Source organism: Neopelma chrysocephalum, unplaced genomic scaffold, assembly GCF_003984885.1.
Source record: "Neopelma chrysocephalum unplaced genomic scaffold, ASM398488v2 Primary Assembly neopelma1_63, whole genome shotgun sequence".
NCBI lineage: Eukaryota > Metazoa > Chordata > Aves > Passeriformes > Pipridae > Neopelma > Neopelma chrysocephalum.
In genome coordinates, this window is record NW_020897720.1 from 5,881,275 (window position 1) to 5,953,075 (window position 71,801).

Below are 71,801 nucleotides of genomic sequence, written 5' to 3' on the forward strand. Positions count from 1 at the left end.
TCCAGTGCAGGGCACTGCTGTATTCCCTGCCCTGGGAAGACTGGCAGCAGGGGCAAAACACACCTCTGCCAGAGAGCCAGGTCCCTGTGTCTGTACCAAGGGCCATGGAAAAGGCTGTGGAGAGTAGAGTGAGTGGCCAGGATTTGCCTGGCTGAATGCAGATGTCTCCAGCTGAGCTACTCCACAGCAATTTTGTAACCTTGCAGGACAATAGCCCATCTAGAGAGGTAGTTTATCCTACCATAGGATAGTCATAGAATCATGGAATGGGTTGAGTTGGAAGGGACCTTAAAGATCATCTTGTTCCAACCCCTCCCAGGGGCAGGGACACCTTCCACTATCCCAGGTTGCTCAGAGCTCCATCCAACCTGGCTTTGAACACTTCCAGGGATGGGGCAGCCACAGCTTTTCTGGGCAACCTGTGCCAGGGCCTCACCACCCTCACAGGAAAGAATTTTTTCGGAATACTTGACTTACATTTCCCCTCTTTCAGTTTGAGCCCATTACTCCTTGTCTATCACCACAGTTCCTGATAAGAACTATCATTTCCTTTGATCATCATTTCCTGATGTTTTGCCGACCTCAGCTTAACCAGGGAGTTCACTTGGATCCTGTTTGCTGCCCCAGGGATATCTCCCCTGCCTGTCTTTATTCTCCTTATTTAACCCCTCTCACCTGTTAGATCCTGAGCCTTGCAGGACTAGACCCTTTCCCACACGGCTGGTGTGACACCTGGAGCCATGGAGCTCCCTGCTTTGGTTGCCCGGTTGCTATTGCCATTGCAAACACAGCTAATAGTCATCTGCATCCCTGGACACCCATACAGCCTTTCCATTGGCCTGGATGGGCTTTCAGCGAAGATTAACTCTTAAAAACATGGGCTCCCCATGCAGGCTGTGGTAAAGACTTGCAGCAAAATAGTTAATGGTTAACAACAGCATTAGCTATTTCTCTTCTTTTCCAGTTTCCAGTCACAACAAGCTTTAGAGAAGCAGCATGGATAAACCAGCCTGGCATTTGTATATATTTTTATGTTATTTTTTGTGCTTTAGTGACTGTAATTTCAATTTTTTTAACACCCCTTCTTCCTCTTTTTCCTTTCATTCTGTCAGATGACAGCCTGGTCTGGGCAGATCCACATTTCATTGTGAATTTCACTGACATGTACAAAAAAAAAAGCAGGCAAATAACCCAGCCCTCATCACTTCCTCAATTGATGAGGCAAAACCATCCCTTCAGCATCAGGATTCTACAATCCAAAGGTGACCCCTTCTACCAATTTCCACTGAGACCAAAACAGAGCACCTGGGAATTGAACATTCTACCATAGTAATCAAAATGATGGTAAATTACCATCTTGGAATTTTTTAATCCAACATTTATTGAGATTTGTGCCTGTAGGATTGTAAGTAAATGTGTGTGAGACCCAGAAATCAGCTTGTGTCCCAGGAAGGTGCCAGCTTGGGCTGGGGGAAGAGGCTTAGGAATAATGTAAGTGCCATGGTAGCAGCAGGACTCTTTGGGGTGGTGTCAGGCCAGGGAAAGGGACACATCCACCAGAAGGCATACAAGGAAAGCAGGGAAAGTACCTGCTGCCTATGCCCAGCTGTGTGGTTCTTAAAAGGATGCTGAGAGAGGGAGGATCATTAAATGAGGGGATATGGCCGTGGCTGGGGGAACTGATGCTCTTGGATCGGGTCTTGAGTGCACAGTCCCCTCTATCATCCTCCATCCTTCAGGAAAATCTACACCCAGAAGCAACAGGGTACCACAGGAAGGCATCCTACTTGCTGGGGGCTGGCAGCCTTGCTTGCATGACAGCTGACAAAATGACCCTAAAAGCTGCAGCAGTCACTGCTGGCTGCACATGAGAAGCCCCTGACTTCTCTGCAGCCTCTGCTATGTGCCAGGTAGCCTGAAATCTGGCCAAATGTGGGGGTTTTATTAACCTGTTTACATGTGGGAGTTATGACGTGTCTCATCTGCTGCAAGAGGTGACAGTGCCAGAGCCTCAAATGAACAAACGGGTCAGAAAACAAGGGCAAAGAGTGAATCTGCTGCTTGGTGAGGGTGGAAAGGGGTTGTTTAATTCCTGGAAGGATTAAACTGACTTGTAAAATAGTCTCATTCAGGCAGCAGCATTTGTGAGTACTGACATCTCAGGTTAACAATGCTTTTTACCAGACATTTGAGAAAGCAATTTTACACGCTGCTCTCAAGAGGTTTAAGTTGCCATAATTCATGTTCATACCTCTAACCATGAAAGGACGAAGAAAAGGTTTATTGCAGTTATGTGCTGCAATAATATTCTCACAGCTTTTCTCTCTGGATTGCTTTAAAGCTTTAGGAACTTTGGAAAAATATTTGGACACATCCTGGGATGTCTGGAGGCGCTGGGGTGGTGTGTGCTCTCGGCAAATAAGGCTCACGGTTTATCCAGTCCCAAACCCCAGGGCTGACCCCAGAGCTCTGTAAATCCAGATACAAAGCCTGGGAGATGGAGAAGATCCATCCTGTTAGTTAGATAAGCCTCTCTAGTGTGGATAGATGGGTACTTGTGGCTGGCACAAAAGTGTCTAAGTCAAATGTGACTTTGGAAAAGTTTTTAGAGAGCTGCTGAGTTTTTGTTGTTCCCAGTCACACTAAAAAGCAGAGGTATGGCACCACAGGGATCTGTGCACAGTTATGCATAATTTCCAGGCTGTTCTGTGATAGAAGGCACATCAAAATCTCAAATTACCCTGACAGTGCTGCGTACTGGAAGACTGGAACACTGTGGGCCCACAGCGTACTGCTGCCTGAAGCCCCGTGCCTGCTGGCAGCCAGAGAATGGGCTGTGGACACTTAGCACAACCACTGCCTGAAGCATCTTTATGTATTAGGGCACTCCAGGATCTCCACTGTTTTAAATTGGGATGATTAATTGTCTCATCATGAATTCAGTTGGAAATGTGTTGGTTTTGATTCTTTCGTTGTTTGGGGACCAAAATTTCCCTTGACAAATGCTTCTGAAAAGCTGTAACTGTCACTGCCACCCTGCCCTGGGTCACCGGGGAGAACAGCTGGGGATTGAGAGGAGGAATTAAGGAGCTTTCTGCTCCATCACTGATGTGAAGTGTGCGTAAGGAACCAGCCCATGGGATGACACACTGCCATGTAGGAGACTTCAGATTCCTCTGTTGTCATTCTGTGAAACCCTTGGGAGACTCAGCACTCTCTTTCATCTGTCTTTTTTCTTTCTCCTTGGTTTCTTTGACCAGACCTCCTCCTGCTCAGCCCCACAGCACCTGCAGCCCCACACCCACTGCCTTGCTGTTGCTCAGCTCCTCCCTAGCCTGGTCCCACAGCCCATTCCCACAGCACCTGGAGATATTGCAACCCATCACCCAACAGCACCAGGAAGCTTAAAGGAAAAGCCCTGCCACCTGCTCTGGTGCATTTTGTGTTTTTAATTCCCCTGGCTATCCTGACTGCATCCAACCTCTCCTCTTTGTCAGCCCCAGCACCTCCTGAGCTGCCCTGGCATCTTTCTGTTCCCACTATCGAGGTACAGTCCCCTCCTCTGGCACCAACTGATGAATAGGGTAAAAAAAAAAGAAGAGTGGGAAGAGCAGGACTTTTCATTCTTTATTTGTCGGAACAATTTGTTCAGTGAGAAGAACAGAGCTCTTACAATGACGATGGTGCTTCAGCTGAGTTCTGCACACACAGGATCCCCACACAAGCTCTCCACGTGCACTGAGCCTGCCAAGCTCCCCCCACTCACAGGGTGTGGGGTTCCCTCCTTGCAGAGAGCTGTTGTTGAGATGGGGACTTGGCTGTGCGCTGTCTCTAACAGGGGTCACTTCCCGTGGGATCACAGAGTCGCAGAATGGTTTGGCTTGGAAGGGACCTTAAAGATCATTTCATTCCACCTCCTGCCATGGGCAGGAACGCCTTCCACTAGAACAGGTTGCTGTCCAACCTGGCCTTGAATGGGTCAGCCCATTCAAGGGAATGGGGCAGCCACAGCTTCTCTGGGCAACCTGTGCCAGGGCCTCACCACCCTCACGGGGAAGAATTTCTTCCGTACATCGGGGGAAACAAATGCTCACTGCCAACACTGATTGGCTTTTGGACACATCTCTGTGTCTGCCCCTTCCTTGCACCCCACAAGCTTCTCAATGAGGGAGAGAGAAGCACCACAGCTGCTGGGGAGACTGGGCATTGCCAGAACTCCTGGCTGCTCCAGTGGTGGGTACATATCCCTGACAAACTCAGCATGGCTGAATTAATGAACAGGCTCATCCTGTGCCGAGCCATGGGAAGAAAAGGGAGCAGCAGCGATCAGGGAGCCAGAGATGTTCTTGGAAGGGAAAGAAGAGTGCAGGTCAAGTGGCAGAACATAATGAACAGCAGGTATTTGAAGAGCATCACTAGGAATAATGGAATGAAGTTTTCAAGAGAAAATGCAGGTGGAAAACTAACAGCAGCTCCTGACTTGGAGCACAGAGCAGTCTCCCAAAGGACAGCACAATAACCCTGGTGTCAGGGCATTTAAAAATAGACCCAGCACACCACCAGTAAGTAATATATGGAACAAGCCTGAAGGGTCAGAGGCAGGTGGATTTGTAATACACCTCTTCTGTCTCCAACTCGTACAACTCTGCAAGGCAGTGATCAACAATGAGCAGGTCACTGCTTTTGGGCCATGCTGGCAAATGATCAGAGCAAGTGCATCCATTCCACTTGCTACAACCTGCTCTTGCACATCAGGGGATTTGTGAGAAAAAGAACTACATGCATGTCTCTAACCTGAAAACTAATCCCACGGATAGTGTTTCCAGTACATAATAAGTGACTAGAACCAGCCAAGAATCATATGAGAAACAGGTTTTGTTGGGAAATATTTCCAGTCAGCAGCCACACAGGTTTGGACAAAGCCTTGCTGGGGCGTCTCAGAGGGAAGGGTATGGGAGAAGCCAGGCTTTCCTGGAGCAGCTGGGAGATGCACCAAAGGATGTCAGTGTAGCCTGGTCCCTCCTGAGTGCGGGACCTGTGAGAGAGTAGCAGGGCACTGGAGAGCTGCCCTCTCCCAGAGAAATTTTTCCCCTCTGCAGTGGGACAGACAGACTTTCCATAAAATGGGATACCTGACCATGAATGGATGCTGCTGGTGTGCCAGTTTTTAGGCAAAAAAGGTAGGAACAGCCAAGGCTGAGCATGAACCACTACAGCACAGCTACAGCCCTGCCTCAAGAGGCTGCTCTCAAACTGGCTGTGTCAAATGGGTCTGTGGCGGACGTCTAGAGCAGAAAAAGCTGCCAGGTTAATACCTGGTTTAATAACCTCAGTGAACACACTGGTGGGAACTTGGGAACTTGCCTGGCTGGGGATATGTCCTCCTGTGAGTGTAGAAACTGTAAGTTTGCTTCAGGGAGTGCTGGGAGGGCACAACCTGGGTGAGCAACTCACATAGAGACATGTCCTGCACAAGCATAGATGCACGGAGGACATTTGGCTACAGGGACATTCCCAAGCTTATGCAGGCTGCAACTGTCCTACTGTCCTTCCCAACAAAGCTCTACCCAGCTCGTCCTTAGTTCTTTGCAGAGCAAAATTGCACCCTCACCCCAGGGAGACTGGGGTTTCACTGCAGCCTTTTCCTCCTGCCTTGTATGCTCCCTCTGTAGGCATGTCCACATCACAAAATCATAGAATGGACACCTTCTGCTATACCAGGTTGTTCAGAGCTCCATCCAACCTGGTCTTGAACACCTCCAGGGATGAGGCATCTCGTTCAAGGCTTATCATAGAATCACATAATGGTTTGGGTTGGAAGGGACCTTAAAGATCATCTAGTCCAACCTCTCCACCATGGGCAAGGACAGCTTCCACTAGAAGGTTGCTCCTGGGAGGTGTCCCTCTCTCCTGCCCCTCTGCCCAGTCCCCTTGCACAGACACACCTCACACCCCCTCCCTCCATCCTCTCTTGGCTGAGGGTGTTTGTGGGGAGGCGGCTCATTTAGCAGCTTCACATCAAGCAGCAAGAAAATAAATAAATAAATACAATTGCACATGAGAGAAGGAGTTTGCAGCTGGAAGCCCAAGAGAGAAGGTCTGAGATGGGGCTCCCGCACAGTTTGGTACCAGCATGTTTTGCCCAGGTCTCTGGGAGCAGCTCAGTGACCAGACATTTGCAGCTGCCCAGCTGGGCATGACAGTCCACAGCTGGGGCACCACCTGCAAGTCAAAGGTGCACATTTTCCTATGGTTTTGAGTCAGTTTTTCCTACTGTTTTCTGCCTGAGGTCTGTCACTCCCTCCACGTCTGTCTCTTTCACTGCTTAATGAGTTTTTCCCAATCCAAGAAGCAGGAGCTGAGTGTGCAGCCTGTCCATATACTCCTTCCCACAGCTGTAGGAGAGGGACAGATGCTCTGTGATGTTTTGAGGCTCAGGTGTTACAACTTGGCTCCCAAGGGTGGCTGGTCATGCTAGAATGTGACTGCTTGCAAGTGAAACGACTGCCAGGTTCCAGCCTTTCTCCTGTCTGAAGTCCAGGCATGACAGTTGCACATTTGTTGGCACAAGGAGCAAACAAAGGCCACATTGCATCTGCACTAGGCAGGATTTACCCTGTGCCAATCCTTCTGCTTGTTTGTGAGAGTCTGGGCCCCACATGATGTATATGGGCCTACAGAGAAGAAGAGGTAGACAGAGAAGACACCAGAAGGAGAAACAAGCACAGAATAAGTCAATGCAATCTTCCATACTCCTTCTCTCTTGGTCTTGGACAGATTCCTGTTTCATCTGGATCCCCAACCAGCACACAAACAGGCATCCTGCTGGTCTCCTGACCTGACCATTAGGCAGTGACCTTGCTGTGCCTCTTCCAAATCAGACACTGGAGATGACCACGTGGTCCTGGTACTCCCCTTTTGAAAGTGCTTTCCAAGGTTACTGTGCCCAGGAAACCTCTCTGCGCCTTTTATCATGATTTAGACATTCCTCTCCTTCAGTTCACAGGGCTCCTGTAGCCTCTTTCCAGAGCTGGTTCCACAAGCAGTGACTCCTGCAAAGTGCCTCTCGTAGTGCCAGTCCCCCAGTGGTGTCCTCCAAGGCTAGCAGAGCCTTTCCTGGTCCCCTGGTTATCTTTCACCAGCTTCTTCTTCAGGTGATGCACGATGGGCTATGGGTTAGGATGAAGACATTTGCCAAGGCAATCACTTCCCACAGCATCCCCAGGCTCAGGGAAGCAAGGCTGTGCTCCCACTCAATCTCTTCAGAGCCCTCATGAGCTCAGGATGGTGAGGAAGAGAGGTTGGTCCATTCAGCTCTTCACCATTCCTGGACACCCAGGGATCTCTGTGGGACAGAGAAGAAAGAAAAAAAACATTAGTTTAGCACAGAAGAGGTTGGGGTTTAAACACTTTCATGGATAAGGTAGCCACAGCTTCTCTGGGCAACCTATGCCAGGGCTTCATCACCCTCACAATAAAGATAAATAGATACATCTCTACAAACAGGTCAGCTGCCCAGGAGATGAGAACACATTTCTTTCTGCTTTTAATATCATAAGTCTACAAAAGGGAAAAAAATGGGCTTTTTCTTGATTGTGGAGATACTCAAATGACAGACTTGTCAGATGGGAAAATGGGAAATTAATTGTGAGGTAAAGAAAGGAACAAGTACAGAATATGCCTGTGTTTTTATTTTTTGAAAGTGATATTTTTTAATAAGTACATGTAAAAGATTATCATCTGTGCATGTGAGAAGAAAGCAGGTTTAAAGCCAGAATGGATCTGCACAAAGGAAAAAAACATATTTGTTCTTTGGGAACACAATGCGTCTCTCAGAAGAATTCTGGGTATCTAAAATGAAGTTGTATTTCTTGTGCAAATAGAAGATGAAGTTCCAACATGACAGAGATAATTCGCAACACTGTTAGTTGCCAGCATCTCTTTAAAAGGACTACTCACACTCCATCTGCCCTGCAAAGTATATCCTTCCTTCCTTCCTTCCATCCATCCATCCTTTTTCAAACATTCACAACCCCAGTCTGTAACCTCACCTTACTGGCAAGGATTCTACTCCGCACAAAAGGAAGAAAAGTCTTTCACCTTTTGTGTTTTCTCCTCCCAAAAACAGCCCCTATGGACTGCAATTGCCTCTGCAGGTGTAGCCTGTGCAGGGAAGTGTGGGCTGACAACTATTAAATACCAGGTTGAGGAGAAACTGATTTGCTAAATCAACTGGATTTAGATGATTTGAACATGTCAATCACTGCTGTTTAGTTTTCTACATTGGGCACTGTGGGCTATCAGAACCTAAAGGGATCACAACTCTATCACAGAAACATGGAATGTTTTAAGATCATGTCATTCCAACCCCTACTGTGGGCATGGACATCTCCCACTAGCCCAGGTTGCTCCAAGCCCTGTCCAACCTGGCCTTGAACACTTTCAGGGATGGGGCAGCCACAGCTTCTCTGGGCAGCCTGTGTCAGTGCCTCACCACCCTCACAGTAAAGAATTTCTTCCTAATATCCAATCTGACCCTACTCTCTTACAGCCTGAAGCCATTCCACCTTGTCCTGTCACTACCATTCTTTCTGAGAACTGTTACCCAGAAGTCTTTCAGCTCATGATCTATTTAGAATATTGCTGAGCTTTCCTGTGTGAAATAATACCAGCTCCACCATTCCAGAGGCAACAGCCTCAGCCCCACAGTCATGCAGTACAGGACCAAGGACCAGCAGTTTAACCAGGTTGGAAAGCTCTCCCCAAATATGAAGGGCACATGATGAAATCAAGTGTCTTTCTGCAGAGTGGTATGCTAAGCATGCTGGAGTTTTTCCAGAACAAATCTGGAAACTCAGAGTGAAACTTCTCTGCCCTTTTTCATCAGCTTGAAGCCAGAGAGCTCTTCTTCAACAATCCTACAGATGGAGCTTTTAAGCTTGCAAGAAAACCGGAACCATGCCATGAGCTCCCAGGGCAAAGCCACTTATAAAGTTCAAATGAGAAGGAAGAGGGAATACTCTAAAATAATTGCATGATTGCATTCAGGAAGTAGAGCCACAAAGCACAGCAAGATTGTGTTTCCAACTCTGCATCCCTCAGCCACTGTGGTTTAATTGCTGCCTGTCGTAATTGGAAAGAGTTTTGCTCTTTAGAGTGGTGCTGCTAAGAAACCCCATCCTTCACAGACCAGTCCCCAAGAGCCTGGTTTAGTTCTTCCCAGGAATACAAAGGAAGCCAATGCTTCTTGATATCTCATGACAAGGTTATTATAATAGTGACTGTCTGGTGTTCCAAATCCAAGGCACACACAGTTTGATAGGAGACAGAAGTCCAATGTCCTCTTCCTGTTGCCCCATTGAATGAGCTTCACATTCAGGCTCTGGTTTCCATGACAAAATCACATTTTTGTTTCACTTCTGGCAAACTCCACCACTCCCTACCAGCGAAGGCATCGGTCAAGTTGTCCACCTCTAGTGAGAACAAAATGGGTGGTAAAACTGGAGCTGTGCTCTGGTAGCTCTCACTCCATCTCCATGGGGCCACCTTCTGAGTGTGGGACAGGGAGGTCACTGTCAATGGGGTCACATTATCAGGCTGGGCTCCTGAAACCCATGTCCTGCTCTGTGGCAGCCCCGGGTTACCTGGTGGTTCACATGGACCTTGTTTCAATCTGCTGCTTTAAAGCAGCTACGCCACACATGACTGCACTTCACTGTGGGCAAACAAAGCCACTGAGAGCAAACGTGTGCTATTAAAAAGGTCACTTATGAACAATTAAGAGATTGGCCAGATGCCAACAGAAGAGGGGTGTAAATCAGCTTGTCTCTAGTGGCATTCACGGAGCAAGGCCGGTGGACTTTGAGGTGACAACTGGGCTCTCTAACTTCTATAGAGTAGCCAACAGAAATCCAGGCACCCTTTGCCAAAGTCTCTTTAAGCAGCAAGGTTGTTTGGGAAGCCCTACAGCTTCAAGAAGAAATATCTAGTTCGTGTCTCCTTCTGCTTAAACCCACAGTCTGAAGGGTGAAGCCACTGCAGAGAGAGGGACCAGCATCTCTTTTATAGACTCTCACTTCTAACCATTAGAAACAAAGTAGGAAAATCTAGAAAACAAGTGAGTAAGGATTAACACCCTGAATGCTGCCAGCACAGGGTGCCTAGAACTCTTTGTGTCCTCTTGGAGGAGAAAAGTGCAGCCAGCATTCCCACCCTTACAGACCAGCTCTTGGCACCAGTTGCAAGGGCAGTTCCTCCACACACATGCCCCTCTGCCTTCAGCTAGAACCAGCAGTTCCTCCATGAACTTCTGCCTGGTTTTCATCAAGATATGAGGGTACTGCTACCTTACTCTCCATCATCACAGCACATGCCAAATGGCTGGATTCATCCCTGTATGACACTCCTGGAATAGTGTCAGACAGTGGGACTAACCACTTTACACAGGAGCATTGTTTTATCCTTTCTTTTCATTAATGACCTGCTACATGGAGCTCTTTGAGGCCCAAACTGTGGTGAAGTTACGACTTATTTTCATCAATTTAATGCCAGAAAAATCCATGGAACTGATCTCTGTTGTCATCACTGTATCCCAGAGCAAATCCTGGCCTGCTGTTCAGTAACACAGTGCTAGAACATGCTGAGCCCAAGTTCTTTTGCTCTTGTCCTGGTATAAATCAGCAACATTCTGAAGTCAAGGAGTCTAACTCTCCTTTACATTGCCATCAGCTGACGTCAGCGGAGCAATTTCAGATTTATGCTCGTGTCATTGAGAAAGGATTTAGACCTAACTAATTTATGCTACAGTAAAACTGATGTGCAGGGGGAACAGGGTTTGCAGCACACAGCCCTGTCCAGGCACTGATGGAAGACAGGGCCAGCTACCCAAATAGCGGCATAATCTGAAGAATCCTTATTTATGGTCTCCGAATGTGTGCACGCACGTAGGAAAGAGGTTTGGAAGATGGCAATTAAAATAAACAGCAGATCACTTCTCCTAAACATCTGCCTTGTAAAAGCAGAAAATCAGATGTTGCCGTGGAATGCAGGCTGTTTGCTGCTCCAAGTGACACGAAGAGAGCACGGCTCGCTTGACCTCTTCCAACATTTCCTCTGCCTTGAGATCTGAATTCCTCAGGGTTCACAAGTGAAAGCATAATATTCAAAACAGAAGTTGGCTGAAGAAACCTTGCAGCCTCTGTTCTTGACCTGTGCCTGTTCACCTGTGGGAATCTCAGATTTGCTCACCAGGGAAGCACAATGAGACGGATGGACCACCCGCATCCCACAGGGTCAGGCCACATGCTTCCATCTTGTTAACTACTTACCCAGCAGGATATCCCTAATTTACGTTCCCTTCTTTTGTTTCATTACAGCCTTAGAAGAGGTGGAAGCCTGATGATGAAATCATTTTTGGTCATTACTCACAAGATGTCCCAGGCTCCAGGACAGCCACTCTGAAGGGTGAAGATCCGATGAGAAAATAAAAATGACCTTTTCAGTCAATGGGAATGGACTAGTGCCCACATAGTCACAGTGGGAGTTTGAAATGCCTCCCATGGGGCATTTCCCAAGGGGTCAAGGAAGGGATGAAGAGGGAATAAATTCCCACCCTGGCCCTAGGCTGTAGATTAGCAGTAGATTGTCTTAGTGCTTTGCTAAGTGGTTTTGCAAATGAGGAACTTGAGTGATAGGAGAAGGGAGAGTGAACTCAAAGTGAAAGACAGTAGATTTAGATTGGATATTAGGAAGAAATTCTCCCCTATGAGGGTGGTGAGCCCCTGGCACAGGTTGCCCAGAGAAGCTGTGGCTGCCCCATCCCTGGAAGTGTTCAAGACCAGGTTGGGTGGGGCTTGGAGCAACTTGGTCTAGTGGAAGGTGTCCCTGCCTACAGGAGGGGGTTGGAAATAGATGATCTTTAAGGTCTGTTCCAACCCAAACCATTCTGTTATTCTGTGATTCCCTAAATCTTAGATTTGTTTCACTCCATTTGAAACATGTACACTGTGGAAATCTCCATGAGAGATGGATTTCCAGAGCAATGGAGCCCAGTCCTCAGACCAATGTAGGTGCCTGCAAGGCAGCTGAGCAGCTCTTCCCTAAGCATCCATCAGATCCTGGGTGGAGTGAGGCAGAGGAAGATGGAATTTCACTCTGTAGTCCTCCAGTACTCTAGAAAACAGAACAGTCTGTCAGCTTTGCAATGCACAGTCTCTGCATCTAAACAGGTCTCACAACCTAGTCAAGACTAGCACAGATTGTCTACAGAATCTCCCCTCTTTCCTTTCCTGTGTCTTTAATCTCTCCTTGGAAACTCTTGCTATTTTATCATGTTTCAACAACCTGTCATCTGCCATTTGCCAACAATTCCTCCTATAACCTTTAAACAGCATATGTTAAAAGTGCAGGGTGTGAAAAGAATCCTAGGGCACAGCAACAGGAAATGAAGCATCAGTTGCTTCTTCACAGATCAAGGTAAAAGAAGAACCTGTTAATGCATGATAAGAAGCCAAAGTGTAACATAACGGCAGAAGGAACCCCAGAGGGTACCAATCCCAGACTTAGGCTTATTTATGATCACATTTACTTAGGAGAGGAAAAAATTCCATCTCATCCTTTTCAGTTTGCTGGAACCCAAACCTGTGTTTTAGAGCATCTCTGTACTTGTCTCTCTGATGTGATGTTCCAAGTGACACATGGTGTTGTTCTATTACAGGGCTCTGACACAGCATCTTTCATACACAGAGTTCATCCATGATTCCTAGATCACAGCCTCAGGAATGCTTGGAAGTGCCTCTGGACAGTTTATAACCTATCCATCAGCTCAGGGGTAGCATTTCTTCCCTGCCATTCTCCCCTGCACCAGTTTGTCCTCCTTCCCCATGAGCTCTCCTATGGGATGCGGATCCAGCAGTCAGTGCCACAAAGCCAAACTTGGACACAACTTTCCAGTTAGTGTCAGTTCTTAGCACCTGTCCAGCTCGCTCCCCACCACGCAAGCACTAAATTAACTCAACATCTCCACTTGTTGGATGTGGTATCAAACCCATCTGAAGACCCAAGTTCTCTGTGTCCTTTATGACCACTCGAAGAACACAGATCTCCCAAGTCTAGGGTATTCCTCAGCTCTGCCAGGCTCTTGGTGAAGATCACTGGCTCCTACATTGGTGCAGATGTCAGTTCCATTGCTGAATCCCAAACCTGGCTCTTCACTACTTTGCTAAGAAATAATGTCCTCATCAAATTCTAGGTTTGAAGGACTACTTTTTTTTTTCCTGGCAGAGGCTCACCAAAGTAACTCTGGAAAGCAGCCAGAATGCGAACAGCTGCAAAGCAACAGGCTATGTTATCCTATTTCTCTTGCCCCAGCTTTTCTGAGGGGATTGTTTGTTTATTTTGTTGAATTTTGGGGAATTGGGAAGGACATTGTTTGCTTTGGGGTTTTTTCAATCATTGAACAGATTGAACGTTGTTCCCAACAGAGCAACAGCTCTCTTTGAAACTATTAAAACTGTAAAATCCTACAATTTCCAGCAGGAGCTCTTGATTGTTGGAGTATTGGGAGACTTGTGAAATGCTTTCCTGGGTTTTTTTTTGGCAAATAGTGATTTTCCTCACTGTGTTTTCCTGTCAATAGTGCAATGCATTAGGTCATGTGCTGCTATTACACACTTAACTCTTTGGAGTTGATAGAATTCGCTCAAATGTAGCTACTGTGAGTATCAGGGTGAGTGGGAGGACTGTAGGAAGGGAAGATACTTTCTGAAGCCTTAATGGAAGACAGTTACTTTGAAGCAAATTTAAGGGCCACTATGACAGAGATTATGCCCAGGTGCCTTCCCTGCCCTGCTTTTAGATGCAAATCTTCATATGAAAATAGCAAACAATGGTCCTTTGGATGAGAAAGGGCCAGGGATCTGACAGAATTGAAATATCAGCAGGTGCCTGTGAATGCCTGGAAGGGATTCACACTAAAAGGCTCCCATATTTCAAAAAAGAAATATTTGTGGACATTTGGCTTCAAGCAATGAAAATGCTTCCCCAGATTTAGCATCATCACATGTGGAATTCAGGTCTGAACTCTGATTTCCTACAGTTGTTCCAAGGATTTCTTGGAAAACTTGTAAATTGATTTTGGGTGGTCTGTTTAATTGTTTTATGCAAAATAACTTGGAGTCAGGGGAAAATGCTAAATGAATTTTTATTTTAGAAAGTCCAATAATTTTAGAAAGTCCCCAATAATGGGACAGCTGTCTGGTAACACAGTGAGAGCTCAGCCAGGGCTTTGTTTCCTACCACGAAAAGCAGGGATATCCTGTGGCATGGGGAGATGCCTACATGAGAGGATCCCTCTCAGCTCAGTTGAGGAACTCCATGAGTTGGCAGCAGCCACCACAATGCTCCAGTGAAAAATTGTTCTTAAAGGTCTGATTTGAAAGACCAAACACAGAAAATTAGGAGTAAAGCTGTCAAGGCTTAACAGAAGCCATCATGAAGCCATCACAGAGCCCCTCAAAGCTTTATGTCCCATCACAGGGTCCCTCAAGGCTATGTCCATGCTCTACTGATGCAAGGATCCCACAGGTAACAAGCAAAAGCAAATCTACTCCTTTTCCCTGAAAATGCCTTCCTTTTTACTGAATAAAGTGGGAAGAATGAGCTTTTCTCATGCCCAGCATATCACTGCTAGTAAAGAGGGACTGAGCCAGAGTCAGAGATCCAACACAAAACCAGTGAGCCAGCTGGAGATAAGGGAATGGGGAAGAAATCTGGAGAATACAGATCTCTGCTTCCAATTCACTGGTGTGCATCCAAACCAGCTGTCCCGTGGCTGACCAGAGCACAGAATCTCTCTTTTTAGAGGAATGCGGTGCATTTCCTACATTCATACACCCATAACTGGCAGTCACAGCTCCCCACACTGTTCTAACCTAAATTCTGCCTACTGAACTGAGCACTTCCAGCATGGCTGTCACCTTGAACAAGGGACAGGGACACAGGTGGAATTCAGACCAGGAGAAACCAGGCACTGTCATCCCTCCCTTTGGAAACAGAGACTTAACATCCCTGTTTGTGCTTTGCTGTGAGCTTTTGTGATGCTGTTGTGGTTCCCTTGAGACTCTTCCTTGGAGGAACAGGCAGCAAGAGTGCAGAGAACGCCCTCACTCCATCTCTCACATGCAGCTCTGTGGCTGCCTCTCCTCACAGGCAACGTTCCCATGCAAGGCTCCAGTGAGGATGATCTCTGATCCCGAGGGCACCAGTGCAACTGTACTGGATGTGGGAAATGGCTTGTGACTGAGTCCCTTATCCTCAGGCAGCCTAAGAACCCCACACAGAGCCCAGGGAGGCTGAACAAGCTGCTTCCACCACAGTCACTAATTGCTGTGCCCTGCTAAGCCTGCTCCACACACCCAGAGCTGGTGGCTGCTGGGTTTTCCTTTCCTACTGGAAAGGAACAGAGCCTCTCCAGGGAAGGACACGGGTGGTTTGTGTCCATCCACCTCAGACACTTCTGCTGCCCAGCCCCTCTCTGCACTGCTCTCCTCCTTCCTCTGTTACAGCCAGAGTGTGACGTGCAGCAGCGCTGGCCCCACGTGGTGCCAGAAAGGATCTGAAGCGAGGCCAGACAGAGGAAATGGCTCCTGTGACCCTCCCTAAGAAGGAAGGAGGTTCTCCTGCCTGCAGCCCCACCACTGTGGTGTGTGGCTGGTGGCTGGTGTTGGAGCGTGGTCCCACTGTGGCTCGGAGGGAGGAGGAAGGAAAGGCATTGACCTGTTTACATCAGCACAAAAGCATTTCCCTCGTTTTCAAAATGGTGCATTTCATCTGTTGATCTCAAAGCAGTTGGGCAAGAAGCATTGTCTCTCCCACCCAGCAGATAAGGGGTTAGGATCTGATCCAGGGCAATTAGCCAGCCAGCACCACTAGTGACATAAATCTGATTTCCAAATCTCCAGTCCTCAGCCAACTCTGCACAGCTCTGACATCTCCTGATGAACGTGTGAGCTAACAATGGGGCTAAGTTTATGACCAACGAGTCTAATGAGGTAATGTGAATACTAATTTAGACTCAGAGACATCTCAGATGCCATTTTACTCACAAAAAAAAAAAATCTTTATTCTAATAAATTCCTTTCTTACCGTTAGAAGAACTTACTCCCCAAAACTGTGCATTATCCACCTGCTTGACTTCTTGGGATGCGGAAAAGAGGACAAGGGACAGGGCAGCAGCTGCCCATGAGGGGTGACTATGGGAGAAATTCAGTTCTTGTGATTTCCAGTCAGTCCATTGCAGTTTCATATTTGACAGGACAATCCAGGCCATGGGACAGCTCAAAAGCAGCTGTTCCCAAATGTAACTTTAGTAATGTTTTTTAAACATCACAGCTTGGGAAGGAAGGAGGAAATCACCAGTTTCTGTTCCACTACCATCCTGCTGCTGCAGAGGTCTGCACCCAGAGAGGTGAAAGATCTCAGGGGCTGCCCTGGACAGACTGGTTTGTTCAGGGCCTCAGGTGCCTTTCAGCCAGACTGCAGCAGGTGCTTGGGGTGAAAGGAAAGTTGCTTTGGTGAACGGGAATCGAAGGAGAAGAGAAACTGGTGAAATGTTAATGCTCGAGCAGGGTAGGAAGCGCTCTCTCTTGTCAGGAGGGGTTAAGGCTCGTAAAGGTCAGGGTTTCTTTTTCAGAGCCTTAAATTCTGACAATGTTTGACCTGTTAAGGTATTGCTGCTGCCACTGAAAGTAAGAGATACACTGGTGCCCTTTGGAATAGTTGAGGGAAGCTCGAAAACTTGTCACTGCCACAAATGTTAATGGCTCAGAAGGGAGCAGGCAAAGAACAAGGGAAGCAAAGGAATAAGAGAGAAATAAGGAAAGCCACAGGATTTTGAAGTTTTCTTAAGACAGACTTTGGGAGCCCATACAGTTTGCTAACACTTGGGGAAAGGCAGTTGCTTAAGTGATTCAGCACAAAGGAACCATCTGGAGACTGCGAGTCCTTCCCCGCTGGTGGCAGCAGCAACTCTGACTAGTTACAGAAATAACACAAAAGGAGTATAAACAGCATGGCCAGCCCCGTGACAGCCCTTTCTCCACAACCAGGCTGCACAGTGACTGTCCTGCAGGACACACATGGCTCTGGGGAGGTGGGTGTGGCATTAACCCTTTCTTAGCTGGCATCCTGGCAGGGGGGTTGGGATTAGATGATTTTTAAGGTTCATTCCAACCTCTTAACATTCTGTGATTCTGTGAACACCCCTGCAGACAATCCTAACCTGTATATAGCATCACAAAAAGCAGCTCCCCTCTTTTATAGGGGTTCTCAGCAGAAGTTTCTCACCTTTGCTTTCTAAGACTAAAAAGAGCCTGGAGAATCCTGAGCTGCAATGCCAGTGGCCTCCTCTCAAACAGCCAGAGTGCAATGAGGCATAAGAAAAGGTTGTGAATGTGGCAGAGCCGTGCAGGGCTGCAGGGCACAGCACTGAGGTCAGACCTGAGGTGATGTGTCCCCACATGATGCTGTCTCCCATCTAAGGACAAGAGGAAAATCTTTTGAAGACTGAGCAACGTATTTTGCCCCTCAGATATTCTCTACCCACATGCATGTGGAGTGTCTATCAGCACTTCTTCCCACCCCCTCCTCACAGTACTTCATTTATTAAAAATGAACCTGTTTTTCACCTCACACAGAAATAACCTAATAGCAAACACATTCATTTCACACTGTGTATGCTGGAGTCACACAAACAACCTGAAGGAGAGTCTAAGTGGCAATTACCCGCACTCATGGTTATATCCATGTATGTTTGGAGGACACTGTTCTTGAGGAGTCCTATGGATCCATCATCCCATTAAATCAGTGACAACTATATTAGCAATGCATAATTGCAAGGGGCAGGGAGAGAGACAGAGCCTTAGCTGTCCTTGTGCAACACATCACTAACAGTTTCAAAAGCAGCTCAGGAGCTTAAGTCTCATTTCCAAAATTGCCTTGGGTAATCGTTCGCTCAGGAGTAGCTGCTACTTGATGAGAGTAAGTCCAATTCTTTTTCCCTCATCCTGCTCACCCACATCAAAGGGTGAGGCACAGTGGTTTGTGCCAAAGATGATAAATACTCCCAGGGTTTACAGGGCCAAACCTGTGTGGAAAACAGTCAGCCTTGCCATGGCCGAGTTCACACTACGCTTTGGTTCCCTTCATCAAAGCGACGTGAAGCCGCCAGAGCAGGGGCTGGCACGCAGCGATGCTGATGGTATCACTGGCAGACACAACACAGCCCTGCAGCAGGCACAGCATGAAGGTAGGGCCAGAAATCCATGGGCGGAGCAGGCATCACACCTGGGTAAACACAACCCATTTTCCCAGAGCCCAGCTTCGAGCTGGTTGCTGCACCACGGGCAGCTCAGCCCTCAGGGGCTTTTCTGCTTCACTCTCTGGCAAGCACCTCCTTCAGTGAGTGAGCAAATGGTTGGCATCTGCCATGGAGGTATAAAAAGATTTCCCTGCGGGGTGGAGCTCAACGTGTTGATGATCTCATGGTTTCAGTCACGGTGACCTGCTGTACTTGATGGATGCATCCCCCTTCCTCCAGTGCCCCTGCCCTTGCCCTCCGTCAGCAGCAGCTACTTCTACAGCTAAGGAGGCTGGAATCACCTTACCCACCCTTTCCAGGGCAAATCTCAGTTGCACACAGCACAACAGCAAACCCTGTCCTCCTGACCCACTCGGGGCTCAAAGTGAGACAACCCTTGCAGAAGAAAAAGCCCAGGAACTTGCAGAAATGGCAGAGGTAGAATGTTAAAGGGACACAAGGTTCTAATTTCAGTCACTTATTTACTGTAATTTCCCTCCTGTTTAGGAAGATCCAAATCTTACCTAACAGCATCCTGACCCCGCTGGGAAGCCCAGCTGTAACCTTAAACCCTATTTAAAAATAGGTGGTCCTAAGACTTCTGCAGGAATGAGAGCCCTGGTATTCATGAGGGGTTCAAGTAACTCGTCTGCAACCCTCTGATGGTTTGATATGGAAGGCTTTCAGGTGTATTATATTTTAAATCAGTTGCATTGTTAAGACAGCACTGAAATCTGAAGGACTTCAACTTCTTATAGAGAGTGACCAGCAGCTATGGGACATTGTCTGATTCCTCCACATTTGGCCCTGTCATACAAGGGCTCACTACAATGACAGGAGGACAGAGTAGGGCTCAGGATCACAGAAGATTCCAGCTGCCAGCTAAAATGGCCAATAAAGAACCTCTAATGTGCAATTAAAGAGTGCTTTCTGTGACACAGAAATCCATCCAGAGGGGTGTGGAAATTATAACTGAACCTCTCATAAATTACTGGAAGTCAAACGTTAACGATTTCCATGTAAGGAAGATGAAAGGCGGAGTGGGTGGAATGCCTACATATATTCAGCTCCATTATTCTCGCCTCAAAAACCAGTCCAGCAGCCCTTTAATCACTCAGCAGCTCATCTCTAAGTTGTCTCTATTATTAACAACAAAGTGCTTGTTATTTCCATGGCCATCCTTTGAAGAAGCCAGAGATGGGGGTAAGGACGCCTGTGGTGAGAAACGCGGCACGGCACAGACACAGGATGAGCAGTGCGGGCAAGGCCGCGGCGTGCCAGCTCAGGAGGAATGATCAGAGCAGAGCAGCTGTGAGCCAAGGGGCAAAACAGGGATGAAGGAGATGGTGAGACTTTTCTATCCAGGGAAAGGGTGGGCGCCTCGTAATTCTGCAAATGGCAAACACAGCCTGAAAAACTTTCTGGCAACTTCTGAGCAGGATATACCCATCCCTACGTTTGCACTGCAGCAGAGAAATCTTTCAGAAGTGCACATGACCTAACAGGTCTAGTTTCTCTTAGTAATTTTAACAAAGAGTAATTGGAACTCCTGGCTGAAACCACAGGGGATTTCCTCGTGCAAAGCCACAGCGTGGACTTGGCTCTGCTGTTGCTATAATTAGCACGCGTACATAAAAGTACCATTATCATCCTGCGACTTCTCTGGCCTGATTTGCACTGATATTCATGATGAAATTGCCTCCTTAGCCTGGCTTCTCCTCCATCAAGAAATGAGGTATCTGTGGATGAATCATACAAGATGGGAAGGGGAAGGAAGAAAGTTCTTCAAACTCAACCTTTTTTACCGACAGCTGAAGGAAAGGAAATTAACGGGTACTTAGGTTAATGAAAATGGGAAGCTTGCAGGGATGCAGTCACTTTTAGAACAGTCAGGATTACTCAAGGCTAACAAATATAACATAAAATGGCTTTTTACTACTAGGTAAGGTTGTCCTTTTGGTGCAAAGGGTTGCATCTTATCCTTCAGCGATCTAGCCCTGGTGTCTCATCTCCTCTGTGGTGAGGCTGAATGACAGTTGTCTTACAGCCATCCTCACAGCTCTGGCAAAGTAATAAAAGGGTTTCATCGTTAGGTGAATCTGCATCAGGCTGAGTTCAGATTCCTGCTGCAGAAGCCAAGAAAGGACAATATCTGGTAGTTGTGAAGCATCTTCTCTCCAAATTCCTGGGCACAGTGAGCAGGGACACTGCCCTTCCAGGCACCATGTGCCTGGCAGGCTCCATGTCACAGGCGGCACCGAGATGTGAGATGAGTCACCTCAGTGGAGCGCAGACTCAGCGCACTTCATTTCTAATCTGGGCCCTGCATCGTAGATGTTTGTGACTGCAGAACAGGGTGATATCTTCACACTGTATTTCTTTCTTCCTGCAACTCAACAAGCACCTCATAATAAAGCCTTTGTGCTTCAGAGAGGATTGAGGTCTCCAGGAATTAGGTACAAAGCCTGAATGAACATTTCAGGCTGTACAAAGTCCCATGTGTTTCTGTAACAACAGTCTCTACCCAGTGACTACAGACCCAGGCTGCTGCTTTTCAGGGATGGCTACGAACACTGGCGACTAGGGGTATCTCCATGTTACTGCAAGGGCACCTTTCACAGCAAGACAACTCCTGTCTAGATTTGGACCATGGATAGTTTTACATCCCTAACACAGCCAGGGTCCTGCCCAGGTCCCCATCCTGTGGGCTCCCACCTCCCTGCTTTTCTTGGAGCACAGTGCAGCTGCAGGTCACTCTGCACATCCTCTGAGGCTGCTCAGGGTAAAACCACCTCAGCAAAGCAGCGCTAACACCACACACATACCAGGCACTCATATTCCCACAGGCACTGGAAATAGCACGGCCACAGCCCCGCAGCCCCGTTCACCACAGGGACAAGTGTGCACGATGGACAGACCAGGAGCGGTGAGCTGCGCTGACTTGTCCCTTCCAAACAAACCACGGCTGCTGGCTGGCGTGGCCCACATTGTGGAGACACCCCAAGATTATAAACAAAGAGCAAACTAAGAGCAGCAAAAACTTCTGGGAGCAATGCTGATGCCAAAGCCCAAACAGCATCCCTGGTGTCACCAAGTACCCAACCTCTTCCCATGGCTCTTCTCCAGGGAAAACCCCATCTTCCCTTCCACTTTTCTAGTTGGCAAAGTGGTGATTAGTTGGACTTGATGATCTCAGAGGTCTTTTCCAACCTAAATGATTCTTTGATTCAGTGATTCCCCACTCACACCTGCTTATCACCAAGGTCATCTCCTCTCCAGGGGGACGGCTGTCCTGATTTGTCTCCATACCTGTCAGACACTCACTGCAAAGGCATTCATGCCTCAAGAATGACAGGAACGTCCGCTCCACACCCTCCAAGTTGTGCCTTGGCAGGCAGCAGAGCAGCCTCTGAGAAGGAAGAGAGCTTGCTGCTTATTCCAGAAGCAGTCATCCTCTACACAAAGGGAAGGAACCTGGGGGGGCTCAGAGGAAACCATGAATTATTGCTTTATATAATCTTGTCCTGTGCCAAGGATTGGGAGGGGATTTTCCAAACGCATTGGCTTCTGCAAGGAAGAGGAGGAAGAAGATGCTCCAGAAGAGAATCAGGTTGTATGACTCAAATACCCCCGCTCCAGAAGGAGCTAAGGGAAAGAAAGGTGGTATATTAAGGTAGACGGGACATTTTTGAAAATGTATACGAGGCTTTTTTCATCTGTGTTCCACCACTGGTTTTCTCTGGGCACCTCTATCTACATGTGAAGGCTCCTAATAGAAAACACATTTAAAAATGCCTTTTTAAGCCACCTCCTAACTCTTTCAGCTCTCATGGGTGTCAGAAGTTAGGAACACCAGCTAATGCCAGCCAGAGAACAAGCAGGCACTATGCAAGCATGTCTGTCCCAGTTTCCATATCTTGACATTGCTCTCCCCAGCTGTGGCTTTTATTCAAGAAACAATGAATTTGGCAAAGGCTCTGCTTGGCCATTTGATCTGTGGCACTTTGGGGGAGACTCACAAGCACTGCGTCCCATTCATAGGAGCTCTGTCTTTAACAAATGTCACATTTGTTCCCCTGACTCCACTGGATTCTGCTGGGAAACTCTAATTGCCCTGTGTGCCGGGGTGGCACAGCCCTCCCCAGCCCCCCAGCCTGCCCAGTGAAACCCTTCTTCCCTCCATCACTCCCCAGCCAAGGTGCTTTGCTGGCAACTGCCCCAACCCCGCTCCGGTTTCAGTTAAAATAAGAGTGAGGTCCCAAATTTATCTGCAGCTATTTGTCTTATACAGTCATCTCCCTCTTTCTCCATCACACACCCCCATACCAGTGCTTTAGCAGGGTTGGATGACCCAAGGTCAGCTTTAGGCCACCTCATTACTGTCATTGCATTTACACTGACTGGAAGGGGAGACAGGAAAGAGAAATTTTGGAATCAAGGCTGTAATATCAGTACAGAGAAGGGATATCTCCATCCAAAACTAAGGCACAGGACGGTCTGATCCTGTGGGTGATGTTGGAGTGAACAGCTCAGCAGCAGGGACATCCCAGAATGTTTTCATTTGGTTGGAGTTGCTTTTTCCCTGCTTTTCCCAAAACTGGAACCCTACTGCAGGAGGTCACATGGCACAAGGCAGAGGAGACCGTCATTAAAAATAAGACAACATTCACCTTCCTTGTTCTCAGAGTGTAAATTAGGCTGGCCACTTGTCTTGGACAGCCTTCTTGACACTGGGAACAAACTGTGCCTGCATTGCCTCTCTAATGGCCATCCCTGCTCACCCACGGGTCCCCAGCAATTCTGTCTCACCAAGAGACTGTCCTACCCACTCTCCCTGTGTCCTGCCACATTCTCCTGCCACATCTGCTACATTAATCTCACACTGCCTGAGAGCAGACAAGGGAACTACTAATGTAGGAGGGAAGAGACACCACTGGGGCTGCCTGCACTGAAATGCAGATCCTACTTTCATGGCATTTTCCAGCCCATTTGTACCTTCTCCCTCCTTTTCCATGGGATCCAGCCTCTCGCTATCCAACTTGAGTTTCCTGCTGATGCTTGACTCATTGTCCCTCTCAGGACCAATTTTTCATCTCCAATCATTTCATCTTTTTACACTCTTCTTGGGCATATAGCCTCTCTTATTTGGTTGCCTCCATCTATCCCTTCAACCATTTTCTTAGAGTCCTTCTCTTTCCATCACTGGTGTTTGCTGTATTTATGACTTTAATGGCAGAGCTGATAGGAGCCTCCTTAGATACAGGCCATCAGTAAGCTGCAGTTGTTTAAACCTATGCTAAAAGAGTTGGCCCTGTCCAGTTTTATCATAATATTTTCCCTCATGAGTTTTGAGTGTTAAAGAGGATTCTTAGGCAGAGAAAGAAAACATCCGTGAATTCACTTTGACTTTGCTACAAGCCTTTGGCTTTGCAAATCATATCAGAAAGGAAAATCCCCAAAGCTGTGTCCTGTGACTGTAGCAATTTGAAATCCTACCCTGCAGCCAGATAAGTGAGTCCAAGCGTGATTTTCAGCAGTGGTTTGCCCCTGGAATGGAGGGTTGGGGCCAGCCCAGCCTGAGGCCAAGCCTGAGCAAATGCAATGCCAGCCCCCCATCCTGGGTCTCTCTAAGGTGCAGGGGGGCTTTGCAGACTGGTAGGGATCACTCATCATGCCCCAGGCCACCAATTCTGCAGCGTCTCATGCTTCATTTCAAACCAACAATCCTTTCCCTTCTCCCCAGTTCATTTCTGTCTCTCCTGGCCAACATCCAGAACTCATACCTAGAAACCGCAACTTCACCCCCAGGCCCCTCCTGCTGCCACTGGCTCTGCCTTGGGGGCTCATCACACACAGCTCTGCACCCTGACCTTTCCTTTCTGGGAATAGCATGCACTGCTCGCATCCCATCACTTCCAAGGAAGGGGCAGCCCAGCAGGAGTACCCTGCCCCTCTCCCTGCCTCCTCCTGCCTCTGCCAGCCCAACGTGGCAGCAGCCAATGTGTCATCACCTCCGGCACCAGGGAGAGATGCCGGCAACTGTCCCTTACAGTCTGATAGCAAATGTCAGAGGGAGGGGCTGGGACTGCAGGAGAACAGCCTGTACATCACTCTGCTGCCGGGCATGGGAGGTGTTCATTCAAGGCTGGATGACTCTCCTGGAGCAGTTTACAAGCTATAAATAAGTACTCCGAGGATCCCCTTTTAAGAAGGGTCTTTCTCTGCAGCAGGGAGCCTCGGAGGGACAGGGAACCACATAGTCAGCTTTAAATGAACTGTACAAAACATGCTATGCAGTTACTGAGGAATGGCCTTCTTGTTCTGAGTCACAAAATATCTTTCTGTGGTTCTGCTCTCTCTTTATCCTCCCACAGGTCTCACCTCTACAGCTCCCCTTTGCCTCAGCTGCTGTGCCAAAATGATTTTGTCTACAAAGCTGCTGGTACATCCCTTCTGTGGGTTTGATTCCCGTGTGGGCCATTCCCTTAAGAGTTGGACTTGATGATTCTTGTGGGTCTCTTCCAACTTAGAATATTCTGTCATTCTGATTCTGACTCAACTTCACACCCAGTAGCTCTGCACTAGAGCTGTTCACCCTGACTCTTGTAAAGAAGGTCCTGTGCTCAGCCAGACTCGTGTCAAGGCAGAGTATCACAGTAGCATTTGGGTTACAGGGAGGTCTCACCATCAGTCAAGGCTGATACAGATGTATCAGCATCATTCTCTTGCTGCCCACAGTTATAATTACACTTCCTCTCAGAAACCACAAGCAGCAACAGCATCTTATTCTCATGAGATACAGACCTGAGCTGTGACCCTAACAAAGGACTGGAAAGAAATGGTGACAGCCCACACCTGATCCCACCCATTCCCAAGCAGGACTGCCAGGTGAGGTCAATGGAGATTGAGAAAACATCTGAACAGTGAGAACAGACTCCCCAGCGAACAGGTACCAACCCAGCTCCCCCACCCTGCTCCCCTGAACAGAGATATTTTGGGGCTCCCACAGTCTTTACCATGTGCAGACACACTTCCTTTCTCTACCAAGAGTGTATCGGAAAATCAGCGTATCTACCACTGAGCCGCTTGCTTTTGGGGACAGGCAGCAAGAAACTTATCTAGGGCTCTAGTTTCTCTCAGGAGAAACTGCCCTGCATTTCCAGCCATGAGTCCAATACAGCAGAATAGGACTTTCAGTCTTTGGAGCAGGGACCCTGTAACCCCAGGGGTATTTTGCACTGCTTTTGAAGTCATCTTCAAGGCTGCCTCACCAATTTGCTGTCCACATGCTGTAGCTCATGGGACCTCCATCCCACAGCCACTAAGGAGTGTCATGTCCTGACTGGTGCCATCATGGGAGGCACCATTTAATCTGATTCCAGTGGGCCTGGGAGGCAGGAAGAGCATTATGGCTTTGGGGATGATAAGAAATGTTTTCAGCGGTGTGGTTCTTGCTTCAGCTGCAAAGTATCAAAATGAGGGCAGTTCTCACCCAGGGGTGAACAAGTATTTTCTTCAGCCAGAGAGAAAAGAAAAAAAAGATTAGGGAGAGGTTTTTCACACTTGCATACACTTAAGAGGAAAAAATATTTACATGAGGGAAAAAGGACTTGGCAGGGGCTTCCCAGAGGCCATTTGCTGTTTATGCATTTCTCAGGACTGGGCTGAGGCCACAGAACTTGGTGGTGGCGCCTGAACCTCCCTGAGCAGCCGAGGGGACTGTCTTTAAGGCTGGGGAGATCCTCTCAATGTTCCTACTGTGCCTCCACATGCAGAGAAGTCGTGTCTGTGAGACCACAGGCAGCTCTGACAGTGGCTGCTGTGGTTTCCTAATGCCTTTCCTTTGTCGTCCCTGAGGGACCAGAGCCAAGAGAAGCTGTTGGAAGCCTCAGGGTAACATCACATGTGCTGGGAAGCAGGAACTGGGCTCTAAGAATCTCTTAATACCAACAAACCTTTCCAGGATGGGATGAGAAATATTCTCCAATTGGAATGTCCTGTTTTAACAGGGTTGGGGGGGAGCTGGATGGCAGCTGAGGCTCCCACCACAGAGGCTGAAGGACTGACTGATTCTTTCTTCAGGACCCCTGCAGTCAGCAATGGCTTGTACTTATAGCTGTGGCTCTCTCTCTCTTGAAAGCACAAACCCACAAATTATTATAATTTGGGCATCCGCTGTGCTTTGGAATTGCCTAGTGCAATCCCTCCCTGTCCAAGCTGCACAACAGCTCCCTGCTGTTGTTTCTGGAAGGAAGAAGCCTCAAAATGTTCCAGGCACACTGGCCTCTGCTGCCAAGACTTTCACCATGGTCTTAAGTGGCATACAGAATGCAAAATACTTGTCACTGCAACATGCTGGGCTGGGATCCTACTTTACATTACCCATGCTTTCTTCACCCTCACCTGAAGCAATAGAAACATCAGGACAACAGGTAACAGAGAACAGGCCAGGAGACTTTCCCAAAGACACGCCCCCATGAGCTTTTCCAATCCTATCTAGGAGATAAAGCAACCTGGGACAGACAGCAGTGTCCTACCACCACACCGTGCTTCTGTCACCCCATTCCTGCAGGCAATTCATTCCATTACCTGCTTCCAGCCCAAGCTCCAAAACAGCCCAGCTGAAGAAGCTGCAGCACAGAGTTTGGTGCTGAGTCAACACTCAGAAGCCCTGTGAGGTAAGACCTTGCTCAGACAGCAGAGAAGGAGCAGAACCACCATTCCCTCCTGCTGTGTGCCAGCATGGGGGCTCTGGGTGGAGCAGAGCAGGGACAGCATTGGGCTCTACAGATCAGTGCCAAATACATTTTGCAGTGTTTCATGTTTCCCATCCCAACAGTCTCAGCACTGGACATCTGTGTTTCCTCCCAGTTCCAGGGAACGCTGGCACTGGTGACCAGCAACAGAGGATTAAAGCCCCCAGCTGTACTGGTCCATGTTTCTGCAGCAGCATGGGAAGTGCTACCATGGCAGTGCAGGAGCCATCCAAGACTGCCACTGTTTCCAGTCCAAACAGGCAGGAAAGCAGGTGGACTTTTAAAACTCTGTTTGCAGATCCTGGCATAAGATGTGAAAACCAGATAAGCCCTTTTACAGCGAGGTGTTGAGCACCCACAGCTCCTTTACCATTTCCATTGCTCAAAGCACTAAATAAATCAATGAAATTCTTGTCCACCCTATGTTTGCCTCCCTGCCAGCATCCACGTCTTTAGGTGTTGGTTTTCTTTAATGAGCCCTGAATGATTCACTGGAAGCATCTTGGGGAGTATGGGGGAAATAGAGCCAGCAAAACAGCTTTAAGCAAGGACACTTGACTACAAGCATACCATAATTACTCTTTATTTAAACACAACATCGATAGGACGTGCAATAAATACTCCAGGTTTTAAACATACAGATCTTCATCTATGTATGTATCTAGCACAGCAAAACACCTTTACATTTCCTTGTTTATATACAGATATATATATTGCTGTATATAGATAATGGAGATATGTATACACACATATACATCTATCTCTAACACACTTGTGCAAAAATGACCTTACCAAGGACAGTAAACAATTAAATATTTCCCAGTCCACTCTCACTGGCACTGGCAATATTGCACAGAAATTCAATTGTATGCTCCTGCCATTGGGAGGGTGAGAAAATGGGAAAGACTGAAATTGCATGCACAGAGAAGCAGCAAATCCACTTTTTTCACGATGAAGAAAGTTTATAAAAGCCCGGTGCCCACTAAAATACTCCGCTTGATTCATCACCTCTACACACAGCAATTCCAGCGAACACCCACTGCCAGATCCAGGGGAATCAGGGTTGTGTTCTACTCTTACAAGGCTTACCACTTACCACTTTACTTTCAAGTTGTGTAAACCCCAGTTTCCAGCATGCGCTGCTCTGTCTAGACCCAGGCTGTGTCACTGGAGAAGTGACTGTTCTCCCAGCCCAGCTGGCTGTACCTTGTTCTGTGCCAGGCAAATACAAGCCTCAGTCCTTTGGCCGAGGCTGTGAGAGGGAGCGGTGGTGCCACAGGACCTGCCCGTGCCACCAGCTGCAGCTGGAGCCCTTGAGGAACAGTTGCATCTCCCAAGAGTCAGTGCTGGGTGGAATATTGCTGCCCTACTCTGGAATGTGACAAAAAGCACCTACAGGTTCCCCTGGGTGCCCCATGTCACTGGTGACCCACAGAAATGTCTTGGCAAGAGGGTGTATCTACCCCAGCTGCTAAATGGCAGCATCCTCACAGCCCAGGGTGTGTGTTCATTGCAAAATGTTCTCTTTGCCCCCAGGAAGAAAGATTACTCCTAATGTTTGCTTTCAAAATAGCTCCAATAAAAGTATAACAAGGAGAAGAGATGCTGGGGCTGCTCAAAAGAGCCAAGCTTTCACACTGGAAGAGACCGCTGCACAGGGAGGAGATGCCAGAGTGGCTGTGGTCCTACTGTGGAACTGAGAAACCAAGCAAAGTGTAAAAACAGTGATGAAAGGAACCTTAATCTTGCAAAACACTAATCTCAGGGAGCCTGGAGTCACACTGCCTCCCTGCTGAGAACAACAACCAAGGCCAGGACAGCTTTTCACAACAGCTCTTGCTCACCTGAACCTGCAGAACCGCTCTGGGTACCACATACATTGCACACCTGAAGTGCAGGCACAAGTTAGCAAACAGTGTGGGTCAGCCAAGGTACAAGGTGCTTCACCAGGGCTGGATGCCCCTGCAAAGGCATGTGGGGAGGGGAAGACTGGGGTAAAGCTGGTGAGAAGAGCAGTGTACACCTTCCCCAGCTTCCCCTTCAATCCTCACAGCCCAGGGACACAGCCAGGCAGTGCCATGGTAGGTCAGGAAACCTTTGTTTCCCTGCTACTTTGAGGATGGCACTTTGTATCCACTGACAGAGAGCAGAGAAGGGAACATGCAAGACAGGCCATCCTCCCTCCTGCCAGAGGAATGAATGTGCTCATAAACCCATCTCCTTGGGAAATGGATTCATCATACAGTGAAAATAAACACTTGGAGGCAGACGACTGGCAAAGGGAGGGACAAAGCCCTTCCCTCAGACAGTGTGGGTGTTTGAGACTCCTGGCAACAGGAGCTGAAATTAAAGGTGCAGGAGCAGACTGTCCCCACGTGCTGGACGAGCCAGCAGGGAAGCGAATGAGCCTGGCAGAACTGAGAGTTTTGGCTGAGACTCAGGAAAAAAGGGAGAGTTTAGGACCTCTGGAAAAAGGGCAGGCAACTCAGGCAACAACAAGGATGTCGTGAGGTGATGCAGGGAGAAAAGTTAGAAGGACTAGAGCCCAACTAGAGCTTAATCTGACTGCTGCCACAAAAGACAATTAAAAATATTTTTATATAAGTACATCAGCAATAGAAGGAGGGCTGAGAAGAATCTCCATACTTTATTGGGAAAACACAGTGACAAAGCATGAGGAAAAGGCTGAGGTGCTTAATGCCTTCTTGGTCTCAGTCTTTATTAATCAGACCAGTTGTACTCCAAGCACCCAACACCTTGACCTGGAAGACAGGGACCTGATGTCCTGTGTCAAGGTGAACTGCTTAGTAGATGAGGGAAAGACTGTGAACAATGTCTACCTGGACTTTAGTTAAGCCTTTAACACCTACTTCCCACAGCATTCTCCTGGAGAAACTGGTTTCCCATGGCTTGGATAGGTACACTGTTTGCTGGGTACAAAAATGACTGGATGGCTGGGCCCAGAGAGTGATGGGGAATAGAGCTGAATCCAGCTATGGGCCAGTAAACAGCGGTGTTTCCCAGGGCTCAGTTTTGGGCCAGTCCTGTTTAATATCTTTATTGATGATCTAGGCAAGAGGATCAAATGCACCCCCATTAAGGTTACAGATGACGCTAATTTGGGAGAAGTGTTGATTTGTTGGAGGGTAGGAAGGCTCTGCAGATGGATCTGGACAGGCTGGATTGATGGCAGTGCCAGGTTAACAGTTGTACTTGACCTTAAAGGTCTTTTCCAATCTAAAAGATTCCATGATTCTATACCAGAAGGGCAAGAGATGCTGGGAGATAGACTGCAGCCTGATGTTACTGCCAGCCAGCTCTGGCAAAACCTTCCTCTCGATGACAAAAGCATGTCCCTCATAGTAAATAAACTCTTAAATGGGCCCTTTGCAAAACCCAGCAACTGTGACGTAGGAGAGCTGAAGAGCACGTTGTGTGACTGCTCACACATCCGCTCCCTCTCTGGAGAAGCAGGGCTCTCCTTTCTACTCTATTAATCCCTGGCCTATTTTCAAACATTTTGGTGCATTTTGTAACTTAAATCTCTTCCCTCCCTCTCTGCTGTACCACTATCCTTCAGCGGGGGCCTCACCTTGACCTGAACCCCAGGGGAGGTTGCATGGTCTGGACACAGTTTCAGAGGCAAGGCTGAGGCAGGGACAGCCCTGACACCCCACAGCAATGTGATATGCACCCACAGGCGATGCTGCCCAGTGGGAATTGCTGAACAACTCAGGATATGAGGTGCTTTGGGAACAACCAGTCCTCAAAAGATGCTTGAGTCTCATTTCCAGGTGGGGATCTGCACCCAGACCCCGTTCCCTCTGCCAGCTCCTCATGCACTTCCACATCTCCCTAGTGCCAGAGCAAGCTGAAGGTTGTATTTCCAGGCCTGGCTACCCAGACACCAAAAACTCTCCAGGAATGCTCCCAAGAGGCAAAGGACTAGCATAACTCAGGAGCTTTCAATACTCTGGCTGTTTTGGAGGATGAAGCAAAGACAGCTCCTGATGTGAAAGCTGCAGCTGCCCAGATCGCAAGCAGGACCTACAGCGAGGGCAGTATTTTGTAACAACACAAAAGCTGTGTTTGTGATCTCCATCTCAACTAAGACTTTAAAAACAATTACAATCTGTTTGGCCAAAGTGGCTAAAAGCAGTGAATATACTGCCAAACTCGAGTCAGCTGCACAAACAGACATCTGGGGGTCATATCCCACCGGTGTCCCCACTGACATGGGTGGGCAGTATCCCTCTCATGCTCTACCCACCTTTGCGGCAGTGGCACAAGGTACAAGCCAGCAGCACAGCAGGTAGCCTGTTCTGTTTGCAATAACAATTTGATGTTTATCACTGTGTGTTTTATCAGATGTATTTAACCTGACCCAACTCTCTGCTAGTGTAAATCCTAAGTACCCTAAAATCCAATTTAACAGCTACTTCTGACTTCAATGATCCATTTTTTAATGCCTAGCATGTATCTATAAAACTATCTTTGTAGTGTAAAATATTTCAACAGTCCAAAGCTTTTCTTTTCCAACCACGGAACAGGAAAGATTTTTCAGGTTTGGTTTTGGTTATGCCATAATATTTTTTCCTCCAATATTTCTCTCTTTCAGTTCCAGCTGCCCCCAGAACTGCACTGTTTATATTTTAATAGTTTTACTAATATTACCTTAGAGGAGAGAAATCAGTTCTTCAACACTCAGACTGCACTGCAAGCCTGAGGTTTCTCAACACCGTAGCTGAGCTTTGCAGTACCAAGGTCAACTGCTCAGTGCAAACAGCCTAACATTCCCTGTCCTTTCCACACCCACGTGCTCTGGATGCTGGAGTGGATTTACATTCAGTCACTTGCTCATCTCTCAGTTTTGGCTACACAGAGCCACAACATCTGAAGTATAAACAGAGGCAGCCAAACAAATAGAGAGATTATTTGGACAACGAAGTCCTGGTCCACAATATGTGTTACTGAAGTGCCAATAATTAATAACAGTGAAAATACAGACCCCAACACGTGGACATGGGATTTCTTTGTGCCAGAGGGTCCTGTCCCAAAGCTGGTGAGAGTTTGACCACTGAGCCTGTTGGAGGCTGGCTAACCCTTCAACACTGTGGGACACCTCCTCCCTGTGTCCCCTTGCTACCTGCCAACCCACACTACTCCCAGGTATTGCAAAATAAAAGTGACTGGCAAAATTCAAAATGCAGGAGACAGAACAACACAGGAGATATTGATCTCTACAATCAAGAGGTTAATTGTCACTTCCCCTCAATGCTACATAATAATCATGTCCTGCACTATTGTATAGTGCATCTCCAGCCCCAGTGTGAGCACCTACACTGTGTGTACCTACACCGACTCCACATCACACCAGCCTGTCAACTTTCAGTCCTTGTGCAGTATGAAGCAAACAGCAGCTGATTGGCAGCCCTGGTCCTGTGCTGGGTGTCCCCTGCTCGGGCAGCCTGTTAATGTTTATCTGAGGAGCTGACCTGGGGCCTCACACACCACACCGTTAGATCACACCCTTCCTTTGCCCGACTGGCTCACACTCAGAGGGTTTGGGGCACTGCTGACATCCCTCCCAAGGCAGCAGGTGAGGGCACAGACAGGTGCAGGCAACAAGGCAGAGAGGCAGGAGGGAAGGACTCAGCCACATTCCCTGCCTCTGCTGTAGTGCTGAGCTGCAGAGGCAGCAAGTGGAGCTGAGTCAGAGGAGGAGAGGGCTTTTACAACTGTTCCTTCTTCCTAACACCCTTTTCAAGCAGGATCAGTACCACTCTGGGAAAAAAAAGAAGGGAGCACTAGGAGTTTCCAGACCCCAGCCCCACACAAGCCAGGTGTTTTTTACCATGAGGGGTGTGAGAGCTCATGGAGCTTGTCCTCACACCTTGCAGCAGCATCAGAGACCATCAGTAATGACACCCCCTCCTGCTCCCTGCCGTCGGGGGAGGGAGGCCGGGATTCCCCTCCAGCATTCCCTGGGGTTGCCCCTGACGGCACCAGCGCTTGGGGCAAGTCCTTCTCAGAGCAGCCAAGAGAGCCAAGGCCACACGGGGACTGCGAAGAGGTGTCGGTAACCAGAAACCCTGCTCCACCCCTCTCCCATCCTCCAACCTCCCCAGGACAGCGCACAGCGCTGCTTCAAAGCCCCTCTGCCTTCTGCACCGGGGGGTACCAGCCTGGGGGGTCTCAGCTCCGCGCTGGTCACCCCACTGCGTTTGCAAAGCTAGTTCTGCCAAGGACCCAGCGACACCCAGACCCACCCACTGACCACGGCACGGCCCAAGTAGCAACGCAACGAACACCCCCGTAGTGCGGGGAGAGCGCGTGGAAATGCGGGGGATCCACACACGGGCGGTGCCCGAGGGACACCACGGTCTCACGCAGCGCCGGTAGGACCCGTGGGCACCGTTTCCCCGCACCTCTCCCGAGTGTTTCTGAAAGGACCGCGCACTTGCACAACCTCCCGGCCCGCGGGTCCAGCCTGTCACACAGCACCGCGATTGCGGATAGTGGGAGAGCTCCATTTCCCCCTTCCCCAGCCCAAATTTCTGCTTCCCTCCAGTTAGGGACTCACAGAGAGCCAGCCCTCGATAGCAGTGCGGTCCTGTCCTGCCGCCCAAACCTGCCCGCCCGTGTCTGCCGTCCCCTGCCAGCCCTGCCCGCCCGCCGCCAGCTCCGCAGCGCGGGGACATCAAGGCAGCGCCTGTTACACGGGGAAAAAAAACCTCCACAACCAACCCAACAGACCTGCAGCCGTCCCACGGTCGGAGCTGAGCTGGATGCCATGGAAAATAAAAACCCTCCTCCCCTCCCCTCGGGCTCACTGTCATGTGAGACTTGTAGTTAAACAAACTGGGTGCTTTAAAAGCTTTTGGTTGGATGCAGAACGATGGTCTGTGGTTGCAGCAGCATGTCACCCGACTTCCCAGTACAATATTCCCGAGTCCCACAGTCACAGGCTCACATTTTAGGCAAATAGTCCATTTATTCCTATTATTATTTCAGCAGAAAGTCCTATAGCGCTTGGCAAAGAAAGCATTCGCAGTTTCTGGGCGTTGATGAAACTGTCCCACTGCCAGCCACAGCCGCGGCCGTGACCCAGCCCTGCCGACCCGCGCTCAGCCCCACTCCCAGCATCCCTTCCCCTCTATTTTGTCGCAGACTGCCACCTCCGCACAGTCCCCCGGGCTGGACAGCACTGGCACCACCGCCCGAGATGCCCACCTGGCCGGGGGGGGCTTCCCACGGCCACCGACTCGGTTAAGAGAAGGGAACCGGGAGGAGTCCCGCGAGGCGCCCGGCTCCTCAGCGGGGCTGTCGCGGGGGCAGGGGGGGGTCCAGCCCCACCCCTGCTCCCGCCGCCCCGCACGGCTCTCCCGCAGCAGCCACCGGCTGCTCACAGCAAGGTCATGAGGTAGTTCAACACCGGCCGCGGCCAGAAAGTCCTTCCGAGAACGTGCATTCTGCACAGCCTCAAATCCCCCCGACCCCACTTAAGGGACCCTCGGTCATGCCCCTAACCAGGGAGGCCGCCAGCAGCCCACCTGCCCTAGCAGGGTCCAGCCCCCACTTGCATAAGGCTTGAGTTTGGGGTTTCTCGCAGCCATTAGATTTTAGGGGTACTCTAGAAGAGGATCACTATTATTATTAAGGGGGGAAGTTGATTTTCCTTAGAAAGACTCCTCTGTACAACCACTGTGTGCCACACCAGAGCCCACAGTACCCTACCCGCTAGGCACAGTACCTTTGCAGTGCAAAAAGTCCTCGGGGTGAGGGAAGGAACCCTCTTCACAGAGCAAGTCGCAGGTTTTATCCGGTGCCAGGGGGTAGCCGTTTTCCTCCTCATTGTAGTCTCCCCTGCCGTTGCTGTTGGAGTAGCCATTGGCATACATCTTCAGGGCAGACCTGCGGAAGCACAGGAGCTCCTGGAAGGCGTACCTGAAGTCCGGGCTCCGGCAGTAGATCAAAGGGTTGAAGGCAGAGTTGATATAGCCCAGCCAGTTCAAGAGGATGTACAAGTACTTGGGAATGATGTTGTCCTGGATGACGTGCACGATGTTGACAATGAAGAAGGGCAGCCAGCACAGCGTGAAGGTGCCCATGATGATGCCCAGGGTCTTGAGGGCCTTGTGCTCCTTCAAGAACTTGGAGGCACGGCGGTACCCGGCTCCCCCTTTCTGCTCCTGCTCCTTGTTCTGGGTGTGAAATCTCCCCTCGCTCCTATCTATCTTCTGCAACTGCTTCTTGGCCACCTGGAAGACCCTGGCATACACAAATACCATGATGATGAGTGGCAGGTAGAAGGAGATGATGGAGGAGGCAATGGCATAGGCTTGGTTGGTGAAAAAGTCACAACATGTGTCCTTCTCATAGCACCGGATGGCCTCTGCATGGTCTGCCCGGTACCAGTGCATTTGGATGGGCAAGAAGGAGGTGAGGGCTGAGACCACCCACACGACGAGGACGACCCCGCGTGCCTTGCTCTTAGTCAGCAGGCTCTGGTACTTGAAAGGGGAGGTGATGGCGAAGTACCGGTCCACAGCAATGACACAGAGGGTCTCAATGCTGGCTGTGACACAGAGCACATCCAAGGCGGTCCAGAACTCACACCAGAAGTTCCCAAACTGCCACATCTCCATGATGATGTGGAAGGCGCCGAAGGGCACCACGCCCAGCCCCATCACCAGGTCAGCGCAGGCCAGCGAGGTGATGAAGTAGTTGGTGACAGTCTGCAGGCGCTGGAACCGGGCGATGGCAGTGATCACCAGCACGTTGCCGAAGACGATGGCCAGCACGATCACCGACATGAGGATCCCCATGCCCACCATCCACACGTCCCGCGACACCGTGGGGTCGGCGGCGCTCTGGTTGGCGCTGACGTTGCCGCCGGGCAGCTCGGTGCCTGCCACCGCCATGGCCCGCCAGCAGCCCCCCAGGGGCGGCGGGGGGGGGCTCGGCTTTGCTTAGGGCTCCGCAGCGGCAGCGCTGCTCTGGGCGCCGCGCATACGGGATCGCAGGTGCGGGGACGCTCCCGCCGTGCGGACCTGGGACCGCTCCCGTCCCGTCCCGTCCCGTCCCGTCCCGTCTGCCTCGTCCCGTCCCGTCCCGCGCGCGGCAACCGCCCGCCCTCCCGTCTCCCAGCCCGTTCGGCGCCGCGGAGCTTATAAAGTGACACCCGCCCGTGACATCAGCCCGCCGCAGCCAATGGCAGCCGGCACCCGCACCCCGAGCCCCCCCCGCACCCCCTGAGCTCCCCCTCCGCCTGCCCCACGCGTGTCACCGCTCCCCCCGACCACGCGTGCGGCATCCCTGCGGTGTACCGCGCCTCCTGCGTGCTGCCCGCACCGTGGGCTCCCCCTACTCCAGGTGTGATCCCTCCCCTCGCGGTGTCCTCACGCTCTCCCCCGCCCACGCGTGTCCCCCACGCACCCCCACGTGCAGCCTGCTGTGCACTGTCCCCGTGCCTCCCACCTGCACTGCCAAGCAATCACTCCCTACCTCAGCAGTGTCCCTGCACCTCCTGCCCCCACACTCCCTGCCCCAAAGTGTCCCCACATCTCTCACCCCACCCACACACTCTGCATGCTCCTGGGGTGTCACCAGGACACACGGCACCAGGAAAATCCTGAGGATGCTGAAGCTCACGAAGGCCTTGTCTCTGGCTGGGCACTGGAATTTGGCTTTCCTGAGAACCCCATCTTCACTGGTGACACCTCATGCCAGGTTGTCACCTGTGTCCCCAACCCTGACAGCCCCCAGCACAGCACTGTTACTGCAGCTTCACCCCCAGCTCAGCACCCCAGCTGGCATCCAGGGTAGTGGGGTGCATCCAAGTGCAGGAGTCACCACCCAGCCCCCAAAACCCCAGAGCTGATCAAAGGCACAGACACCCCTCAACTGTCCTGGGGGCACTGACAAGGCAGGGAGCTGTGTGACTGCTGCAGCCAGGCATGTGGTCAGACCCAGACTCTATCACAAGTATTTCCCTCCAAAATAAACAAATTTGCTAAGTAAGGACTAAGGAATCCTTAAAACTTCCTTTTAGCCTAATGGGAGATAACACCACCACTGGAGTTTCATTTCTGCCCATTGCTCTGAAGTGGCACTGCCCAGCCTCGTGCTGCTCTCCCAGAGACAAATCACGCTGCCCGCTGGGTGTGGGGTGCTTGTGGAGGTGACAGCAAAGCCTGAAACCTGTGGTTCTAGAATTGCCCTGTGCCATGGAAAGGTAGTAAAGAAAGAGTTGCTTTTGCCCAGATCTATTCCAGTGCCACCAGCTGCACCAGCAGAAGCTGCAGGTCGGTGCCTCGCTGGGTACAGAACTGTGACCCTCTCATGGCACAGGCAGTGGCAGACTCCTGCCTTCATTAGCAATTAAACACTTACCAATGTAGAATCCTATTTGAAACATATCAGCTGCTGGGGTCTGGTGGGTTTTCATGATTCTGCCTCATTTTTCCCGCATGGTAAGGTGGTACCATGGTGCCAAGGGCCGGGTGCCAGCTGTGGCAGTGGGGCTGCACTGGGGAGCAGCCTTCACCCTGACAGCCCCAACTGCACTGGGGATATTTATAGAGAAGAGCTGCATGTACAGAGAGGAAGTTTTGTGTTTTAAGACAGAGGGGCAAATGAGGTACTGGAATCAGGAAATGAAAGCAGTTTCAGTGGTATGAGGTGTCTGTCTAGGCAGGGACCTTCCTGAACAAGTGGTTTCCCGCTCTTTCCACACACCAATATTGCATCCACCATTTCAGAGGTTTTAAAAAGGCAGAGACTTGAACAGAGGATCCACAGGGTACCCCTTCCCACTGCAGACATCTACAGCCTTTGGGAAAACACTGAGAGGAGCCACTGGTTTGGTGCAAATGACCTGAGCTAATTACCAGGAGCTTCCTCTGCCCAAAGGATAAATGAGATAAATAGGGCTGTCCTTTCCCCCCCACACCAATAGGTACAACTGTAACCCACTGGTGTTAGTCTGTAGAACTCCACTGGCTTTCACAGACCTCACACTGGCTGAATGTGTGGCCCAGAGGCAGACACAGGCTCTGAGAGCACTTGCTGGGTGTCATATCTGTTCTCAGCTCTGGTGAACACAGGTCTCTACACACTCTCTGCCCAGGGCCAGCAGCATTCACCTTTCATGGGTAGCACACCAAGAAGCTGCTGGAAAAGCAGAGGTGCAGATGAGATGCAATAGTGAGAGTGTGGAGCAGAATTGGGAAGGAAAAGCAGAAGGTGTGGGAATTAGACATCATCCTCAGCTCCCTGTTCCCCCTTCTATTTTAATAACTGATCTGAAAGCTATAGAAAGCACTCGAGATAAGTGTATGGTAGTGACCCAGTGAGTTTGCTGGGCTGTTTCTGTGGGTTAGGCTAATGAATGGGAATACTCAGACACCAAATCAAAGCATCCAGAAAGCATTAGGTCCCCTATCCTAATAGACATAAATATGTTCATCCTGAGTCCTGACAGGAGGAGAACCAGGTTTGGGGACTTGATGGGAAACACCAGCTCTGGGAGAATCAAAGCTGAGTTCTCTGCTTCATAACAAGTGCTTTACCAAAGGCATCTCTATGTCCTGCAGGTCTCTGGTAACAGTCCTGCATCTCTCTCCAGAAGCTCTGAAGGACTCTGGCAGTTTTTGTGGCCCGGGGTGCAGAAATCAGCCAGCCCAGTTTACAGCTAAATATATTTTCTTTGTTGTACTGTATCAAAAGAAACCTCAACCTCTGCTTAACAGGCTGTGGTGGAGTAAGAAGAGAAAGGCTGATTTTTCTTCCTTGATTTTGAAGCTCTTGCACGTGTTGGCAATTCTTTCTCACTCATCTGAGGTGTGTTGGGGTGGGCCCATGTCTTGAGCTGATTTCTGCCCACAAGTGGGACGAGTGGCCACAGATTCAAAATAAAGGCAGGAATTTGCCACACATGAAAACAAATTTCATCACCGGAAGTCTGAGTTGCTTTTGAGGTTTGCATGACTATCTGTGCTTTTGAGCAGTTCTTAACTTTCCAGCATTTTCAGCACATCTGCACCACTGACCCTGCTGCTTTGTCATCACGCTGATCTTTTCGCTTTTCATAATTGGATGTGTGCTCCCTCCTCACTGAGCGACATTTGAAGAACGGCCTGTGGGATCAATGAGAAAGCAGGGTTGGTAGAAGGAGGTAATCACTTTTATTAGCCCAGTTGACATAATTGGAAAAAACAGCCTTTTGGCTTTTGGGCATGGAAGACCTTCCCGAGGACTGTGACTAGCAGGGTGCTGCCCTTAACCCCGCCTGCCCAGATGCTTATCACAAGCTGGAAAGCACAAAGCACTCTGATATTAAGCAGCTGGCCAGACCGGGCTCTTGGCAAGCGCTCGGAAGTGACAGTCTCCAACACAGTGTTTGGCAGGACAGGAATTCGTAAAATTGCTTGCAGAGAACTGATAACTTGCAGTGTTTGTCTGGTGTGTCACTGTGGGGATGGTTGTAAGGTGTCAGCAGCAGCCTGAAGGAGGGAAGGGTCCCTCGTCCTGTGGCCTGACTTGCACTAGCCCCTGCTGCAGGTGGGCTGCTGCCCACCCTGGCTTGAGCCACACCGGGCACCCTTCAGACAACCTGGCACTGCCTGCTCAGAGGGGATTCACTCTATTTTCCCCGTTTTTACTGCTGCATTCCTTTGCCTGTGTGTAGCTGTGGCTGTCAGCACTCAGCAGTGCTGGGGCAGCTCACCAGCCCACAGAAGGAGGGACAGGAACACTTTGTGTGGGTCACCTCTGCCTTCCTCTGGTGACCTAACTGCAGCCTTCCAGTGCCTGAGTGGAGCCCACAAAGAAGATGGAGATAGACTATTTACACGGGTCTGGAGTGACAGAACAAGGGGGAATGGCTTTAAACTGAAAGAGAGTAGGTTTAGATTAGATATCAGAAAAACTTCTTCCCTGTGGGGGTGGTGAGATCCCAGCATAGTTGCTTGGAGAACCTGTGGCTGCACTATCCCTGGGAGTGTTCAAGGCCAGGTTGGACAGGGCTTGGAGCAACCTGGGATAGTGGAAGGTGTCCCTGCCCATGGCAGGGGAGTGGAACAAGATATCTTTAATATCCCTTCCAAACTATTCTGTGATTCTATGATTCTTTTGGCTTCCTCACGCTGCTTCAGAACAGCCTGGCAGGGGTCAGGGGGCTCTGGGCATTTTAGCTGTGGTAGCAGAGTGCAAGCTCCTGGCTCCCGATTTCTTTTCCTCTTTTACTCTCTAAGCCATGAGAGGGAGCCATCTCTGACTCACAAATCCTCGTTAGTCTCTCCTTTATGCTTGTTTGGAGCAATGGTGTAATCAGAAATTAGGGTTTGAGTGATAAAATGGTTTGGGGTTTTTTTTGCTCATTTCTCTCCTTGGGCTCTTTGCACGATCAGGTAGGAGTCCTGGGGTGTCTCCTTGCTCCAGGAGCCCGCAGCAGTAAGGAGTAGTCCAGGGCTCTCTTTGACACTAACCTGCGTCAGGAGGGGCAGCAGAGGGAACAGAAACACTCCTGACTCTTTTGAAGGGGGAGATGCTGCCACCTCTACCCTCGGGCAGCCACCCCCAGGGACTGTGCCCATGCTGTGCCCCGCAGGGGAAGGGGAAGTGAAGAGGGTCTCCTCCAGTCTGAGGGCTGCAGGTAGGTGTGAAATGCCTGAGACAACACCTGTCAGGAGCATCCCTAACGCTTCCACAGATGCAGCCATCCCTCCATCATCCCACGTGAGGGTGCTGTGAAAGTGGGAAGGGAAAGTGAGCAAGGAAGAACCCCCTGCACCAAGGCAGGAGGATGCTCTGGTCCTCTCTGTACATCTCCCAGAGCATCTGCCGAGCGTGGGAGATCACAGCTATTAACCTCTGGAGTACCAGCACTTGTAGGGAGGCAGGGTTTTTTTCAGACTAGACCAAGGGAAAAGGAAACTGCTGAACATGAGCAATGACCCCAGTGAAAACTGAGGCACTTTATATGGAACATGACACTGGCTGGAACAGCTGAACACCAGAGATTCATTGTCTCTGGGCCAAATAGTGAACTGCTCTCCTGTAAATCAACACTGATGGTGAATACAGGTTACAAAATGACACAACATGGGGGCAGCAGAGGAAATAAAAGAGAGCACTGGAATAACAGCCAGAGATAAAAGATTCCTATCAAGATCTTTTTCTTCTCATTACTGTTTTTCCTATAATCGAACATTGTTTTCACAAGCAGAGGAGATCACTGTCTCTAGCCCACACCTCCCTCTTGGTTTATCCCTGGCGATGACCTCTGAGCCCAGCAGTCTTTTCTTGTCCTCTCCTGAGGATCTTGTTTCCTTCCATGGTGCAGAGCCGAGGTGTAAGGCTGAAGCAGGGGAGTTTGCCACACAGTGGAGGATTTTTGAGTGCTCCAGGCATCAGCACCGAGGTGTCTTCTGCTCCATTACCCCCACCCAGCAGATCAGAGGGGACACTAGTCAGGTGCAATGGGCACCTGGGGCCACAGAGCTGATAAGGCATAAATGTAGCCATAATTTCATGGGACCCTGGGCTGGAGTCACACTGAACTGCGTACTCATAGTGTGAGGCAAAGTCTGATTCAAAGACAAACGCACCGAGTTGTAGCCAAACTAAAGGTGCCTTTTAATTTATAACCTCTTCCCTACCTTTGTTCTTGCAAGGTGTCCTGAGGTCCTCAGATCATGCTCAGTATCATTAGGCAGGAGGCAATTTGTGACAGACCCAGTGTAAAGCTCTGAATCCTGTAAATAATGGGCATGGATAAAGGAGGCACACCAGGGAAGAACATGAGAAGCACTGAGTGTTTTGCACTCTCCACTTCTCCATCAATGAGGGTCTACTGACCTGGTCTTGAGGATACAGGTCCCTATTTGCAGTGGGGACAGTCCTCCACCTCATTCCTAATTTTAGAAGGCTACTTCATGAGCTTATAGGAAAAGGAACTCTATGTGCCGGAATATGTGCCCAGTTCTACTGAGTCCAAGAGGAAATTTGTTTTTTCCTGAGAGCTTTCTTATCAAATCTGCCGCATATCAAACCCAAAATAGCTTGTGTGGCGGCTGCTCAGAGCAAGTTTTCCCTCAGCTCCAAGAGGTGGTTTTAGAGCTGGAGGAGGATTTGCTGCAGGGTGACATGGCCGTGGTGGGTGCTGCAGGGATGTGCTTCATCTGGAGCAAACCCAGGGGTGGGGTTAATTTTTTTCAATCACCATTTCCACTGGGCATGGCCCTTGGCATGGTCGAAAAGCAGCTACACCAACATGTGCAGTGCAATCTCTGCAAAGCAACAAGGTCTGAGCCCTTGGGCAAGTGCATTGGTGGCTCCAGAGCTGAAGTGTCAATACTCACATGGAGAAAATACTCCAGTGCTTGGCATTTGCTTCCTAGATCACATGGACCTTTGCAGTCCTCGTGTCCTTAATTTTCTGTTTTCCCTTACTGAGTCAGAATCAATGAATCCTTATTTCTCCAGGCACTTAAAGAGGACATCCAGTAATGTCTGTCAGTGTTTTTTTGGAGCAAACTTCACAGGGTAATGCTAAAATGTTTGTTGTTCTCTGTGGTTACAACATATAGGGCCACTCATCCTTACCCTAAATACATTGCTGGAAAAAGACAATCACAATTCAAAAGTGACTTAGGTTAAGCCAGGCTTGTCTCATTTCTTTATAATGCTTCAGCCTGGCTGTAACCATCAGTCTTCCTGTTTTACACAGAAAATGGTCATTTGCAATGGTAATTGTCATAGAGATTTTGCTCTTAGCCTGGAAGTGAATTGATGTCCTGAAAGAAAGTCAGTAGTTGTGTTATGCAAGGTTTGGGGGCAGAAAGATCGTTTAGAAGTGAATGTGTTTGAGGAAAATTATTAAACTGAGAGTCCTGGACAAAAACACCTCTAGAACATGCAAAGATATGTATTTTACTGGTTACCATCAGCCAATATTCCTAATGGAGGACCGTATTTAGTCACAAGATGGGTGGTAAGCACTGAGGTATCGAGGTGAGGTGTACAACAAGCAGAATTCAGAATCCATAGTTCACACATCGTTTGCCCCCTCTCAGCCTGATCCTGACATCTGATGTGAACCCTGCTTAAATTATGCCCCCTCGGGGAGAACTTTGCAGCACATTTCCAGTTCGTATCGCGTATCCCACCAGCTCTATACCATTCTCATTTCCCCTGCTCTTTAGAACTCGGGCTAAATGCAGAGAAACATGAAAATGAAAGGCACCGTGTTTCCTCACCATCCAGGCTCTTTACCCACCCTAGACTGCTCTGGAATGTCAGACAAACACTGTTTAACTCCTTAAACAATGTCAGTAATTGCTTTTAGATAGGCTATTGTGTGTGGCATTCACCTCGGAGATGGTATCAGTGAATGGTGCTTTGTATGTTACTGCGTTTTAAGAGCACGTGTGATTACATCTCTGGCTAGTAGTTTTATTTGCTATAGCATGGTAATTGGGTGGTTTTAATCTGTGGTTGATTTTATTTTTAATTTTTTTTATGTTGCTAGCCCTGAGGGAAATGGTGTAAGGCTGTCTCTTACTAAAATTAGCCTTGGCAAGCTCAAATTCACCCCTTCTGCCAGCTCACTTGGGATAAAAAATGGTTGCATGTCTGACCAGATAAACAGAGAACCTGCAAGCCTGACTTTTCTATCCTGCTCCCGCTAGTAACCTTTTCAATGGAGGCACAGACTCAACATTTTAAGAGCTTTGTATCCTCCAGAATTCTTCCCAGTTCCCCAGAGAACAGGAATCCTCTCCCTCAGTTCACCAGCATACTATCAAAGGTTCAGCTTTTTGCTTCAACACCCCCCCCACACGTGCCTGATGTGTGAAGACTTTTTGATTGTGTCCTTGGAGATGCTGGTGCAGCGATGGTCCAGCCCTGGCAGTCGGCACAGAAAGCAGAGAATTTCTCCAGGAAACCAACCCCTGTGCCTTTCTCGCACAGTCACCTATGTCCAGCTCTTTGAGTCCCTGGGGACACTAGAGGCCCCCAGGAGGAGTTTTCTGCACTTGGGTTTCCAGTTCTAGAACCTTCTTTCCCCAAAAACTCTCTGACTTCCATACTGCAGCTGAGCTGCTCCTCAGGGCACGGCAGAAGGCCAGGGCAGGTAAACCAAGAGTCATAATGAAGATCTTAATGTGTGAGTGGAGCATAACACGTGCTGGCTCCCTGCCTTCTGCCCAGAATGAAAGAAATTAATACAACGTTCCTGGTGTGCCTATAAATATTTCTGCAGTGAACTGAGCCCTGCCCAGCCATTGATTTCTCACTTCAAAGGTCAAAGCCATTTGGTTTCATAATCACTTGTGTAACCAACCCTCTGATGGAAGTGGAAAGTAGGGAAAGGTGTCCCAGAGACCTGGAGGAGCAGGTGGGGCAACGAGGGAGGTCCTGCATTTCCAAAATGCAAAGATAGATGTAAACATAGATTGAGAATTAGGGAGGAGAAGAGACAGAAATGCCATTGACCTGTCATGACACAGAATTCCTCACTCTAGGCCACCTCAGTTTCATCCATGGGGTTTCTAGGAGCCCGCCTGGACTCCTCTCCTGAGGTGCTTGTTATCCTGAAAATCACTCTGAGCTCTTCTCCCCAACACTGCCAGATCCCTCTGAGTCAGGGGGTGAAGGCTCTTGCCTGTCCCTGGCAGCTCTGCTGCCCAGCCAGAGAAGAGCAGCACACATGAAGTTCATGGAAAGGTATATTATTTTTTTGGATTCTATAAATGCAGATGGAAACAAATCAACTTCATCCTTAAAATAAAACAGTCTTGGTGATGTGGCAGCTAAAGGGCCTGTGTGCTTTCCTCCAGCATACCCCAATGCCAGCAGAGAGCTGGTGTGCTGTGTTGGCCTTGTCCATCTCCTTCATTTAGGAGGAACCCATCTGTTTCCCAGCAGGAGCACAAGGGCCTTTCATTCCAGTTTTTAACCTCTCTGCAAGAGTCACCTCAGCTCCCCATTGTCCCTGTTGTTCCTGTCAGTGATGAATTCATTAGTCATCACAGCTTTATTTGTGATGTAACCACAGGAAAGCAGCAGGATGCATGTGTTCTGTGGGTACAGCACTCACAGGGAGAGACCTGTGCGCATCCCTGTGGGAGCCAGAGGCTCCCTCCATGAAGGATTAGCCAGAAGCGTGGTGGGGCAGGACCCCAGGGATTTCCCATCTCTCTGTGGGAGTGCAGTCCCTGCCTGCTGAGGGCACACAGGGAAGGTCTGCATCCCTTTACTGCCTTTACAGCAGCTGCTTCAGCTTCTCAAGTCTGAAGTGTGGTACAGCAGCAACATCTCCATTCCAGAGCTGACAACACAGGGCTGTGCTCTTCAGGGAACAAGAAGCAGGAACTTTTGTCTGTCAGTTGTTTACAGACCCCTTGTTTCTCACCAGATATTTGCAGCAGATCCTTAGTTTCATCTCCTAAACTGCTCTTGCACAGCTGAAAGAAAGAGACTGAGGAGATCACAGCGATCCAAGCACAGTGTCCTCATTAGGGCTGGGGGCACAGCTTTTGTGGGTGGCTTGGACACTCAGCCACAGATTCAGATGGGTCAGGAGATGTTGCCACCAGCAATTGAATGTAGCACTGGGCTTTCTCCCACGAAAAACCAAGAGGTAACTGAGCTGAAGCTTTCCTTTTGAGATTAATTCACTCCTTTAGTTTCCATACCAACTTTAACAGCTTCCAAAAGATTGGCTAAGGTTAAAAGATCGTGGGTGGTTTTAGAGGACAGCAGAGATGTGGAGGAGACCCGGTGTCTGGCCATGTCTGATGTTGCTGCACCAGCTCTAACTGTGCTGTGCAGACTTTTCATCTGGAAAAAAAGCTGTGTTCCTTTCCAGATTTAGAGGTTTAGGGCAGTTGATAGACTGTGGTTGATAGACCCTAGTAAAAAGAAACATCTAATAGGAAGGTATGCATTCCCTTTCCTTGTAAATCTCAGTTCATTCCTTTTGCATGAGTTAAAGCAGCTGCTGAGTTCAAGTGGGTACAGTTTTAAAAGGGAAAATCCTGCTTGAAGTCCAAAATAAATAATAATGAATATAGCCATATGAAAAACAATTATAAGGCTTTAAATAAGCTGAACTAAAACAAGCAGCACTCCTGTCCTTTACCTGCTAGCAACTTGGGTTCAGCAGTGGCATTTCCCAGCCAGGGTGGATGTGGATGGTTTATTGGAGCAGGTAAAGCAGCTCAAAGCACACAGAGTGGCTGTGTCTCACTGGCCTCTGGTGCCAAGGATAACAACCTCCTCCTTCAGACCAAGTGTGGGACCAGGAGGTCATGGGCCCTGGCTCCATCACTCCCGTCACCAGCCAAGTCACCAATCCTTTCTTTTCCCCCAGAGATTTAAAGCTCATTAATTAAACAATCATCATAGTCTATGTTATTATTGTCATTTTGAATGAAGTCAGCAGTTTTGGTGGGAGATGTGGGAGACCCCAGTTCACAGGAGCTTTGATGTGTGGGGAGGAATGAAGGCATCTGGCCCAGCCCTGTGAGACCCAGCTCCTGGCTCTTTCATGCCTGGTCACTGCTTCTCTGAACCTCAAATCCTTCAGAATTTGTGCAGGGTCTGGAGGGGGGGACTCAACATGCTCAGTGCCCAGGGTGAAAAGGGCAGCCACTGGGGAGGGCAAGAAACAAAATATTCCTGGTATAAAGGATATACAGACATTTTTATATATATATATATATATATCAGTTATAACTATAAAGCATCTCTACCATCCTTTATGTAGCAGAGGAACAGGTAAAATCCTGGTGGTCTCAAAAGCTGCCTTGTAAGCAGGTAGTTCCCTGCATGTTCTGGACTTTTCCAGTTTACTCATTCACTTCTTCACATCTCAGTGCTTAATGTAAGCAATTCCCTCTGTGAGAAAGCCATTATAACCAGTGCTGGGAAACAGAATAGGACAGGAACTTGGTTATGAGCCCTTCAACAACCACAGGGGAAACATCTCATTAGCAGCTCTGTGCCATGTGCACTTGGTTATCCCCTTTACAGGAAATGTTCCCATTAATCCCCAGTTTCCTGCTCTTGTGCCACCAATGGTTACTTTACAGATGATATGGATGCACAGGCTAACACAGCCAGGGAGCTGGGAGAGCTATGGGGCAGGAGCAGGAAAAGGACTGGAAGGAACCTCTGCCATCCTTTATGCAGCAGGGGAATGGGTGGAATCCCAGTGGTCTCAAAAGCTGCCTTCTAGGCAGTGGGTTCTCTGCATGTTCTGGGCTTTCCTGGTTCGCTCATCCACTTCTTCACATCTCAGTGCCTTAAGGTAAGCAAATATGTATCTGCCTGAACCCAAATTACATCACAGCTTTGCATCTGGTCTCTGCACCTCTTTTTGCCCCATGCTGTGAGATATTGACTAAAACCCCTTTTGCTCATATAGTTTGGGACATCAAAGAACTAAAAAGGGCAGTCAGGTACCATAAAGGGCTTTTCTTGGAAGCAATGGCTTTTGGAGTAGCCAGGATCTGGAGTGTAAAGAGGCAAGATTTAGGAAAATGAGGAATCCACCTGAGGGTGAGCATTAATGTAGAGCTCCAGTCATTTGATCTGAAGAGGCAAATGGAATGGTTGAGGGTGTTAAGCACCTCAACCTGGGTGGCTGGACAGGAGTAACTGCTGTGTGTGTTAATGAACCTCCTCTATACAACAAGGAAAGCCTCTGTGCGTGGAGATGACTCAGAACTGCTGATGTGAAGTAAAATTTTAATGCACTGTCTGTAGTAACAGTGTAGGGAAGAAAGATTTTTTATTATCCCTGCAGTGCTTCAGGAGAGAAGGGAAGCCCTTGTAAAACTGGCCTTAGCATGGACCAGAGACTCTCTACTGAGTCCCTTCTAGAGTCTTGCTGACATGCTGTCAACAGGCTACTGAATGTTGTAGTTAATTTTAAAACACACTAGTAGAGTAGACAATGACAGAGGAAAGAAGCTAAATGGTTGCTGAAGAAATATTTTCACCTACTTCCATGATAGGAACACTTCTTTCCCTGTTGTTTTGGAAGGAGTTTCTTCCTCTCGGATTAAAGGTTCATTTTCCTGCACACTGTGATGGAGTGGAATGTAGGGAGCATGAGCACACAGGGATGGAATGGGGGGAATAAATGTTCCCATGGATGCAGGCAGAGGAAAAGGTGGAATGAGAGGAAAGAAGAAATGTGCAATTAGAGGGAAGTTTTGCATCGTTGACAAGCCAGGGTTGTCTAATAATTAGTTTAATATCTTAGTGCCCAGTGAGCACCTAAAATTATAAACCATTCAAGCTTCTGTTTGCCTGGCCCACAGCTCGTGTTCTTGGCATTCCATAGGGATGCAACTTATGTTCTCTGTGCCTTGGTAAAGGTTATTCATATCAGACCCTATTACAGCTTCCTGTCACACAGCATGAAAAGATGTCTTTCTAGTTAGTCTCCAAGGGATATTCTTAAAATCCCACATCACAGTGGAGCTCTGCTTGGCTCTACACTCAGAATAATTCAGAGCTGGATTTTGAAACTCCTCAGGGTAGACGTACTGAAATTCAACTCATCCTTTTGGATTTCCATACTGTACTTCATCTTCAAGGGATGGAATACACTGCAACAGAGGAATGATTAGGACATCAGCTGGCAGTGCTCCTAGTAGTGAGTTGTCTTCATATCTGACCATATAGGGTATTAAGGTCGAGAGTCCAAAACTGTTTTAATAAGAAAACAACATGAAATCTATATTCTGCATCCGGTGAAGTGCATTTGCAGGCACTGAAATGAGCTTGTGGCTGAGCAGTGTACTGAGAAATTGCTCTTTGCATTTTAAATATTACAATATTTGAGAGTTATAACTTGGAGTATCGCATGGAAATGCTAACTGGGCTCTGTGGTTACAGGTAATGAGGACAGCTGTGCATTGAGAAATGTAAAGGAAGGACCTTTCAGATGTGTCTCTACTTTTCCAGAAGATGAAGCACTTAATGTAAAAGAAAAAAGCCCTCAGTTATGGCAGGGATGATATCACTTCTTGTTTGCAGCAGGAAAAGCAAAACTGAATGGGTTTCTAAGATCCAAGAGTAATATTTCATAATCTGAAAGGTAAATCCATAAAAACTGGGTACTTCCTACTTTAAACACAAACCAGTTAAAACTGCAGCACTAAAATAAGTCTATTCTAGATAGGTTATTTTCCTTGTAAAGGCAAGATTAAGAAGCATTTACTGATACCTGGTTCTGATAAGACCATGTCTGACTAACAAGTGGATGAAGATTATTAGTGCTCACCTCCTCTGCCCAAAGCCTATTTTAAAGGAGATGGAAGCAACTTTGTGAACAAAGCACAGACAAAAAAGATAGTTTCCTCCTGTTTCAGGTGTGCAGTGCAGATGAAGAAACTTACATTTTGCCTGTGGAGGTAAAAGTTTATTCACCTACATGAATGCCTCTTTGACATCCTTCTTTATGTGCCTCCAAAGAATATTCTTTCTGCTGACAAGTTCTTTCTGGAATTTTCTTTTTTCTTTTCAACTGAAGGAAGATCAGAAGATTAGCAACATAAGACTTTGTAACTACTCAGATTATAAGAAAATAAAGTGTCAGTTCAGTGTCAAGGACCTTTACATATCATATTTCTGCTTTTCTTCTTCCAGACTAAGGAAGGGTGAGAACAGGGATCAGTGCTTATGGCAGCAGCTGCAACAGGGTTATTAAGACTGAAATCATGAACAAGGAGCTTCTTGAGGTTTTCCCCTCTGTTATTTGTTGGCAACATCTGGGAATACATTATGAACTCCTCATGGAGAGTGGAGGTTCCACTGATATTATAGAAGATTGTCGCTAGCATAGTGCCCATTTCCATATGTCCTCAGTTTTGGACATTTTAGACTAGTCTGGAGATGCTTTGAACGTGCAGAAAACTCTGAGACTTGTACAGTACATTTGGCCAAGACACTGGACAATATTAGCCTCATCCCAGGATTTTGTTGCAAGCTTCCCAGCCTGGTGCAGAAAGTCGGAAGATTCTTTAGAGTCTGTACATGCTGACGTAAACAGAGCCTCTCACTGTGGAAATAAAACTAAAGGGAATTTCTGGCACAGTTCAGTGTGATACATAATTTTGTCATGACCTCTCAAAGCTCTATCTCTTTGCTTGGCACCAATGTAAAACATTTGACACATGAATTTGAATTTATTTCTATCTACAGGACTCAGGAGACCCTGTGGGCCAAAGCATACGAACCACCTCTCAAGGTCCTTGTCCTTACTGCTCCCTGCAGAAGCAGAGAAACAGTACCAATACTATTTTTTCAATCCAAGAGAAGATGAAATATGGGAAAGATTAAATGAGTTGCTCAGCGACACGCAGGAAATCGGTAGCAGAGCAAATCCCGTTTCCCAGATGCTCCGTGTGTGCCCTTAAGGAAGGTTTTCTCCCACTGCCACGTGGCCTGGAGCAGTGAGAAAGTTACATCCCACTCCAGCCCCATGTCTAATCTGCACCTCTGCCAACTGCAGCTCTGCCCTGTTGGTTCAGCATCTCTCCCAGACTGGAGAAGAAAGAAAATGCTATAATTTATCAGTGACCTGACAGCAGTTGACCTTTACATGACAAGCAGGGCTCCTCAGCAGCACATGAGAGGTTTGTTTTCATTTACATTTATTTTGTTCAAGTTCATCTCTCACAGGCATCCAAAGTGAAGCCAATTAGATTAGACATGCAGGATCTCTCAGCATCTTGAAGTAATCTGTGAGGAACCAGCAGCATGATAGTCATTAGGCAGCAGTTACTGCAAACAGCTTTGGGGAATTTGTCTCCACTAAAGAGAGTTCTGGTGTCAGAGGGAGGATTGGGAAAGCCTCAGCAAACAGGGTTTTGTTTGTCTTGGGAGAACTTTGGGGAATCACAGGGAAAGTTGGAAGTGACTGGTGGAAATGACCCCATCCAGCTTTTTACATGAGCCCTTTGGAGACTGTCACTCTTCCAGCTTTCCTGTATCTCTTCTAACTAACCCTTTTCTAAAATAGAAAGTCCTGACTCCATTCTTGCTGCATTTATCAGAGCAGAAAGCATGTTTCCTGCTGAAAAAAGATGAAATTCCACCAAAACCAGAGCACAATTAGGCACAGGGATGCGACTGAAAAGCTTTATCCATGCGTTTTGCACACGTACATTGACTTGTTCAGACAAGGACAACTAAATTGTCTTCAAAAGTCCTTAAAGGGCTCCTACATCTTCAGAGGGTCAGAAAGGCTCATCAAACCTGGTCTTGAAGCATGAAACATCACAGAGGGATTTGAAAAAGTTTGCAGAACTTTGGGATATGGTGTTTGGAACATCCTCACCCCATCCACTGTATGAGGTGTGTTCTTCAACTGGTTCCTCTCGGCAGGACCTTTCCTACAGAGCTTTTCCCAACAGGAGCCATGACACATAGGCAAATGTTTATACCCAGCAGGAAGGAGAGCTGAAGCTCCAGCCCTGACTCACGCCCAGGTGGACTTTCAGTGGCAGTGCCCTGGAGGGATCTGCACTTCCAGGCAGACACAGAGAGGCTCTGACAGTGCTCTGAGCCTTGGCCCAGCCTTATCAGCCTCTTTACCCAGATGACTCAAAGGAAATACCAGCAGGCTTTGAAGCTGCTGAACCAGGCAGCAAAATCCTGCCAACTCGGCACCATTCCAGTCCCAGCAGGAAGAGAGTGAGAGCACTGCTCCATACCCAGGGTAACACGCTCTTCCAGGCATTAGCCTGTGCATTTGTGTTTGTTTGCTGGTGTCAGTGCAGGACAGTGGGATCTGGCCATTTGTCAGAGGTGTTGGCCATGTTTTATGATATTCCAGGCCTTTTCACAGCCTCCTGACGTCAGAAATCTGTCATGTAATTATCCGGTTCCACAGGGAAACCTCTGAAGAGAGTCAGTTCATCATCACAGCCTCCTGCCTTCTCAACACGTTGTCCAGGTGGGAGAACTGGATCAGAAGAATAGTTTTGAATAGATTGCTTAAGAACAGTGTCACTGCTGGGAACAGAACCAGAACACTTCATTGCCACGTTACCACTTTTATGTCTGGTGCAGCAGTGGATAAAGTACTTTGGAAATGTTAGGAAGACATTCTTTCACATCTTTAAAGCAGAAACTTCTGTAGATCCTGGAGACCAAATAATGCAGAGATGAAGCAGAACGTCTTTAAAATTTTTTTTAATTATTTCAAATTGGATTGGGCAGTATCCAGTGGGTTTCGGCATTAAAAGGAAAATGAGCAGAAAGACCATGCAAATAAAATTTGTCCTGGGAGTTTTTTGGTTTAGATCTGAATTAGAACTCACTAATTACAATCAGAATATGAGGTGTATTTGTGTGTTCACATTAAATGGTACCAAGGCAATGTCAACACGTGTGCTGTCTGCAGTGGGTATACGTGCACTCAGGTTCGTATTCATGACCACATAACCTAGACAGTCTCACTAGAAATGTCTGGATTCACAGTCCAGTCTAGCCCCAGCCTGCAAGTTCTGATCATTTGCTGGGTGTTTTCCCAAGTCAGCCAATATCCACAAGATCAGCATCACCAGCATTGCAACACACTTGTAACTGGAGGCCTGGAGTACAAGTGGTCCCACTGCTCTCTTCCCTGACACTGTAACACCATTTCCCCCAGCTCATGAGCCTTCCAGCCTCTCTGTCCATCACCCTCCATGTGACATTAACTCACTCCTTGCAGCTTTTCCCACTCTGGCAGCACAGTTCATACTGATCTCTCTTGGTTGTCAATCCATCCCCTTGAATTTCTGCTGGTGTTCTCACTGTGAAAGTTTTGCACGTAAGCACTCAGCTGCTTTTGACCTGACAAGGCTGAACTGCCATGAACCCAAAAGCATACGGAGCAGCTCTGGAAAAGGGCAAACTCGTTTTACTGTGTGAAGCAGGATGCAGTATTCAGCATTACAAGCAATAAAGCCGTCATCTCCCCTACCTTGCTCCCTTAACAAGGTACTTGCTTTCCAAGAAGCAGAAGAACAGTGGGTGTGGCAGGGCAGTTACAGAGAACAGGGATGGGCCATTTCAGCCTGTGGAGTAGGTCAGCATCACCAAACTGTCCCTTGGGATATCCTATTCAGCTGTCACCCCACAGTCTTCCCACAGCAGAAGTTACCAAGGGCTGACCACGAAGTCTCTACAGGTATGTACAGCAGGATAAAGGTCATGCTTGGAGCTCAGTAACTGCAGTGCTGGATCATTTTTTCCTTGCCTCTGAGCTCAGTTAGCTTCTCTTTATCTAAAGATCTCCCAAGGGATTTGTACAGGGCAGCTCTCAGTGTGCCTCCACCTCACCACTGAACAAACACTTTGCAACATGTCAAATGAAGGGCTAGAGACAACCTGCCAAGTGAGAGAGGTCTCAGCATCTCTGTTGTGATGGCAACCACCATAATATGGGGACATAATTTCCACTGAGCAGGTTTGACACCAGCAGAAGTGAATACTTGATTGTTGACACACTGGATGACAAATCCCAGAAGTTTTTGTCCTTCCTACCCTGTGGGCACTCAGCAATGGGAGGATGGCTGGGCCACAGACCCTCTGCAAACAAGCTGTTACTCCTGCAGCCACTTCATGATCGTCTTGATCTTCTTCATCCCTAAGGGGAAAATTGCCAGCTCTTGGAGTAGAAATTCAAGAGAGCTGGACAAGTGTGTCAGTGGGGAAAACTTTGCGGAAGCTCAGCATTAGCTGATAAAATAGTTATAGTTGGGCAAGCCACTGGACCTTTGAAAAGCTTCTCATTTTCAGAAACGGAACTCTCATCCTTGAGGTCCCCTCTGCTTCCTCACTGCTTAACTGCATGGTGTCTCCGAGTCCCCAACATGTAGTCTGTCCCAAAAGAAAAAAATCCCAGGCTCTGCCTTGTCCAACAGCCTCCGTACGGTCTCACTAAGAAAGAAATTTTCTCCTGTGGGAAATTCAACATCCCTTAGGGAAACACAAGAATGACTGAACTGCTCAGAGAAAAAGTCCAGCTTGACCAGTGTTCTGGCTCCAGCTGTGACCAAGTGAGGATGATCAGGGAGAGATAATAGGAGTAGCAGAACAAAACTTGCACGAACTCTTCCCTCAGAGGCACTCCCAGTTCTGGCAATCAGCAGTTGAAGTTCTTCCTGAGCCAGAGGTTGCATCCAAATCACAGACACACCAGAAATAACAAGATCTCCAAACTTCACTGTTAATGTAGTATAATTGCAGACAAGAACTATCTGTTCTTGAAGGAAGCAAAGTTCTCTCTGGACAGCCCCATCGCAGGGAGATGAGACCCTGACATTTGGTGCCTTCCTATATGTGCCGTGGCACTTGCTTGATATTCTTTATCTAGAAGGAGGAAACACATTCACAAGGGCTCTGTGCTCTTGAGTGTTTTGCTCTTCATTTCATCTTACTTGGGTTTTGCGTCATTCACGTTCGCTCCTGGCACAGGTTCTGCAGGTTTACTGAAGCTTCATTTTTGTTGAACTGTTTATTACGGCTCACATGGTTACAAAATACCATCATAGAATTATAGAATGGTTTGGGTTGGAAAGGATCTTAAAGATCATCTTGTTCTACCTCCTGCCATGGGCAGGGACATCTTCCAATAGAACAGGTTACTCCAAGCCCCGTCCAACCTGGCCTTGAACACTTCCAGGGATGGGGCAGCCACAGCTTCTCTGGGCAGCCTGTGCCAGGACCTCACCACCCTCACAATAAACAATTTCTTCCTAATATCCAACCTAAACCAACTCTCTGTCAGTCGGAAACCATTCTCCCTTATCCTGTCACTCCAGGTCCTTGTAAACAGATTCTCTCCATCTTTCTTGCAGGTTCACTTCAGGTATTGGAAGGCCACAGTTATGTCACCCTGAAGCCTTCTCTTTTCCAGGCTGAACAATCCCAATTCTCCCAGCCTTTCCTCACAGCCTCTCTCTAATCAACTTGATGGCCTTCTCTGGACTCGCTCCAACTCAGGAAGCCATGGGAGAGGACTTCATTCAGAGCATGAGTAGCTCACAAGTGAGGTATTCACCATCAGCCATAAAGTACTGTGCAGCCAACATTTGCATAACTAGACCTCTCTCAACCCAGGGGCATAAAAGAAAGTATAACTGGCATTGCCAACACTGACACATGCTAGAAATTGTAGCATGTGATGTGCAGGTGCTTGGTTGTTGCAGTGCCACGAGCATCAGTACAGACCACAAATCCACATTTCCCTACTGTTCACTGACATCCTGCCCCTGCTACATATTTCATAGGCAGTTACTGAGTCCATTAGTACCAAAGTTCATGTGCAAGCAAAACCTTCATCCCTAAAGACATCAGGAGCCTCATGTAGCCCTGCAGCTACAGTGCGAAAGGCATGAGAAATGTCAGCATCTCCATGAAAGCAGCACACTCTTGTTTTTAGCTCTTCAGTGCTGAATGAGCTGCAAAAAACCTCTCCAAGGTTCTTAGTTCCCACGGCAGGCTCTTGTTTTTATTAGAACATCTTGGACAGGATCTCGTCTCAGTTACATTGATAAAAATCCGGTTATGCTACTAGGGACAACTGAAGTATTTCAGACACATCCTGGTGTGGCTCAGAGCAGAAAGTGTGCATGAACTCACAAGGGACTCCCCGGGGAAGTTGATAAACAGCATCTGGGAGCACGGGAATCCACAGTTTGGATAAAATACTGTGTACAAGTATCATATGTCAAGCCATTCACATCACTCTGTTAACAGATGATGACAAGATTAGGTAGACCTTTTCCAGTTCATGTTTGTGTTTCTCTTGCTCTTGAAACACAGTGTTTTGGCTGGGGAACCATGATAGAAAACGATAGGGGATTCCAAGCTGAAAATAACTGAGCAGCCACATATTCAAGCTCTGGCCAGAGTCCAGAATTGGTAAAGTAGGTTCATCACTGTGACCTTAATTCATTTTTAGAGGAAGGAAGAGAGGCAAAGCAACTAAAGGTTTATGTAGTTCCCAGGATGGGCTGCAGTAGCTCGTCAAACTGTAGCATAAGTGTTGCTATCACTGCTTTTATCTTTTCTTGATAGAAACAAGTGAAAACTGAGGGATAGACTATAACCCAACACAGGCTGCAATCTTCACCTGAACTTCATCACATGTCCAGGATGCTGGAACACTCAGGAATTTGGAGGCCATGAGGCACTCTGACCCTTGTCTCTGTGAGCTGTAGGATCAGAAACAGGGATACCCTGAGCTGCTCTTGCTGCTGCTGTGTCATGTAATCGTGGCTTACCTGAGACATGGTGAGTCCCTGTAGACTTCTCAAGATACTGTCAGAGACCAGTGAGAGCCCAATGGGATAAGATAAAGCCAAACTAAAATGACTCTGCAGTTTCAAAAGCTAAATGCAGTTTTAGGGTGCTTTACGGGATTAGTGATCCTATAACCTCCTACTTCAGATCCTGCAACCATCACAGGTCTGTGCTGCCAACTTAAGTTTGTTCCTGGCCCCGAGAAAGGGGGAGATGTTTATCCTGGTGAACTCTCTGCTCTATCAGTTTTCCCTCAGCTGGCACACGGTGTTTTATGCTCTGGGTACTTCAGCAGCAGCACACTTGGACACAGCCTGGTCCTGCTCCAAGCTCAGCATTGCACTGAGGCAATGGGTAATGATCACACCATCATGGGCTGCCAGGGCAAGACTCCCAGGGATCCCTCTCCGTGTTTTCTTGAGGATCATGTACATGCTGTACTGATTCTCGGCTGTGGAAGACAAGAGCTGACATCTTGCCGAGGACACAGAACTAAAACCTAAAAGCATTTGAAGGCAAAAATAGCAGACCAAAAATTGAGCATTTATTTTTCTTTTCATGACTGAGTGCCAGCAGACCAGGGCCTGTGATTTTTGAACAGATACACACAATTATGGTAACAGAGCAGCTGGACAGATAGTCCAGCCAGCTCTTTTTTGGATATTGGTGCCCACATGACACCTGGAAATCAGTCCCTCGATGATTCCAGCAAGGCCTTTCCAGGAACAGTACTTCCAGGCACAGATACAATACCAGGAAAGCTGAGGCTTGGGAATAAAGCAGGGGAGAAGGAATTTGAAACAGTGTTTCAGAGAGAGCAAGTGAAGATTTCTGAGGTGAGACCTGAGATGGGTCCCTGCAGAGCCCAGCTCTGCGCCTGCACTTGCAGCAATTTTGGGCTGTTTTCCTGCTGAGCAACTTCTGCTGCAGGTGAAATTTGGATACCAAGCTCCAGCTGAGGTAAGAACTGAAACAACAGCTTCAGAGAATTCCTGAGTCAGTGGTGTCCCACAGCCTTGGCCTCAACCTCCAGGACCTGTTGCAGGGCACACAGCCGTTCTCCCCAGATCCCCTTACACTCATGGATCAACAGATATGGTTATACTTCTCTAACAGCTGAATTTAGGACAAAAGCAAGGAGCAAGCCACAGTTCATCACCTGGGAGCCCTGTCTGGAAGTGCCATTCCTATGACACCAGGAGAGAAAGGCAGGTTATCCTTGGCCAAGGCACCGTGGCAGCTCCCAAGAGGAAGCCCAAAGAATTGACTGGTTTAGGCAGAAGAACCTGTTGAAAGATCAGTTGGACAGATAACCTATTTCCTGCTGAAGGGTTGTTTGCTCTTCAAGTGTGTTTGTGAAGGGCTTTAGGTTTATTCTGGGCTATCAAGATGGGACAAACTACAAATTCCAAGAGGACAGAAAGTTCAAGGCCACTTAAGCATAACAACCTCTCATTTATCAGGGGCTCAGCTCTTTGGTGAGCTCAGTGTAGCCCTCACCCACTGCAGTGAAAAGCCATGCCCAGATGGAGGGCATGACACTGACACACAGGCAGAGGTGGATCAACTGCTGAGCACTGGTGTTGAGTGCCAAGAATATTTTAACACCCAGGAGACAAAATGTTGAACAGACATTTGTCATGTGCCACTCACCTCTACTTTCTCCTAATGTGAATTGCTTTCACCTGAAGTCCTTGTAGCTGTCTTGCACGTCCTATTGCATTAGTAGCATCCAAAAAGGGATGTAATTGTCCCATCCTCCCAGTCTCAGTCAGGGATCTCCTGCTCCATCAGTGTAACATATCTCATTTGTAACCTACGAAATCTCTGACTCATTTACACCCTCAAGTTATGCCTTTTCTATTCAAAACCAGATTTAAATTTTATAACGTTATGCCATAAATCAGTGACATCAGAAACAATGAATTTAAACTCTGAGGTTATAAAAAACTAACTCTGCATTAAAAAGGAGAATAATAACAGCAAAACAGTTTGAGAGACCTGGCAGGAACTATAGATCAAGGTCAGAGGAAGGTCCGTGTCCAGCATTGGGCCAGTGATCTTTTTCTGTTTCTACACTGGCTGATTGGAAACCTTTAACCTTTCCAAAGCAGTTATGCAGCTACCAAATGAGTCAACAACATCAAATCTGAAGAAAACAGCCAAATGTTAAGTAATATTAATTGCCTCTTTCTATCACAAGTGGTGAACAGAGCAAAGTTCACCAGAGCATGGTGGGAATTCTCCCTGGGTAATTGTTGAAGGCTCGTGTGTGTGTCTGTGCTCACACACACCTTCCTCAGAGAGCTTCCCTCATCTCTGCTGATTTGTATTTCCACCTTGGCAGCATTGGAAAATTCACAGTGTTGTGTAAATCAGTCCTACGAACAGTGACACCTCTTGCATGTGCCCCTCAGACACTTCTCAGTCAACCTTTACCACTGCTCCAAAGTCACCACAGGAATTCAAACATCCCACAGACAGCTGTGTTCAGCAGACTGGGAAGGAATTTCCAATCAGGGAAACAGTCCATCTTCTCCTTCCCATCCCAAGATCTCAAAGCAAGAAATCTTTCAGAACCACAGAATCACTGAGGTTGGAAAAGACCTCCAAGATCACCCAGTCCAACCTTTGACCGATCACCACGTTGTCAGCCAGACCAGAGCTGTGATGTGGGACACAGGCTGCACAGCAAGGAAAGCAAGGACCAGGATGGGCTGAATTTTCAGGGAAGTTTCCTCCCAGTGTGCTCTGCAAGACTGAGGAGATGGTGGGAACTATTGGCAAGCTTCAGAAACCAGCCCAGACTTGCAGAGCAATCCTGTGTTTATATGGGGATGGAAGGAAAGATTAGCAGGTGTTGTTTATGTCTTGATATCTAGAATTCAGGTACCACAAGCATCATTATATTTCCTTCATTTTTTTTCTGATCTTGGCCCTTTTGATACGTATATGATGGAATCTGTGTGATGCACACTCTCCTTTAACCAGCTCCCAGTGCTTTTCCACACCATCCTTTTACCTAACAGTGACACTGCACAGAGCTGGGCAGGGATGATCACTATTCTCTGTTTCCCTGAGAGCTGTATCCTTCTTTTTTTTTTTTTTATTCTTTAAAGTTCAGCCCTTCTCAAGAGACTGGAGAAAATTCAAGGTCAACACAAACTCCACATGCTGAACTGCCTTTGTTTACCACCAATTCTGTTATTTTCTTCCCCTTGGAATTTCACAAGAGCAGGTTTTGTTGAGAGGCCACCTCTTTTGCTTTCCTGTTCCTATGGCACACTGTGGTCACTGAGGGTGGGTGGGACTGCCAACACCACAGGGAACATTGAGAAAGGAACGGCAAGTGGAGGTCAGCACTGTCAGAGCTGGAAAACACCAACCCACCCCTCCTGGACAGGCAGCAGCTTCCTAGAGAGGCAATTTCAGAGCTCAAGTTGGCACTGGTCACAGGAGTAAATGAATCAGAAAATGAATGTGCCTTCCCAGGTGGACAATAAAGATAAAATCATGATTTGAGGATGTTTAGCTATTTGTTGAACTTCAAGAGAAGGAAGGGTTCAAGGCAAATGCATTCAATCAGTGTTAGAGATCTTTCTGTTGCTGTTTTATGGAACCAAAGGTCTGTGCCTGACCAGGAGTTCCAAGAAATGAAGGATTCCTGTGGTGAAGGCTGAGAGGAAATTTAACTGTGTTTTATGGACATTAACATATTTTTTGCTTTTAAAACAACTGTGACAAGACCAGAGGCTCAGACAAAACCGGCTCAGGGGCTGGTCTGTTGTCAGGTCAATGGTGGATTCAGAGTCTGAGTGTTTGATTCAGCGTAGAACAGCTCAGGAAATCACATTTCCATTCTTCTTACGAGCTTGTTCCACAGCCCTGCACAGCTCCCTGTTGGGAATTATTTCATGACATTCAGCTTACACTTTCCTTCAATTAGTCATTTTATTTGTCTTAACTATACCCCTTATTGCTTTCCTTTTCTTGTTGGTGTGTACAACCTTCTTCTGTTTGCAGATGGTTGTCCTATTGGTCACTGGTTAATTTGTGCCACTTCCATTTTCCTTCATATGTCAACAACTTGAGGCTTTCCATTTATTTCCATTTGTTATGTTGCTTTGGCTTTCTTCTCAGTGGAGAAAGCAGACACTCCCCTGCACAGAGGAGCTCACTGCCTCAGCAGACAGCTGAGCAAGAATCCCCAACACCTCTGGCCTGAGTTGAAGGAGATTTCCCACCTCATGACAGATGATAACTTTTGTGTTGTTTCCCTTGTGATGCTCTCTCCATGCTGGCAAGAGATGTCAGAGCCACTGACATCTACCTTTCAGCAAACAAAGGCAGGGAATTTATTTTCTCATTAAATACTTGAGGGTAAAGGGAGAAAAACTCTGAAGCTTTCACATGATCAGATGTCTATAAGGTCTTCAGGGAGTCATTATAGCACCTTCCAGTACCTAAAGCGGCTGCAAGAGAATGGAGAAGGACTTTGGACAAGGGATGGTGAATCTGTCTGGCTGAGTTACTCCCAGGCAGTTGTCACAGGTACCATTCACAGAAGGAGCTCCCTGATGCCCTGGAGTCAGCTGCAGGAGCTGATCTCAGCTAATCCCTAAATCCAGCTACACCCAGATACCAATGCACGGTCTTTTTTTCTGCTCTCGCACCATTGACTGGTTTCTGTTAGGCTGGATTTAGTGTAGAGAGTCCCTGGTCTTGATTTTGAAAAGTTTCACATCCGAGCAGTTCATAATATAAGAATTACACTCTAGAAGCTGGCAAAGCCTGTGGGGATTTGCACTGCTGCATAAATATGAAACCAGGGTCAGCCTGGGCACACACAGCCTGTCTACCAGGGACATTAGGAACCCAAACACACTTTTGGAGCTGGCTTTTAACCTGGGATGTTCCAGAGCCTGTGGCTGATGCATTGCCACAGCCAGCATTTTTCCAGGGAGGTCATTTACCACGCTCTCCGTATCGCCTCTTGCACCCACTCCACTTCTCTTTTGCAGTGTTCTTTCTTAATCCCATAATAACGTACCTCTAAAGTCTAGTACCATTTAAAGACATGTGTCCTTGTCTCATTTTCCCAGGGTGTAAATAAATGCCCCCTCCACCCAGGGCCAGAGGTGATGTGGGGGCTAGTGTGACACAGTGACAGATGCCAGCTGAAGGCTGGTGACACAGACAGCACAGCTGCCTGCTCTGAGCATCCGGACTTCTTCCCTCTCCATGAGGAGAGCTAAGAACTGGGGGACAGATTTGGGTGCTGAAGCCTGAATATTTATTTAAGGTCTGTACAGTCTTTCCCTCTGAAGCAGATGGTGCCATTATTACTTCAGAAACATTCACCTACTTTTCTTCTTTCAACTGCCCCCACAACTCTTCCTTCCTTTCTCACTTGTTGAGAAAAGTGTGCAAGTGCAACCACACCATGCAAAAAAACACATATTCCCATTAAGAAAATTACTTATATTCACTCCACTCCACCCGGATCTGTACCATGGGCAAAGCTGCAGAAGAGTAGAGGTGTGGGAGAAAGGTAGGAAGCACATGGGCAAATAAATTCCTTGGCTGTTGCTCATACTATATTCCATTCATTTAGATTTTATTAAAAAAAGTATCACCTCCTAAGCGTGTGAAAGAGGGAGTGTTTCCATTAGAGGAGCTGTGCTCACAGAGTGTTCTCACATTTACTCACACCTCTGACTCATGAGCTCTCCAAGCATTAGCTGCGCTGATTTCACTGGTTGCCACCTCCCCTGGAGAACCCGCAGGTGTGAGCATCTCGTGGAGACATTGAAACCTCTTCACCTAAAACTGGCAGGGCTGAGAGTCAGATCCCCCAGCTGAGACTTCCCTGAACCCCACTTACACATCCCACTTGGGCAAGGGTGGGCAGAGAAGGCTGCCAGCCTTGGCTGCACTCGAGGCTGGGCTATTTGGGTTTTCACCATCCTTGTAGCCCTCCTTTGTATGCTCTCCAATAGCTTTATATTTTTTTTTCATATTGTAGTGGCAAAACCTGCCCACAGCGGGGAGGCAGAGCCAGCCCCACACTGCCTGAGTTGCCACGGTACCTACACTGGCTGAGCTGCAGTTGCTGCCCAGGTGATGAATCACAGTTGAGGGAGGAGGCTTCACAGTCCCAGACCGAGCAGGGGTGGACAGGTAGCTGGGAACAGTTACATCTCTCACTGCTCCCATGTGCACAGCCCATACTGAGGATTTGGGAACCCTGGGCTGCAGGGGCAAGTCGCAGCATCTCAACAAGTTGCTGCACATCAACTGGGTGTTGATAGCCAACTGTGAAAGAGCATGTGGCAAACTGCATGGCCGTGGCAAACAACCTCAGCTTCACCTGTGCTTTGCTTCTCTACTGGTTGATTCATAGAACCATAGAATCACAGAATAGTTTCGGTTGGAATGGACCTTAAAGATCATCTCGTTCAAACCTCCTGCCATGGACAGGAACACTTTCCACCAGATCCAGTTGGTCAAAGCCTTTCTTAAAACACTGCAGGCAGCAGTTCCTGAGTGCCATTCTGTAGGGACACATTTTGAGAAAATTAATATTTTATGCCATCATTAATAAACTTTTCATAACAGTTTCCATGTGACTCCCTTTGGGACGCCGGGAAAGTGTCAGCAGTTTAATTTTATTCATTTGTGAACATGAGTCAGACTTTTTTTTAATATTTAACCAACTCTGGACTCCCAATTTCTCACCCAACAAACACATTCTGTAACTGCAACTTCTCAACTGTTCTCCAAACTATCCTGCCCTGCGTTCAGCTCCAGTGACGCCACAGAATGGCTGTGAGGCACCATTTTCTGAGAGGCATCAGCAGTCTGGGAGCTCACAGATTGGAATTTTAATGGATTTGGGTGCTAAATGCTGACATCTCGGTGACTTCATTACTTGCTGAACAGTGACGCAGAAAACAGTGATGCAGAAAACAAAGTGTCATGTAGATGTGCTTTCAAAGTGGACTCATGTTCCTAAGAGATGTTGCTGCATTTGGAGACACAACTCTCTGAGTCTTTCTCCTCTCTCCAGACTCCAGTTTCTCAGGTGCTCACTTTGCAGCACTGACACAGGTTTTTAGCAGAACAGGATAATGCAGTTTTTCCCTTCTTAATTCTCAGACCTGGCTCCCAGCCACAAACAGCAACAAACGGGCTGGGTGTAACGCGGAGCTTTGAAGTCCCGAATCCCAATGACTTTGTTTTCGTAAAAGGCTCGTTTCCTTTTTTGCTGTTAGTGGGTTGCCTGGCGTCTTCCTGCCAGGGAGTGCAGTACCCTTCACCCTGCAGGTCTCACCGCAGCCTGCATGCCCTCCCTTCCAATCCTGGGAACATGGTGGATCCCTGGGCTGCTCTTTACTGCAACCAACTCACTTGAATGGAGTCTTCTGCGTTTTGCATCTTTTGGATGCTGCCATTCCCAGGCAATCCTTGTTGGTTGTGGCAGTGTCCAAGGGGACTCCGGGTCAGATGACTCATTTCTCCCTCTGCGTTCCCCCAAGCTATCCCTTCCTTGGCTCTTGATCTTCCACTCTTCCATTGAGAACATTTTTCATCTGGTCCTGGCTCTGCTCCTTCCCCTCTTTCCCATTGCTCTTTATAGTCCTGTTCCTGGATGATACTTTCTCCTGCTCACCAACATGTTCTCTCTCAAGCCCTCTCCCTCCAATCGTAATTCACCCCTGCCTTTCCAAATCCTTTTTGTGCAGCTTCCCACATGAACTGTCCTTCCATCAGTCACTACCTCTGCTGCCAGTTTGTGTATGGGGGAAAAAAACCCAAAAATCTGAAGTGGAAATTCCTCTGCATTATTGTGAGGGTTTTCACAAGTCCTGCTTTCTCTCTGGTCGAACAGATTGCTCCTCTCATCCTCCCATGAAGTGGGATGCTAAACTGTGTCATCTGTGCTGATGCCAGAAGCCAAAATTCTTCTCGTTGCCTCTCCTGATTATTTTATAGCCAGGCAGCTGTATAATAAGCTCTGGGAACATTAGACTCCAGGGAGAAGTTTGTGTCAATCTAAGGTACTTCACAAACAAATTATCAGGATGTATTTCCCCCGCTTCACCTCCCCACAGTTTTTTGGATGTTTGTGTGATAAAGACCTTAAAAAGAAGGCCTCCTCTTCGGTAACATCTTTCTCCAGTGGAAAAATCATCCTGGCGTTGGTTGGAATTTGAAGGAAGCAGAGGTCTCCCAAATATTTCTGATTGTCCCTGCCTATTTTCCTTTAAGACAAGCCTCTTGCCCTCTCCTCTCCCTGGGCACGGTCTATAAATAACCTTGAATGCCTGGCTCCTGGACTCATGTCCACATCTCAGGGAAGGTGTCTACAGTTACTGTGTTCAACTTGACCTTAAATTAGCTCAGCCACGAGAAGGCACAAAAGAACAGGAGTTATGTGACTGCTGATGTTTATTCCTGGGGAAATGGGAAGGAGGGGTGTTTCATAAGCGGTTCACACTCTTTAATGCTGGTGGGAACGATGCTTTGACATCAGCAACTGGCAGACGACGGAATCATAACTATGGAGATACAAACCAGCCCAGCCCAGGGCACACACAGTGTGTGGCACTTTGCCAGTGCCCTCCAGCCCCAATAGCAGCCTGTTGCTATTCCACATGGCCCCGGCACTGGACCTGCAGCCCTACACAGGCAGTCACCAGCTCTGCCCAGTTCTCACCGTTTCCCAAATGAACACACCAGCCGGACATAAAATGTCTTGATTTTATCCTTGCATAGCTGATGGATTTCATCCAAATGAAGTGGTAGTGATGATTAGGAAGACATCGGGCAGCCTCCTTCCCTTTCCTGTTTTCCATCAAGCATCTCTCCTCCCATGTGGCATCACCTCCTTACCTGAGCAACCCTAATCCAGTATCTTTAGCAGCCTTTTACCAGCACAACTTGTCTACTCTCCCTCTGGAAGAGGGAAATAATGAGCACCATGAATTAAGGGCCACCAAGGGTCACCTGGATTGCTCACATATCTAATCTCCAAGAAGGAGCACGGACTTTTCTTTAGGAGAGCATGTTTTGGTAGACAAAAGCTCCCTGCTGTGTTACAGAGATTTTCCAAAGCCCATTAGAGTCAATGGAAAAGCTCCTGCTGGTTTAGGTAGACTTAGCAGGAGGCCTTATTAGAAGGGATTTCACAGTGAGTCCTTAAAATTTTGCATATGTGTCTGACTCTCCAGGCAAGCTCAAGTCCTTTTAAGCACACTGAGTCTCACACTCTTAAATCTTGTACCTTTGTATTTCTGGGACAGAAAAAAAAAATTGAAGACTGAGGATTAGAATATAATATGAGCCCACATGTCTAAAAGCAAGCCCAGGAGGGGAAGCAGTAAGGAAATTATCCTGCTGAAACAGCTTTGACACTGAGCCTCCAAGTACCTGCTCAGTATTTCCAACCTGAAATCCTTACTTGCTCTTCCCCCAGCTGCTGATAAAACACGCACGAACTGTAAGCTCCAGTTAAATACTCAGACAGGCATTTTATGGCCTCGTGAGTCTCTCATGACAGTTTTAGCTCCAATAATGAATTAACTTCCTTCAAAATTGTCAAGAATTTAGCAAAAGCCTTGGAAGTGCACTGCTAGTTCCAGAAATTTCCTGAAGAGCCAAGTCCTTGCTGACTCCTATATATCCATCAGGGACGTCACAGAAATGCATTCAGACCATAATCTCATTGCTGATCACCTGAGACTGATTTAACTCCTGAGCTTGGGCATGTGATAGAGAGCTCTACAGCCCCAGGGCTGCCCAGGTTGTCTCATGGAACATGTTTTGTTCTCTCCAGAGTATTCATGAGGCCGCTCAGACACTGAATTCAACAAGAGACTTTGGAGGGAGGATGAAGGAATAAAGTAAAAGGCTGAGCAATAAGTAAGTCACGTGAGGAGGGGCTGAGGGAGCTGGGGAGGCTCAGCCTGGAGAAAAGGAGGATCAGGAGGGACCTTCTCACTCTCTCCAACTCCCTGACAGGAGGGGGGAGCCTGGTGGGGGTCAAGCTCTGCTCTCAGGGAACAAGGCACAAGAGGAAATGGACTCCAGCTGTGCCCAAGAAGGTTCAGGTTGGGATCAGGAAGAATTTTTTCATGGAAAGGGTTGTCAGGCATTGGAAGGGGCTTCCCAAGAAGGTGGTGGAGTCACCATCCCTGGAGGTGTTCAAGGAAGGATGGGACACGGCACTCAGTGCTCTGGTCTGGTTGACAAGGTGGGGATTAATCACAGGTTGGACTCGACGATCTTGGAGGTTTTTTCCAACCTTAATGCTTCTGTGAATCTAGTTTGCTCTGCCTCAAATATAAATCAAGAACAGAGATTTTGGGCAAGCACAGAGCAGCTACTCCCCCGTTATTGCTGGTGATGAACTCCAGGGCCGGAGGGGGTCTCAGCACAGGGTACAGCCGGTGCCAAGGAACTCTGCAGGAAAGGAGTTTGCATTTTTCCTCACAGCAATCCTGGGGAGCAACCAAGCTCTGTTTAAAGCTGGCGGAAGCAATGCTGGCACCAGGCTCTTCATAGAGTTTCCCAAGGAAAGAAAATTCAGAACGCCAGGAAGAGAAGAAAAAGCCCCATGAAAAGTAAAAAGTTCTCTGCCAGGGGCTCCCAAGAGCACACAATGAGTCTCAGTTGCTCCATAGTGATCTTCCTTGCCAGTTGCAGGCAGGCAGCTCTCTTTGGTGCCAGGACACTTCTGTTTCCTATTCAGAAAGTACTGGTTGGAGTCCCAGGACTTGGAGCCATCTGCACTTGCTCAGAAATTACAAATGAGGGCATGTCCTCAGCTACTGCATAAACAACCCTTTGCCATGGGACTTCTCCTGCAGTTGGATACTATCTCCACAGTGTGTGCTCCAGGACATCCTCCAAAAGCTTGGGGACTACTACAGGCAGGAGGTGGAACACAGAAACAGCCAAATATCCTCAGCTACAGGAAATCTGTTTCCATCGTAGTTTGGCCTTGACCCAACATGGTGTCTGCGGGCTCTGGAAATTAGAAGAGGGAGATGGCACCCTGTTCCCTTGGGCTCTGCTGATTCATCTGCTTCTCCAGGCTTCCACCACCTCTAGATGTGATTTATAAACTTCTGCTATGGCACAGCATTCTCTACTATCCCCTGCTGAAATGCCTTATCACTGGACGAGATACATCCCACCTGGGACACCTCAACAGCAGTTCCTGTTTGGCAGAGGCTGGAGGACAGAGCTGCTTCCGAGAACATCCCAGACGTCAGAGGGGCCGGTGGCTGGCACTGCCACTTTGCTGAGGGAGAAAGGAGAATGGTGAATCACTGCACAGAGGACAAGGCACCACTTTTGGCAAACAGAACATAGAGGAAACTTAATTTTCAAAATATTTGCCTTATCCCGAGAACATTTGGGCCATGTAGTTATTAAGGGATACAGGCACAAATATTAAGGGGTTTTAATTAAGGGAAACAGGCACAAATTGGGTGCCTTACAGCAAAGTCAATTAACACTCACTAAAAGGCAATGTTATCTTAAAGACCCTTGGGAAATTACTTTGTTTATCCAATATAAAATAATAACACATGGTCGATCCAGCCACTGCCAGCTCAGGATCCTGCAGTTTTCTGCAGCCAGCAGCCAGCTCATTTTCACAATCCCCTCAAGAAGAAGTTAATTTTACTGTTTCCCCTTTTCCAGACGAGAATAGTGAAGAAAAATGAGGGGAAATTACTTGCTTGGTTATCAAATTACCCTGCCCTAGTTCCCTGTGTCCTGGGAAGAGCCAAGGGTAACTGATCTGAAATGCAACATAAAAGGAGACTCAAATCTGCAACTTTGCCTTTATTTTTGCACACAGGTAACCTCATATTTGATATGTGTATTTCTAACCATTGCACAGGTGTCCCAAGTGGTTCAATGCCCAGGCTGCACCATGTTCTTGTGTTCAGATGGCACCACGAGAACACCTCTGACTGATGATTGCTATGTGCCCAGCAGACACAGCCACCTGTCACTGCACTTGCCACGCTCCTGGCCCTCTGCTCCTGGAACAGACAGCAGCTCTGGGAGTGATTTTGTGCTGAGAAAAGCAGAAAGACAAAATAGCCCCCAGATTGGAATGAAACTAGTTGTCATAAGAGGAGAAAGAAAGAACAATTTTTCACTGAGATGATTTTGAGGGGACATTTAAGGTGCTCAGGGGTTTTAGGCAAAATTGACTCAAAATTGTTGTCAGGGAAAATTGTGTGACAGGTTACATAAATGCACAGTATTCTGCAGTATAAAAAAGGTGAAATTTATTAAATAGACCCAACTGAGATGCTTTCAGAGCATAGAGTTCAAATTCTCAGAGTCCTGCATGGTGCTGCGTTCAGCAGAGGTACCAAGGTCAAGACTTGCAATCAGGAAAACCTGTCACATTTTTTACTACAAAAGCCATGTTTCTAAAAGAAATATTCAATGTTTAACAAGCCAGAATCCACATGCTAAAATCTGAGGAGAAACACTGGCTTCAGAGTGGTAACGTGACGTACATGAGCAAAGAAGGGTTTTCACCCCGAGCATTCCTCTCCATGGGACCCCGTTGTTCTGGAAAAGTGGAGCTGAGTGGGGGACAGAGCTCTGCATGTTACTCAGACTTCTGCCCAGGTGATCTCTGTAATTTAGAGATGGGAGAGGGTATTGGGTGCTTCCACACCTCCCAAAGAGATTGTTAGCTTACAGGAAAATCCTGGAGAACTTCCAAAGAGCCGATGAGGTGCCTGCACCCTTTGCTTTTCTCCCCAGCAGGCTGGGAGCAGAGTTTGCTCCTGGACAGTGCCAGTACCAGGGCCTTTGCTCTGTTATTCTCTTTTTTCATTTCTTCATTATGCTGGTTTTCCCACTGAAGCCCCATTTTCCAGCTCCTGGAAATCCTCATAACACTTTCATCTCTAAAACATGGAGAATGGTGGGAAAGGTTGAGTCTTCCTGTTTACGAGCAGAGAAAAGCCCTTCCTGGCCAACTCCTGTTCCACCTCCTGGACAGTGCAATTAACATTCATAATTGTTTTTCCAGGCAGAAATGTAAAGAAAACATTTTTCCTACTGCTGAAGACATGAAAGGCAGGATACAGAATATGAAAATATGTTTGAAACACCTCTAATGCTTCACACATAACTCATCCATCTCTATGTATATCACCATGTACAGGGTCACTTTGTCCCACTGTTTCCAGCCTCTTACCCTGATCCTATTCTTGGAGGAGAAACAAATAACTTAACAGCTGCCCTTTCTCCCAGCAGCAGAGTTAGAAAAATGGAGATGGTGATGCAGCCTGTTCTGGCAGCCCCATCCAACAGTACACCTGGCAAAACTCCACTCTGAGCCTAGAAAATAGATCCTTATGAAGAAATTTAGTGACTGTTTGCTTTCCCTTGTCCCCCTCCCCGAGCAACCACAGGAGACACCACGAGCTTGGCATCTACTTCTTTGCTCTTACAAAATACCATAGACGTTGGAGGGCTGAACAAGCTGAACTCTGGCTGCAGTGCAGAATATCCAAAATCCTCCTGCAGAGCTCTGCCAAACCATCCCAAGCCTGGTCTCCTGCCCCAGACTCTCATCTCTGCCCATGCTTTCAGACCCCTCTGCTCCTCATGGATGTCCCTCAGCTCAGGACTCTGCTGAGTTGCCCCTGAGAGCACAGAGAGGCCTCAGGCTGACAGAGTCTGCTCTGGCACAACACAACGTTTCAGATTCTCTCCTCCTGCCCCATGAGAAGGGCTGGGGAAAGGACACATCCCACCACTACCTTGATCCCTTCACACCTGCCAGGTCAGCACACAACCTGCTGTTACAGGGTGAGCAGCCAGCTGCACCCTCCTGTGCCAGCTCTGGTATGTGTCATGATTCTCTGGCTTCTGGCCATGCTGGGAATTGGCCAGGACAGGGGGTGCTTAGATTTTCCTCTCTGCTCTCTTTCTGCCTATCGGCTCCTCAAGGATGGAAGGAGGGAAGGGCCAAAGCAGACACTTCTGCCCAGGTCTTGGGACACTTCCTCTGTTCTTTTCACAAGCTGCAGCTTTCAGCAGTCACTAGGACAAAGCTTATGGAAGGGATGATGATGACCAACAAGCACAAAAGTCAATTTGGCAACAGTTTCCTGAATTTCCAGTGGTCCCTGGAAATCATCAGACTCTCCTGACACTGGTATTAGTGTCTAGGGTCGCCTTCAATGCTAGTGAGAGGTTCTCTATGCCCATCCCTGGGCTGCCTCCAGGAAAACCTGAAGCCAAGGAAACTCCAAACCACAGGGCCCAGAGGTGCAGAGGCTGGGCCTGGAGACACAAGGGGAGCATCATCCAGAGAGCAGCTGTCCACAGATGCACTGGAGGGCTGGGGCTGGGCTCCTTCCTTCCAGCACTTGTGCCTGAAAATGTGCCTCTGAATCCTTTGGGATAATGTTATCATTGACTATAAACAGAGCTAAGAGATGAAAGCATTAAGTGGTGATGTAACAGGCTGGAGTGAGTGTAAGTTATTCTCTGACAACAAGACCCTTACACACGCACACAGAGCCCTTATCTCTGAGCTTCCCTGCAGTGCAGCTTCCAAGAGATGCTTCCAAAATGCTTCGAAGAGAAACTAGCTTCCAAGAGAAACTAGCTTCCAATACGAAAGGTGGCTCAATACCTTTACTTATAGCTCCTCTCTGACTATTTGTTGGAGGTACCCATCCAGAGAGTCCTCATTTATTCAAAAAGAACTAAGCAGAATCTCAATTGCATTCCCCCTCTGGGAAGATCTGCCCTGGGGTATTTTCCTTTCAATGCAATCACTGAATTATTTCCAAGAATTTTGCAACTGGCTCAGCCACCCATTTTCATTTGCTAACTAGCTCTCTGCTGATTAAACAATATATTATGGCTCACAGGACTTTTTATTTATTTTTTAAATAAATTGGATACTGATGAAGGAATAGAAATAGTTTCAACACCAGCACACCCTCCCATACACACACACGCACACTGCAAGAGCCAAGATCACAGCTCCTCTGCAGCATGGGCAGGACTGGATATCAGCTGCCCAAGAATGAGCTGAGAACTGGTCAGGACTGGGCCTTTTCTTCCTAAGAAAGGGGAGAAAATGAATGAACAGAACTCAGCAGAGATTTGGAGGAGTTGGGTTGGCTGTTCCCACTGGGATGGGAGAGAGAAGAAATAACTCTTGCTGGAGAGAAGTGTGACTCTGCTATGTGCACCTGTCCCCACAGCACTACCGAGAGCAGCAGGAGCCTGTTTGGCTTCCCAGGGTCCTGTGTAGGCAGGGCAGCATCCAGGGCTCTCTTTCTCTCCTGGGAAGCTGCTGAACA

General features: G+C 48.0%; 1 protein-coding gene across 1 annotated transcript; it reads right to left on the minus strand.

Moving 5' to 3' along the window:
- Positions 1-5,826: 5,826 nt before the first annotated feature.
- Positions 5,827-36,174, minus strand: ADRB2 (adrenoceptor beta 2). The gene is made up of 2 exons (XM_027682592.1): positions 34,865-36,174; positions 5,827-7,345 (listed from the first exon to the last, which is right to left on the minus strand). Exons 1-2 carry the CDS (start codon positions 36,033-36,035, stop codon positions 7,311-7,313), a joined length of 1,206 nt encoding a protein of 401 aa, XP_027538393.1. The 5' UTR covers positions 36,036-36,174; the 3' UTR covers positions 5,827-7,310.
- Between the last annotated feature and the right edge of the window lie 35,627 nt (positions 36,175-71,801).

Bases quoted from the DNA above. Each gene is read 5' to 3' on its own strand.
- ADRB2 (XM_027682592.1), bottom strand. From the start codon at position 36,035: ATGGCGGTGGCAGGCACCGAGCTGCCCGGCGGCAACGTCAGCGCCAAC. The intron at 7,346-34,864 runs GTACTGTGCCTA...TCTGTCCCACAG, and splicing joins GGACTTTTTGCACTGCAAAG to AGATCCCTGGGTGTCCAGGA.